This window comes from Balaenoptera borealis (assembly GCF_965194805.1).
Source record: "Balaenoptera borealis genome assembly, chromosome: 5".
Taxonomy (NCBI): domain Eukaryota; kingdom Metazoa; phylum Chordata; class Mammalia; order Artiodactyla; family Balaenopteridae; genus Balaenoptera; species Balaenoptera borealis.
The window spans coordinates 89140417-89212505 of NC_138862.1; the positions used below are offsets into that span (position 1 = coordinate 89140417).

Consider the following 72089-nt stretch of genomic DNA (forward strand, 5'->3'; position numbering starts at 1 on the left):
TACAGACAAGCAAAAGCTAAGAGAATTCAGCACCACCAAACCAGCTTAACAACAAATGCTAAAGGAACTTCTCTAGGCAGGAAACACAAGAGAAGGAAAAGACCTACAATAACAACCCCAAAACAATTAACAAAATGGTAATAGGAACATACATATCGATAATTACCTTAAATGTAAGTGGATTAAATGCTCCAACCAAAAGACACAGACTGGCTGAATGGATACAAAAACAACACCCATATATATGCTGTCTACAAGGACCCACTTCAGACCTAGGGACACATACACACTGAAAGTGAGGGGATGGAAAAATATATTCCATGCAAATGGAAATCAAATGAAAGCTGGAGTAGCAATACTCATATCAGACAAAATAGACGTTAAAATAAAGACTATTACAAGAGAGAAAGAAGGACACTACATAATGATCAAGGGATCAATCCAAGAAATAGATATAACAATTGTAAATATTTATGCACCGAACATAGGAGCACCTCAATATATGAGGCAAATGCTAACAGCTATAAAAGGGAAAATCGACACTAACACAATCATAGTACAGGACTTTAACACCCCACTTTCACCAAAGGACAGATGATCAAAAATGAAAATAAATATGGGAACAAAAGCTTCAAATGACACATTAAATAAGATGGACTTAATTGATATTTATAGGACAATCCATCCAAAAAGAACAGAATACACTTTCTTCTCAAGTGATCATGGAACATTCTCCAGGATACATCATATTGTGGGTCACAAATCAAGCCTTGGTAAATTTAAGAAAATTGAAATCATATCAAGTATCTTTTCTGACCACAACACTATGAAACTAGATATCAATTACAGGAAAAAATCTGTAAAAAATACAAACGTATGGAAGTTAAACAATACACTACTGAATGACCAAGAGATCACTGAAGAAATCAAAGAGGAAATCAAAAAATACCTAGAAACAAGTGACAATGAAAACACGATGACCCAGAAGCTATGGGATGCAGCAAAAGCAGTTCTAAGAGGGAAGTTTATAGCAATACATTCCTACCACAAGAAACAAGAAAAATCTCAAATAAACAACCTAATCTTACACCTAAAGCAATTGGAGAAAAAAGAACAAAAAAAACCCAAAGTTATCAGAAGGAAAGAAATCATAAAGATCAGATCAAAAATAAATGAAAAAGAACTGAAGGAAACGATAGCAAAGATCAATAAAATTAAAAGCTGGTTCTTTGAGAGGATACACAAAATTGATAAACCATTAGCCAGACTCAACAAGAAAAATGGGAGAAGACTCAGATCAACAGAATTAGAAATGACAAAGGAAAAGTAACAACTGATAATGCAGAAATAAAAATGATCATAAGAGATTACTACAAGTAACTATATGCCAATAAAATGGACAACCTGGAAGAAATGGACAAAGTCTTAGAAAAGCACAACCTTCCAAGACTGAACCTGGAAGAAATAGAAAATATAAACAGACCAATCACAAGCACTGAAATTGAGACTGTGATTAAAAATCTTCCAACAAACAAAAGCCCAGGACCAGATGGCTTCACAGGCGAATTCTATCAAACATTTAGAGAAGAGCTAACACCTATCCTTCTCAAACTCTTCCAAAATATAGCAGAGGGAGGAACACTCCAAAACTCATTCTACGAGGTCACCATCACCCTGATACCAAAACAAGACAAAGATGTCACAAAAAAAGAAAACTACAGGCGAATATCACTGATGAACATAGATGCAAAAATTCTCAACAAAATACTAGCAAACAAAATCCAACAGCACATTAAAAGGATCATACATAATGATCAACTGGTGTTTACTGCAGGAAGGCAAGGATTCTTCAATATACAGAAATCAATCAATGTGATAAACCATATTAACATATTGAAGGAGAAAAACCATATGATTATCTCAATAGATGCAGAAAAATCTTTTGATAAAATTCAACACTCATTTATGATAAAAACCGTCCAGACAGTAGGCATAGAGGGAACTTACATCAACATAATAAAGGCCATATATGACAAACCTACAGCCAACATTGTTCTCAATGGTGAAAAACTGAAACCATTTCCACTAATATCAGGAACAAGACAATGTTACCAATTCTCACCACTATTACTCAACATAGTTTTGGAAGTTTTAGCCACAGCAATCAGAGAAGAAAAAGAAATAAAAGGAAGCCAAATCGGAAAAGAAGTAAAACTGTCACTGTTTGCAGATGACATGATATTATACATAGAGAATCTTAAACATGTTACTAGAAAACTACTAGAGGTAATCAGTGAATTTGGTAAAGTAGCAGGATACAAAATTAATGCACAGAAACCTCTTGCATTACTATACACTAACGAAGAGAAATCTGAAACAGAAATTAAGGAAAGACTCCCATTTACCACTGCAACAAAAAGAATAAAATACCTAGGAATAAACCTACCTAAGGAGACAAAAGACCTGTATGCAGAAAGCTATAAGATACTGATAAAATAAATTAAAGATGTTACAAACAGATGGAGAGATATATCATGTTCTTGTATTGGAAGAATCAACATTGTGAAAATGACCATACTACCCAAAGCAATCTACAGATTCAATGCAATCCCTATCAAACTACCAAGGGCATTTTTCACAGAACTAGAACAGAAATTTCACAATTTGTATGGAAACACAAAAGAACACGAATAGCCAAAGCAATCTTGGGAAGGAAAAAGGAGCTGGAGGGAACAGGCTCCTGGACTTCAGACTCTACTACAAAGCTACGGTAATCAAGACAGTATGGTACTGGCACAAAAACAGAAATACAGATCAATGGAACAGGATAGAAAGCCCAGAGATAAACTCACACACATACGGTCACCTTATCTTTGATAAAGGAGGCAACAAAATACAATGGAGAAAAGACTGCCTCTTTAATACGTGGTGCTGGGAAAACTGGACAGCTACATGTAAAAGAATGAAATTAGAACACTTCCTAACACCATACACAAAAATTAACTCAAAATGGATTAAAGACCTAAATGTAAGGCCAGATATTATAAAACTCTTAGAGGAAAACATAGGCTGAACACTCTATGACATAAATCACAGCAAGATCCTTTTTGACCCACCTCCTAGAGTAACAGAAATAAAAACAAAAATAAACAAATGGGACCTAATGAAACTTAAAAGCTTTTGCACAGCAAAGGAAACCATAAACTAGAGAAAAAGACAACCCTCAGAATGGGAGAAAATATTTGCAAATGAAGCAACTGACAAAGGATTAATCTCCAAAATTTTCAAGCAGCTCATGCAGCTCAATATCAAAGAAATCAAACAACCCAATCCAAAAATGGTCAGAAGACCTAACTAGACATTTCTCCAAAGAAGATATACAGACTGCCAACAAACACATGAAATGATGCTCAACATCACTAATCATTAGAGAAATGCAAATCAAAACTACAATGAGGTATCACCTCACACCAGTCAGAATGGCCATCATCAAAAAACCTACAAACAATAAATGCTGGAGAGGGTGTGGAGAAAAGGGAACCCTCTTGCACTGTTGGTGGGAATGTAAATTGATACAGCCACTATGGAGAACAGTATGGAGGTTCCTTAAAATACAAAAATAGAACTACCATATGACCCAGCAATCCAACTACTGGGCATATACCCTGAGAAAACCATAATTCAAAAAGACACATGTACCAAAATGTTCATTGCAGCTCATTTACAATAGCCAGCGCATGGAAGCAACCTAAGTGTCCATTGACAGATGAATGGATAAAGAAGATGTGGCACATATATACAATGGAATATTACTCAGCCATAAAAAGAAACGAAATTGAGTTATTTGTAGTGAGGTGGATGGACCTAGAGTCTGTCATACAGAGTGAAGTAAGTCAGAAAGAGAAAAACAAATACTGTATGTTAACACATATATATGGAATCTAAAAAAAAAAAAAAAAAAGATGGTCATGACGAACCTTGGGGCAAGATGGGAATAAAGACACAGACTTACTAGAGAATGGACTTGAGGATACGGGGAGGGGGAAGGGTAAGCTGGGACAAAGTGAGAGAGTGGCATGGACATATATACACTACCAAACATAAAATAGATAATTGTGGGAAGCAGATGCATAGCACAGGGAGATCAGCTCGCTGCTTTGTGACCACCTAGAGGGGTGGGATAGGGAGGGTGGGAGGGAGGGAGATGCAAGAGGGAAGAGATATGGGGACATATGTATATGTATAACTGATTCACTTTGTTATAAAGCAGAAACTAACACACCATTGTTAAGCAATTATACTCCAATAAAGATGTTAAAAAAAAAAAAAGAGTCATGAACCACAATGTTCATTGCAGCTCTACTTACAATAGGCAGGACATGGAAGCAACCGAAGTGTCCACTGACAGGTGAATAGATAAAGAAGATGTGGCACATATACACAATGGAATATTACTCAGCCAGAAAGAGAAACGAAATTGAGTTATTTGTAGTGAGGTGGATGGACCTAGAGTCTGTCATACAGAGTGAAGTAAGTCAGAAAGAGAAGAACAAATACCGTATGCCACCACATATATATGGAACCTAAAAAAAAAAAAAGTTCTGAAGAACCTAGGGGCAGGACAGCAATAAAGACGCAGACGTAGAGAATGGACTTGAGGACTCGGGGAGGGGGAACGGTAAGCTGAGACAAAGTGAGAGAGTGGCATGGACATACATACACTACCAAATGTAAAATAGATAGCTAGTGGGAAGCAGCTGCATCGCACAGGGAGATCAGCTCTGTGCTTTGTGTTCACCTAGAGCGGTGGTTTAGGGAGGGTGGGAGGGAGGTGCAAGAGGGAGGGGATATGGGGATATATGTATACATATAGCTGATTCACTTTGTTATACAGCAGAAATTAACACACCATTGTAAAGCAATTATACTCCAATAAAGTTGTTAAAAAATAACAAATTAATAAAATAAAATAAATGCACAAATTCTAAGAAAGGATTATGGGAAAATGAAGAGTAACCAAAAAATAGAAAAAAAACATTACAGTATATGACTATCAGAATAAATTTGAATTCAGGAAATGGGAGTTTCTAGGAAGGCAAGAAAAAAGAATAGTTTTCCAGAATCACTTGTTTTCTTAGTAAAAAATTTCTATGTGAACATGTAGATAAGATTGAAGGAACCCACTTGGACCCTCAGAGTTAATATGAAGAATATTTGAAACTAAAGACATTTGAGATTCAAAAGATGCAGAAAAAAGCCTTCTTGGAGCTTCCCTTATCTCACTAAATGCAGAAACTTATGGAAATGAAACGGTCATAAATTTCCATCCCGAGGAGAGTTTTATGGCCATGAAAATATGGAAAATACCACTTGTACCTGCATAAACAATGATTATCACAAGCTTTCTTATCTCCAATTTGGTCCACTAGAAACCCATTTATTCTTCCCATGCAAGCTTCTTATCCCCTCTCCCTTTCCTTTCTTAAGTTAGATATATAAGCATCTAATTTTAGCCATTTACCAACTACTTATTTTGTGAGTTTCCATATGCATATAAATAAATTCTGGTTTACTTTTAAAAAATAAATAAATAAAAATAAAACTGAGCCACATGGGAGAAACACTCTTATCACAGTTTCAATAATGATCATCTTTTGCCTGAGCAACTTATTTGTTTTACATGCTGATCTTAATGAATCGTATTATCACTTTGATTTCTTTTCTTAAATTTGTCCACTAGACATCTTAGAACCAACTTGATGGACCACAAATAGCAAGTGCATGGTTCTTCAAAGTACAATTTAGCATACAAAAGGCTGTCTCATTTCCTAACTTTATTTTCCCTTTACCTAATTTTTCCTACTAATTTCAATTTAAGATTATCTTGTTACATAATATGCATCTTTGTAAGCTGTCTTAAATTATTTTCAGCCCAAACAGGTATTCATGAACATAAATAAACAGATATATGATATAATAAATACAAATAAATAAATATCAAATCTAAGATTTTCTTGATTAAATATCATTCCCAACTGTGTTAAACTGATAAATTTCCTTAAATTGTTATTACTAAATCACAATTTTAATTACCCTATAGATTATTCATAATTCTACTCATGCTTGAGAAATACCTTTTATTTTCCATGTAATCATCTGGCCTCTTTATTACGTACTTCCAACTTAGGTAGTGGCTTTATGGGGGAAAAAAGAGAATGAGAAGGTGAATGATAACTGTCTTCAAGATTATCTTTGTACTTTAAGAGCTAAGATACAATAATAACTAACACTTATAGCACTTACCATAGGCTGGCATTGTACTAAGAATTTAACGTCATCATTTAATCCTCACAACAACCATAAGAGATAATACTATTATTATTATCCCATATTTGTAATGAGGAAACTAGGCACTCAGAAGTTTGGTAAGTTGCCCAAGATCACACCTTGAGTACATGACACAACTGGGATTGGAGCTGAGGCCAACTGTCCCCAGAGTTGGGGTCCTAACAAATTTGCCACACTGCATCAACTATTCTGAGTCTCCAAGTCCTTAAAAGCCTTGAAATGTTAGCTTCCAGTATTGTCCAGAAACTATGACAAATAAAGGAGAAATGGCAAACCGGATGATTAGTTTTTCCACTGCAAGGAAAAGACGATTGTCCCCTCAAACCCACTCTGTTCCGCAAGATAACATTTCCCAGATCTGGCCCTTCTAAGCCAAATAAAGCATTAATGGATAGTGCTTTAATATAAACTTTGTGGATTTTTAAGAAATCCAAATGCTATTTAAGTGAAAGGGATTGAGAGAGAAAGGGGAATTTTCTTTCACTCTTGGTAGCAAAATTATTCATTGCCTCTTGCTATTAGAAGTCATTTGTTGCTTCAGTCAGTACTGCCCAGGGCAGGCCTGGGCTTTATTTGCTATCTCTGTGTTTGAGCCCTGAAATGAGGTTATCGATTTATGATCAGTGTAACTCCTGGCTGACTCCTGAATGTTATGATACACTAATATAGGGTCTTGAGGAAATCACCTGCTATCCCTCAAGGCAGGATCTACATCTTGTTCATTTTCTGTCACTCCAGCATCTAGCACATAATAAACACTCAATAAATATATGCTGAGCGATCTGATTCATAAATTATTCTTTGGGTATAGATTTTAAGTTTCTAATGAATAGACCCTGTTTAACACCTTATATGGTGCTGCTAACATTGAATAATATAGATATGATCAAGTGAATGAACTATTTACAGTTTCAAGTTCAATGGTAAAAATGGTTTATGTGTGACTGAAGTCATATGCTAGAAGACACGTGAAAATAAAATCTTTGCCAATAACAAAAATTTATTTTAAACACCATGAATACTATTTCACAAGGAACCAGCTTCTTCATAATTCATTAATGAGTGATTCGGCTTTTTTTACTTCTTTGGCAACATGAAAGATTATTAAGCTTTCACATCCTCCCCATTTTATAACTTTTTTAAAAATTTTTATTTATTTATTTATGGCTGTGTTGGGTCTTCGTTTCTGTGCGAGGGCTTTCTCTAGTTGTGGCAAGTGGGGGCCACTCTTCACTGCGGTGCGCGGGCCTCTCACTATCGCGGCCTCTCTTGTTGCGGAGCACAGGCTCCAGACGCGCAGGCTCAGCAATTGTGGCCCACCGGCCTAGTCGCTCTGCGGCATGTGGGATCTTCCCAGACCAGGGCTCGAACCCGTGTCCCCTGCATTGGCAGGTAGATTCTCAACCACTGCGCCACCAGGGAAGCCCACATCCTCCCCATTTTAAACCTTCATCGTGTTATACATAAACCCCTAGGGATATGGGTCTTAGAAAAATAAAAGACTTTATATATTTCTCTGGGACACTAATTAAAAGATTTCTGTTAATTTGTTTAACTGTAAAGAGCTCATTATGACGCCATTCAGAGGAGGTTTCACAACAATAAGCATGAATTGGGTGAGAGAAGACAGTCCCAGTTAACCTGGAACTTAGGTACAGATATATCTGGCATTTAGCTTTAGAAGAAATCGGTCCATTGAGCTGTTTGTATTAATCTGGTGACTTATGTGGTGGATGAAGAATCTCTTAAAAAACTTCACACTATATTCCCAGTTGAGGATCAAATGCATACAGAAATGCATAGAGGACTAAGGGTGTAGGGAGGCGAAGGAAGCTATAATGCCAGAAGGATTTTGCAGAATTTCTGAGGGAAAGTGTTCCAGAGAGGAATGTGACATGACAAGCCTGCCTCAGCCATGGAACGGAGAGTGAGAGGTACAATGGCCAGTCCTAGTGCTACTGCAACAGCCCCACCCCCAGTGCTAGATGTGTGAACGACACCATGCTCCCCCGCACTACAGAGGGGCCCACTTAGCTAGGTGTAACAGCAAAACCAGGAAGCTCTTCCCTACTCACTTCCCAGAAGCCTGCCAACCTATGGGCCTCAAGCATGGAGGGCTTTGGGGCCAGACTGCTGGGCAAGGCTCTACTCTTCAGATGGGTACAGGCTGGTGGGGAAGAGCAGCAGAAGCCCAAGACTGGATCTGTGGAGGCACATAAGGCATCAACTGCAGGGCACAGAAATGCCTGGGATAAACTTTGTAGGGAATGACATGCCTGTCTGAGTGAATAGAGCTTATGGCCAGCAAACTATGTCTATCCACTACAGAATTCAAGTTTAACTCTAAATTCAGTTTGTAAATTCCTCTGTAAGATAAAATAGAAATAAAATTATAAATCTATATATCCTTTACTGACATCATGTTTTATGGTTTCACAAACCTTGTCTCATTTCTTTCTTAAAACAACTTTATGAGGAAAAGAGTGGGCATCATCCCTATCTAATAGATGTGGAAACTTGAGGCTCAGAGAGACCAAGAGATCTGACATTGATCATACAGTTCATGGAACTCCAGTGGCCATAAAGTTCCACAAATCAGGGATCTCTGTGTGGTGCTCATTCACTGAACCACAATGCACTAATCACTTGTTCTAGGAGTTCATGGGTATTGATAAGCCATGATGTTAAAGTTGGTGGACTAATTGGAGTAAAGACAAGACTGTCGTTCCAATAGCTATGTGCAGGGATTTACTCATTTCAAAGCTATTTGTTATGGTGTCTCTCCCTATCCTTTGCTTCCCCTGTCCTCTAACTCTACTTCTCCTCCTCCTTCTCTCTTCAGATAGGCACCAAGGATGTCCTGCAGTGGTGGTGCTGGGAGCATAGTGGTTACTTGGGAAAGAAGGATGGGAAAAAGAGAGAGAACGAGGGGAAAGTATATGAGAAAAGGCAGAGAGCACGATGGAACTGGCAGAAGTCCTGCCCATCTCTACTCACTGTACGCTCTTTAAAAATATTCCCAGAGTCCTTCCCTTTTTAAAATCTCATTTAGCCAAAATGTGTAAATACAATTAACCAAATGCAGTAATGTAATTCCTGGACAAAAAAAGCCATAACAGCTTTTTTTGTTTGTTTTTAAGTCAGCAAACAACACAACGTATCCCTAAGGCCAGCCGAAACAAAGAGCAGGGGGTGTAAGACACCCAAAACTTTTCAGTATTAAGTGGGTTTTTAGCACTTTCTTTTCTTTTTTCCCCATTTTCAGAGCCAGTTGCCCTTTGCCACATCTTCTCTATATTCCTGTAGAAGCCTGTCCTCCAAGACAGCATACACAGGCCAGGCAGGGAACCGTGCAGGCAGTAAGGGTCACCCAGCGTGCCCCCAGTGCTCTCTCCAGGACTGGAAGACACCATGGAGGGGAAATACTTTCCAGCTGATTTTTCTGTCTTAGAGAGAAAAGCGGGTAAAATGAAGGTTGCCAGGGGCAGGTAGATTGGCAGAGACAGTTTGGTTTCTAAATATTTCAGTGAGAGTTCACACCAGGGTCAAGCAGAGCACTCTTAGTTTCTGAACAAAAGAAAAGTTGTCTCCATCCTGGCAGTCCATGACCAGGTGGAGGCCGCCTGTCTCTGTTCCCATAGAGCAGGTGATTGCACCCCCCATGCAATAAAGGTCAGAGGGGTTGGTTGCATATGCCTGATTAAAGAGTCCAAGCAAGCACGATGAGCTTTGAGGAGTGAATCAGAGCCAGCCCTGACCACAGCTCTTCAATGAATTCCGTTTCTCAGAGATTTATGAAGTGCCTGCCATTTGCAAGGCACTGTACCATGAATTAAAATTTTAAAGAAATTCCCACAACCTCTATTACTTTTGACTAATAACCCTTGGGCAAGTAGAGTTACTATTGTTATCAAATGATGAGCTGAGGCCCAAAGGGGTTCTGTGACAGTGAAGAGGTATTGGAGTCACTGTGCCTGGCTGCCGGTGGCCCACTGTAGGAGCTAGGGCCAAGTCTCTCACTTGGACTTCAGTTCTTCAGCTACAAAGGGGAGGGTTGACCAGTTGGTCTCTGTCAAATACTCCTGATAGTTTGTTTTTTATCCATTGTGGCTAACATTTGTTGAGTACCTGTTGACATGAAGTGGGTACCCATGTTACACAAAGGGATATTTCTAACATGCTATGATTTGTTTAGGTCTCATTGTCTCAAAATAATACCACCCAAAGTTTGTACTTAATTATATTTATATTAATTTATTAGTGTAGAAGAAATAAGGGAAAAGTAAGCCATATTTTCTTTCCTTCCTTATCGGCATTTTTTAAGGCAAAAACTGTGTCTCGTCTCACTCCTTGCTTTTAGTTTTACAAGGAACGTGGAGTCTGAGCCAGAGCATCAAGACTTGCAGAGTAATTTTTTGTGTTGTTGTTTTTGGTTTTAGCATGAAACATAGTTACAGAGAGAAGAGACTTTTTAGTTCATCCTAGGGGTGACTCAGAAGGTTATGGAAAGTAGGAATCTAAAATTCACCCTTTTGAAAATCCATTGTCAACAGGTTTTATGATATATATATTTTTCTCAGCTGTTACTATACATTTCTGTTGTGGTTTGCATTTTTTAAAGGATTTTATAATTATTTAGCTGACTCTGGTGATAACCTTCTAAATTAAAACTCAGCCTCAGTAATGGATGTTCTGACTCCACTTGCCAAGTCCACTAGCAGGAAATGAGTGAAGACCTCTGGTTGGGAAAGAACCTTTCTGTGTTTCTAGCAAGTAAACTGTCATCACATTTAATTGAGATTTGAGAAATGGGTAGCAAAACAGCAGTGAATGATGGTATTTGCAAATTAGTTGAAGCCAAGTGAATTTTTGCCTGGAGTGTTCAGACTGAAAAAATAAATATAAGGAAAATCAATGTTAGTGGAGAGAATCTTTCTTGTTCCCCTGCTGATTTTCCATGAATTAAGATGCACATATTTGATTAAGCTTGGAAGACCCTGTCTTTTTTGACCCTTTAAGGGAGACTGTCAAATTTGAAATAAGATGTAGATGTAAGATTACGATGTAGTGGAAACAATCTTTGAACTTACTATACTGATCAAAGTAATGGCTTAACTTGTACCTTCCCCTACTCAGCCCATAATATAGATTTCTATTTTTTCCAGGGAATTATTTCAAATGCTTCCTAAGGGGGGAAAAATGCTTTTCAATCTTCCTCACTTTCAACTGTGATATGGGCAAAGTCATCAATACCCATTTCTGCCAGTAACTGACATTCATGGTTATCAATGAGCCTACCTAGTGCTCTGTTCTCAGTGCATTCTTGTTGGACGTTTATAAAATTTAGTATGTGAGGTTAGCGCAAAAGTAACAAGCTTTGAAAGAATGTTAGATAACAAAGACTTTACTTTAGACATAATCATCTCTAACATGTATGTCTAATAGTCTGAGTTATCAAACAATTCTCTCTATCCCAATTATAATACACATTTAATTTATATTTTTAGAGAAGTTGCCATATATTTAATGTTAATCTCTTTTTGAGAAAATGTTTTACATTTTCCAGATAATACAATAGAGTCTGTTTAGGCTTAATAATTAACTTAAAATCAGACAAACTCTATTTTTATATAGTAATATGACTAAAAACCAGTTTGGTTTTTTTATGTTTGCATCTATGTAGATGATATCTATATCTATATCTATCTATCTATCTATATCTATCTATCTATCTATCTATATATATATATATACACATATATGAAGGTTAAAATTTTCTTTGATCACTCTAAGATTTTCTCTGATCATCCTCTACTTCAGTAAGTTTTAGCAAATATTAAGCTTCAACAAATAGTGGGATTTTTTTCCTATGTCTAATTTGTGTTTGAATCCAATGGTAAATAAAGAGGAAAAAGAGAAGATAATCCTTGTCATAAATGACAATTGATCTAACATTTTGTTTTCTTTCTTTCCAAGGTCTGTAGCTGGATTCTAGAAAGGGCTACATGGATAGTTTTCTGATCAAAAATTTCACTGTGATTCTATTCAACCCGTTTTGTTTTTACATGGGGTATAAATATTTATAAAATCAAAATATGTTCTCATTCAAAATTAGGTTTATTTCCAATGCTGATATAAAAGGCCTCAAAATTTTTTCAGTGTAATTTTCAGCCATGAAGCATCAGGAAACACTCCTAAACTTGTGTGCCATGTCAGGTCTATGGACTGATTGTTTCCCCTTTATCGGGGAAGGAAAAAAGGAGTTTCGGGGAGGGGCGGGGAATGAAACAGAACTCTCATTTTTTACATGTCAAAAGTAATTTTTAGCCCCTACAAATGCTTTGAAAATGGTCTAGGCTTTAAATTACCATAATTCTAACCCACTCCCATGTAAGAAAATCTCAGTGTAGTATATTCAAGTACTTAAAGTATTACCTCAGTTGTTTCTAATTCCTGCATGACTTCCCAGACCTTTGGCATTACTCTTACCTTTATTCTTCTCTAATATGTTTTACATTGATTTTTTTCTATTCTCTGCTGACTGCACAGTCTGAAAATGCTTTACCCTTAAAGTCAAGGTCAAGTTTGCATTACTGGAGTAAACAAGAAGGAAAGATGGAGAAGAGGAGAACTTAAAACAAAGCCATGAAACCAAGAAACATTATGGAGCAAAAATATGTCTTCTAAAAAAAACAAAGAAAGAAAGAAAACAATGTCTCTCTTATGGAATTTCTCTTTCTTCTATATTTGTCATTCAAGGTGAGGAATATTAATATAAGCTGCCAGTGAAAGGAGTGACATTTTTCCCCAAGCATTATTTGTGAAGAAAGTAGTCTGGCATTAAATATTCCTATCACTGTGTAGAATAATAGATCTGATGGAATGAAATTTCCAACCATACTATTATGCTCAGGTACTATACTGGAAAAACAAGAACTACACATTATGGCTCCAAGAAAAGTTTAAATAAATTAGTGCTGGAAAAATATGCTAAGAAAACCCCGTAAGTTTGAATAATCTTGTAGAGTTGCTGCAGGTTTTATAAAGATTTCCTCTCTATCTCAGGGCATAACTATAGTAATTTGACAGTTAACCACTTAAAAAGATAGTATTTCTTGAAATGTTCATAACTTTCCATTTATAACAAAGACAGAAAAACAACAAACTCATAAAAACCTATTTCTTCTTTTCCTAGCCTAGTTCAAAGCAAAGGTTTCACACAACTAAAAGAAGGCATTTTAAAACTTCAGTGTGACACATCTAATGTGGACACGGTTATCCAAAGCAAAGTTAATGCAATTAGGTATCTGAGACATCAACTTTTTCATAAAGACCCTCCACTGAAATAGTGTGTCTCCTTAGAGAGAGGCCTTTTAATTTAAAATCAGTCTAGGTATGACCCTTTTCATAATCTGTGCCCATTTTATGATGTGGTGTGATGTCATGTCATCCAGAAAGCAGTTTCAGTAACTGGTTTGCATTCACATAGACTGCCTAGTTCACCTTAGACATACATATACCATCATACAGTGTGTCATAGATCTCTATCCACTGAAAGCACATTTTCACTAAGATTAGAAACCTACATATGGGCTTTGGTGAAAAATATCAGTACCTACCCAGCACCCATTCCCTCTTCTTTCTTTTCTTAGCAGAACCTAATTTTGTCTAAGTACCCAACTTTATTCCCTATGGACCACAACTCCAGGGTCAGACTCATTCGAATGTGGCTAATTCTATCTTCTTTGCCAAAAATTGATTTGGGAATGGGAATGTGATCCAATTCTGGACAAGAAGATGTGAGAAAAGGCTAATAGGGGGATTCTAGAAAAAAAGAGAAGCATGAGAAGAGACTCTTTCTTCCACACCTGGGTATTATTGCCCATAAATGGGCTACTCAGAACTGATTCAGCCTCCTTTCTGTCAGTCTTAAGATGAAACAAACTCAAAGGATAGGAGGGTAAAGATTATTTTTTAAAAAAGATACTTGATATCATTTTGATAACACTGAGGCATGGTATCAACCAGCCCTGAGGCCACCCTACTTAAGACTTAGCTATGTGAGACATTATTATTATGGTCATTTAAGACTTTTGGCACCTGGGTTTCTATTATTTGCAGCCAGAAGCATGCTAACCAATTTCTCTTGGCTTCCTTCACCAGTCTCTACCTTCTGAGCTCATGCCTTTCAGAAGAAGAGAGATTCCAAAGCTAATGGCTTACCCTCTTACTTAACTTGAAATTTTCTGCCATAAACAGGTAAACTTACAGAAAATTTTAAAAAGATAATTTAATGATACGGAAACATTAACTTCTGAAATGTATCTTGGAGGAGTTGCTTGGCATTTCCTAGCAATGTTTCTAGCCAGTGTCAGGCTGCTGAGTAAAGCTGTGACTGACAGAGCATTCAAGTGACCATCGTTTATGCAACATGAGCCAGTTTATTAAAACAGATCGGCATGACGGGGACAAACTAAATTCCAATTTGTCTTCACAACCTTTCTCAAACCTGCTGTCACGTTTATCTTCTCCACCACTCAGTGAATCTTGGGCATATTCCACAAATTTGCTTACTTTCAGGGACTATAGAACTTTTCAGGAACTAAAAAACCCCATCCAATCAAATACCAAAACTTCATCTCTCCTCCAATTCAAAGATTCTCTCCTTTCTCCCAGCTCGGATCTGTTTGTGGACCTTTCTTTGTAGTCAAATGCCCTGTGTAGGACAGATATTCTGAATATCAAGGACTCACACAGACAGCATTCCTCATGCTTGGAAAACATTATCTGGTTAATCTCTTGAAGACTCTTAACTCCTGCTGCCTGGAAAGTCCTTGGGATCCCTTTATTCCAGCAAGCATCCCTCTTGTGTGAGGTCTCTTCAAGACAACTTATGCTATTTTGCACAGCATCCACTCATCCCACAAGAAAAAGAACACATCTTTCTCTGCCATGTTTTCAAAGAGCTGCCCAAATTCTAGAGCTGCTGGCCAAACACTATAGCCATTAACCACATGTGGCTTTGAGCACTCGAAATGTGGCTATTGAGATCTCAAAGACTTAGTATAAAAAATTAAATTATAATGTGGCTCACATGATATTTCCATTGGTTGGTACTGCTGTTGAGTCTTGCAGCTCAAAATGTGCTCCAGACAACAGCACGGGCATCACCCAGCCACCTCTTAGAAATAAAGATGCTTGGCCTTATTGTAGAGCTCAGAATGGGCATTTTAAGTGGATCTCCAGGTGAACCTCTGAACTACAGCAGTGCCACTTAATCTGAGGTCTGGGCACTCCATGCTGATCCTTGAACAGTCTGTTACCAATTCATGACAAAATAAATAGAAAAATTAAGAGTACTTTACTGTTTAGAAATCTTTATAACAATTTGACATGACTACACAGGGTGTGTGATCAGTGAAGTTTTATATTTCATTTTTTTAGAAATTCAGTTTTATTAAATTTTATCCAAGTAACGTAACAGTCCATTGTGAAACATTGCCCTAGAGGACACATTTCAAACTCTCCCAAGAAATTTCTCACACTCTGTATGACAGCAACTTCCCGGCTAGCAAGCATCTCTCTCCTCACTGTCGTTTCTTGAAAGAGGTTTCCTGCAGTCTCCTCCCTTGACTTAAGACAAGGCCACATAGCTGCTTACCCTCCCACACTGCAGTGCTCTCTCTATTCCTACAAATTTCCTGTAAGAAATTATCCTCTAATGAATCTCCAGGCTGTTAAATGTGTTCTTTGAAGTGACAGTAGTTGACAACTAGACCAAATCTTAGCACATCCTATGAGAAACATATCTAGTGTCTCTCTTTAGAATGTGGAAAAACTGTCACTAGTTGCCCTCAGTTTTGGATTTAGCCCAAATTCCTAAGTAATGGGAAAATTCCCATTCTATATCCTATCAAGGCCAAGACTCCCAAATTCTCTGGGGAACTTATTTTGGGCTTTGGCAGTTTCTGCTTTTTTCCTGTTGAAACACTCTTCCAATTTCCCCATATTGGTTGAAGTAGTCATGGCAATCAATCCCACTTTGAAGGTTTTAGTTGGAATAATATATAATCTTTCTGAAATATTATATCCTATGTTTCTTCTAAAGTTTAAGGAAAATCTTGCAGGCATGACCAACACATTCTATTAAGATACAGATATACTTAACTTTGTGCATATCACATGTTCCTGGCAAATAGGCATTTTAAACTTCTTTTTGGTCGAGTTAATGTCCACAAGCAGTTCACCATTTAAAGCAATCTTATGCCTTATTTTGTAAAACAAAGACTCCTTTATTAAATGAAGAATCACTTCCAAATTTTCCATTTTAACCACATAAATACAAGATTTCCATATACCAAGTTTATTTAAAGAAAAATGTATCTGAGTTTTCACTTATATCTATTTTAATATTTTATTAATAATTTTAATATTTAGTGGAAACTACATTTTAAAAAAACTCTGAAATTCCATAATTTCTTTATGGCTTTTTAAAAGTTTTGCTTCTTGCTACTGTACTTTCAACAGATTCATAAATATAAGCAATTCAACTCAATTTTTAAAAATTCAGTGGATATTTATTGAGTCTTTAATATGCACTAGGTGCTCTACTACACCCTAAGGGTACAAAAAATGAATAAAATATGGTCCTTCCCTTGTGGAACTCAGAGTCTGCTAGATGGGACAGATTCTTACATAGACAATAAAACACAATGTCAGGGACTATAAGACAGCATTCCATGCAGGATTCTGTGGGAGTAGAGGGGGGTGGGGAAGTTAGCTCTTGAGGAGATTCCGGAAAGTCTTCCTGAGGAAGAGGATGCCTGAACTAGAAATAGATGGAGTCACAATAGGTTTTCCAGATAAAACATTTTGAAAAACATTCAGGGCACAGGGTACTGTATGATCACATACTCAAAAGGCATGAAACAGAGCCCAAAAGTTTTAGAGGTAAGTGGAGTGAATTGAAACTGGAGAACAGAAAGAGACCAGGTGATGGAGAGCCTGACTTACACTTAGGATCGTGAATAGGACTTAACAGTTTTCACAGGCCATGAAAGTGGCTCAGGTTCCTAACATTGTAGTAGCCAGTTAGTTTCTTTTCTGGTCTAATTTTGCAGTGATTTCCATAGAGGATCTTCATAGAACCTTTACTGAGTTCAAGATCATGTTTAAAAATCAGAGAGAATGACAGCGTCCATGAAACGAACAGTAAATAAAAAACAGAGGCAGGAATATTTTCTAGCTCCATTCATTGATGATCATAATTGCCATAACTTTTTTTGGCATTCAACATTTTAAACTCAGGTCGTGTTTCATTTAATAGAGCAACATTTTGGCATACATAAACCAGATATATTTTTCCTTTATGGATGAGGAAATTGAAACCAAAAGAGAGAGCCATACCACTAGTGAGTGGCAGAGGGAAAAGGTGGAAGCAGGTCTTGAAGCAGCAAATACTTTGCTCTCTTCACCAGGAGATGGAATCTATGCTAATGAAATTTCTTGTCAAGTTTAAGAATGATCATTGATAATGAATACTACAAGTAACATTAACCTACTGCACAGGTACAATCTTGTGGAAATTTTTCTAAACTATGTTTGACAAACTTCCTATATAGACGATGCCATTAATAATGATTAAAAACTAATTTATTGAGCACCAGGAAGTAACTGATTTTTAATTTTTCTTTCTTGCTTTTGCTAGCATTTTTTTAACATTTATTGGAGTATAATTGCTTTACAATGGTGCGTTAGTTTCTGCTGTATAACAAAGTGAATCAGCTATATGTATACCTATATCCCCATATCCCCTCCCTCTTGCATCTCCCTCCCTCCCACCCTCCCTATCCCACCCCTCTAGGTGGTCACAAAGCACCAAGCTGATATCTCTGCGCTATGCGGCTGCTTCCCACTAGCTACCTATTTTACATTTGGTAGTGTATATATGTCCACGTCACTCTCTCACTTCAGCCCAGCTTACCCTTTGTTTTTCTCTTTCTGACTTATTTCACTATGTATGACAGACTCTAGGTCCATCCACCTCACTACAAATAACTCAATTTCATTTTTTTTATGGCTGAGTAATATTTCATTGTATATATGTGCCACATCTTCTTTATCCATTCATCTGTCAATGGACATTTAGGTTGCTTCCATATCCTGGCTATTGTAAATAGTGCTGTAATGAACACTGTGGTACACGACTCTTTTTGAATTATGGTTTCTCAGGGTATATGCCCAGTAGTGGGATTGCTGGGTCGTATGGTAGTTCTATTTTTAGATTTTTAAGGAACTTCCATACTGTTCTCTATAGTGGCTGTATGATTTTACATTCCCACCAACAGTGCAAGAGGGTTCCCTTTTCTCCACACCCTCTCTAGCATTTATTGTTTGTAGATTTTTTGATGATGGCCATTCTGACTGGTGTGAGGTGATACTTCATTGTAGTTTTGATTTGCATTTCTCTAATGATTAGTGATGTTGAGCATCCTTTCATGTGTTTGCTGGCAATCTGTATATCTTCTTTGGAGAAATGTCTAGTTAGGTCTTCTGACCATTTTTGGATTGGGTTGTTTGTTTTTTTGATATTGAGCTGCATGAGCTGCTTGTATATTTTGGAGATTAATCCTTTGTCAGTTGCTTCATTGCCAATATTTTCTCCCATTCTGAGGATTGTCTTTTTGTCTTGTTTATGGTTTCCTTTGCTGTGCAAAAGCTTTTAAGTTTCATTAGGTCCCATTTGTTTATTTTTGTTTTTATTTCCATTTCTCTAGGAGGTGGGTCAAAAAGGATCTTGCTGTGATTTATGTCATAGAGTGTTCTGCCTATGTTCTCCTCTAAGAGTTTTAGAGTGTCTGGCCTTTCATTTAGGTCTTTAATCCATTTTGAGTTTATTTTTGTATATGCTGTTAGGGAGCATCCTAATTTCATTCTTTTACATGTAGCTGTCCCATTTTCCCAGCGCCACTTATTGAAGAGGCTGTCTTTTCTCCATTGTATATTCTTGCCTCCTTTATCAAAGATAAGTTGACCATAAGTTTGTGGGTTTAACCCTGGGTTTTCTATCCTGTTCCATCGATCTATATTTCTGTTTTCATGCCAGTACCATACTGTCTTGATTACTGCAGCTTTGTAGTAAAGTCTGAAGTCCGGAAGCCTGATTCCTCCAGCTCCATTTTTCTTTCTCAAGATTGTTTTGGCTATTTGGGGTCTTTTGTGTTTCCATACAAATTGTGAAATTTTTTGTTCTAGTTCTGTGAAAAATGCCCTTGGTGCTTTGATAGGGATTGCACTGAATCTGTAGATTGCTTTGGGTAGTATAGTCATTTTCACAATGTTGATTCTTCCAATCCAAGAACATGGTATATCTCTCCATCTGTTTACATCATCTTTAATTTCTTTCATCAGTGTCTTATAGTTTTCTGCATAAAGGTCTTCTATCTCCATAGGTAGGTTTATTCCTAGGTATTTTATTCTTTTTGTTGCAATGGTAAATGGGAGTGTTTCCTTAATTTCTCTTTCAGATTTTTCATCATTAGTGTATAGGAATGCAAGAGATTTCTGTGCATTAATTTTGTATCCTGCTACTTTACCAAATTGATTGTTTAGCTCTAGTAGTTTTCTGGTAGCATCTTTAGGGTTAGCACCTTTAGGATTCTCTATGTATAGTGTCATGTCATCTGCAAAGAGTGACAGTTTTACTTCTTCTTTTCCGATTAGCATTCCTTTTATTTCTTTTTCTTCTGTTACTGCTGTGGCTAAAACTTCCAAAAGTATGTTGAATGATAGTGGTGAGAGTGGGCAACCTTGTCTTGTTCCTGATCTCAGTGGAAATGGTTTCAGTTTTTCACCATTGAGAATGATGTTGGCTGTGGGTTTGTCACATATGGCCTTTATTTTGTTGAGGTAAGTTCCCTCTATGCCTCATTCTGGAGGGGTTTTATCATAAATGGGTGTTGAATTTTGTCGAAAGCTTTTTCGGCATCTTTGAAATGATCATATGGTTTTTCTCCTTTGAATTGTTAATATAGTTTATCACATTGATTGATTTGTGTATATTGAAGAATCCTTGCATTCCTGGGATAAACCCCACTTGATCATGGTGTATGATCCTTTTAATGTGCTGTTGGATTCTGTTTGCTAGTATTTTGTTGATGATTTTTGCATCTATGTTCATCAATGATACTGGGCTGTAATTTTCTTTCTTTGTGACATCTTTGTCCGGTTTTGGTATCAGGGTGATGGTGGCCTTGTAGAATCAGTTTGGGAGTGTTTCTCCCTCTGCTCTATTTTGGAAGAGTTTGAGAACGTTAGGTGTTAGTTCTTCTCTAAATATTTGATAGAATTCGCCTGTGAAGCCATCTGGTCCTGGGCTTTTGTTTGTTGGAAGATTTTTAATCACAGTCTCAATTTCAGTGCTTGTGATTGGTCTGTTTATATTTTCTATTTCTTCCTGGTTCAGTCTCAGGAAGTTGTGCTTTTCTAAGAATTTGTCCATTTCTTCCAGGTTGTCCATTTTATTGGCATATACTTGCTTGTAGTAATCTCTCATGATCCTTTGTATTTCTTCATTGTCTGTTGTTACTTCTCCTTTTTCATTTCTAATTCTGTTGATTTGAGTCTTCTCCCTTTTTTTCTTGATGACTCTGGCTAATGGTTTATCAATTAGTTTATTTTTTTAAAGAACCAGCTTTTAATTCTATTCATCTTTGCTATTCTTTCCTTCATTTCTTTTTCATTTATTTCTGATCTGATATTTATGATTTCTTTCCTTCTGCTAACTTTGGGGTTTTTTTTTTTGTTCTTCTTTCTCTAATTGCTTTAGGTGTAAGGTTAGCTTGTTTATTTGAGATATTTCTTGTTTCTTGAGGTAGGACTGTATTGCTATAAACTTCCCTCTTACAACTGATTTTGCTGCATCCCATAGGTTTTGGGTTGTCATGTTTTCATTGTCATTTGTTTCTAGATATTTTTTGATTTCCTCTTTGATTTCTCCAGTGATCTCTTGGTTATTTAGTAGTGTATTGTTTAACCTTCATGTGTTTGTATCTTTTACAGATTTTTTTCTTGTAATTGATATCTAGTCTCAAAGCGTTGTGGTTGGAAAAGATACTTAACACGATTTCAGTTTTCTTAAATTTACCAAGGCTTGATTTGTGACTCAAGATATGATCTGTCCTGGAGAATGTTCCATGAACACTTGAGAAGAAAGTGTATTCTGTTGTTTTTGGACAGAATGTCTTATAAATATCAATTAAGTCCATCTTGTTTAATGTGTCATTTAAAGCTTGCATTTCCTTATTTATTTTCATTTTGGATGATCTGTCCATTGGTGAAAGTGGGGTGTTAAAGTCCCCTACTATGATTGTGTTACTGTCGACTTCCCCTTTTATGGCTGTTAGCATTTGCCTTATGTATTGAGGGGCTCCTATGTTGGGTGCATAAATATTTACAATTGTTTTATCTATCTCTTGGATTGATCCCTTGATCATTATGTAGTGTACTTGTCTCTTGTAATAGTCTTTATTTTAACATCTATTTTGTCTGATATGAGAATTGTTACTCCATCTTTCTTTGATTTCCAGTTGCATGGAATATCTTTTTCCATCCACTCAATTTCAGTCTGTATGTGTCCAGAGGTCTGAAGTGGGTCTCTTGTAGACAGCATATATATATAGGTCTTGTTTTTGTATCCATTCATCCAGTCTATGTCTTTTGGTTGGAGCATTTAATCCACTTACATTTAAGGTAGTTATCGATATGTATGTTCCTATTACCTTTTTCTTATCTGTTTTGGGATTGTTATTGTAGGTCTTTTCCTTCTCTTTTGTTTCCTCCCTAGAGAAGTTCCTTTAGCATTTGTTGTAAAGCTGGTTTGGTGGTGCTGAATTCTCTTAGCTTTTGCTTGCCTGTAAAGGTGTTAATTTCTCCGTTGAATCTGAATGAGATCCTTGCCTGGTAGAGTAATCTTGGTTGTAGGTTTTTCCCTTTCATCACTTTAAATATGTCCTGACACTCCCTTCTGGCTTGCAGAGTTTCTGCTGATAGATCAGCTGTTAACCTTATGGGGATTCTTTTGTATGTTATTTGTTGTTTTCCCTTGCTGCTTTTAATATTTTTTCTTAGTATTTAATTTTTGATAGTTTGATTAATATGTGTCTTGACGTGTTTCTCCTTGGATTTATCCTGTATGGGATTCTCTGCACTTCCTGGACTTTATTGACTATTTCCTTTCCCGTATTAGGGAAGCTTTCAACTATAATTTCTTCAAGTATTTTCAGTCCCTTTCTTTTCTCTTCTTCTTCTGGGACCCTTATATTTGAATGTTGGTGCATTTAATGTTGTCCCAGTGGTCTCTGAGTCTGCCCTGAAGTCTATTCTTTCTTTATTCTGCTCTGCGGTAGTTATTTCCACTATTTTATCTTCCAGGTCACTTATCCGTTCTTCTACCTCAGTTATTCTGCTACTGATTTCTTCTAGAGAATTTTTAATTTCATTTACTGTGGTGTCCATCATTGTTTGTTTTCTCTTTAGTTCTTCTAGGTCCTTGTTAAACCTTTCTTGAGTTTTCTCCATTCTATTTCCAAGATTTTGGATCATCTTTACTATCATTACTCTGAATTCTTTTTCAGGTAGACTGCCTATTTCCTCTTCATTTGTTTGCTCTGGTGGGTTTTTACCTTCCTCCTTCATCTGCTGAATATTTCTCTGTCTTCTCATTTTGCTTAACTTACTGTGTTTGGAGTCTCCTTTTTGCAGCCTGCAGGTTTGTAGTTCCCATTGTTTTTGGTGTCTGCCTCCAGTGGGTAGAGTTGGTTCAGTGTGTTGTGAAGGCTTCCTGGTGGAGCGGACTGGTGCCTGCGTTCTGGTGCATGCGGCTGGATCTTGTCTTTCTGGTGGGCAGGACCACGTCTGGTGGTGTGTTTTGGGGTGTCTGTGAACTTATTAAGATTTTAGGCAGCCTCTCTGCTAATGGGTGGGTTTGTGTTCCTGTCTTGCTAGATGTTTGGCATAGGGTGTCCAGCACTGTAGCTTGCTGGTTGTTGAGTGGAGCTGGGTCTTAGCATTGAGATGGAGATCACTGTGAGAGCTTTTGCCATTTGCTATTATGTGGGGCCGGGAGGTCTCTGGTGGTCCAATGTCCTGGACTTGGCTCTCCTACTTCTGAGGCTCAGGCCTGACAAGAGGCCAGAGCACCAAGACCCTGTCAGCCACACGGCTCAGAAGAAAAGGGAGAAAAAAAGAAAGAAAGAAAGAAAAATTTAAAAATGATAAATAAAATAAAATAATTTTTTTAAAATTAAAAAATAAAAAGGAAAAAAAGAAAAGAGAGCAACCAAACCAGTACACAAATCCACCAATGATTACAAGGACTAAAAACTAAACTAAGATAAACATAAAAATCAGAAATAAGTCAGTCGCAGAGAGCAAACCCTAAGTCTACAGTTGCTCCCAAAGTTCACCGCCTCAATATTGGGTTGATTAGTTGTCTATTCAGGTATTCCACAGATGCAGGGTACCTCAAGTTGATTTGGGGGATTTAATCCATTGCTCCTGAGTCTGCACCTAGAAATTTCCCTTTCTCTTCTTTGTTTGCACAGCTCCTGGGGTTCAGCTTTGGATTTGGCCCCACTTCTGTGTGTAGGTTACCTGAGGGTGTCTGTTCCCCACCCAGACAGGAGGGGGTTAACATAGCAGCTGATTAGGGGGCTCTGGCTCACTCAGGCTGGGGGGAAAGGTGGTACGGAATGTGGTGCAAGCCTGCAGCGGCACAGGACAGCATGATGTTGCAACAGCCTGAGGTGTGCCGTGTGTTCTCCTGGGGAAGTTGTCCCTGGATCACGGGACCCTGGCAGTGGCGGGCTGCACAGTCTCCTGGGAGGGCAGGTGTGGATAGTGACCTGTGCTTGCACACAGGCTTCTTGGTGCCTGCATCTTAGCGTTTCATGCCGGTCTCTGGTGTCCGTGTTGATAGCCATGGCTCGCACCCGTCTCTGGAACTCATTTAGGCAGTGCTCTAAATCCCCTCTCCTCGTGCACCCCAAAACAATGGTCTCTTGCCTCTTAGACAGTTCCAGACTTTTTCCTGGGCTCCGTCCCGGGTAGCTGTGGTGCACTAGCCTCCTTCAGGATGTGTTCACGTAGCCAACCCCAGTCCTCTCCCTGGGATCTGACCTCTGAAGCCCGAGACTCAGCTCCCAGCCCCCACTCGCCCTGGCGGGTGAGCAGACAAGCCTCTCAGGTTGGTGAGTGATGGTCGGCACCAATCTCTGTGCAAGAATCTCTCTGCTTTGTTCTCTCCACCCCTGTTGCTGCGCTCTCCTCCATGGCTCCAAAGCTTCCCCCCCACCCCGCCCACACCCCGTCTCCGCCAGTGAAGGGGCTTCCTAGTGTGTGGAAACTTTTCCTCCTTCACAGCTCCCTCCCAGAGATGCAGGTCCCATCCTTATTGTTTTGTATCTGTTTTTTCTTTTTTCTTTTGCCCTACCCAGGTATGTGGGGAGTTTCTTGCCTTTTGGGAGGTCTGAGGTCTTCTGCCAGCGTTCAGTAGGTGTTCTGTAGGAGTTGTTCCACATGTAGATGTATTTTTGATGTATTTGTGGGGAGGGAGCTGATCTCCACATCTTACTCCTTCACCATCTTGAAGGTCCACCAGAAGTGTTTTGTTTAATTTCCAAATACATGAAAGTTTTCTTGATATAATGTTGTTACTGAGTTCTAATTTAGTTAAAACTGGTTAGGGAAACATACTCTGTAAACTTTGTATCCATTTAAATTGATTGAGATTTCTATTAAGGTCCAGCATGTAATCTAGGTGACTATTCCATGAGTACTTGAAAGGAGTGTGTATCCTACAATTATTGAGTGTAGGGGTCTATGAATAGTGATTAGGTTCAGGTGGTTGGTGATGTTGTCCAGATCTTCTGTAACTATACTCTTATTGAATTTTTCTGTCAGTCACTGAGAGAGGCTTCTAAACTATCTAACTGATATTATAGATTTGTCCATTTTCCCCTGTTACAGTTCTGCTAGATTTTTGCTTCATGTATTTTTAAGTTCTCTGATTAGGTGCCTACACATTAAAGGTTTTTATGCCTTACTGACAAAGTGGCCCCTTTGTCATTTAAAAGTACTCTCTTTACCTCTGGTCTTGCTCCTGATCTGAAAGTCCCCTTTGTGATGTTATTGTAGCCACACCAGCTTTCTTATGCTTTTGGCATGGATTCTCTTTTACCATCTTTTTACTTTCAATCTGTGCTATTGCATTTAAGGGGCATCTGTTGACTTCTAGATTCTACTCAGGATATAGAATTGGAAGAGTGTTACTCCCATCCTTACTACAGCGACAACAATAACAGCAACAAAGGACATATTTATGCTTTCCATGTTATTCATTCAATCCCATAGATTTTGTTTCTTTCCCCTTCACCAGGAAGAACTTCCTTTAGCCTGTCTTGTAGCTTATTTCTGCTGGTGACTAATTCTCTCACCTCTTGCTTTGTGAAAATGTCTTATAATGCAAGTGCTAAATATGTATTCTCTTCAATAGTTGATGGGTATTATATCAGTTTTCTGTTGCTACCATAACAAATTACCACAAACTGAATGGCTTAAGGCAACAAAAATTATTTTACAGTTCAGAAGTCCCACATGAACCTCACTGGGCTAAAATCAAGGTGTCAGCAGGGCTGTGTTCTTTCTGGAGGCTCTAGGAGAGAATCCACTTCCTTGCCTTTTCAAGCTTCTGGAGGCTGCCAGCATTCCCTAGGCTCATGACCATCTTCAAAGCCAGCAACGTTCATTTCTCTGATCCTTTTTCCATAGTCATATCTCCCCATAGCTGGGAAAGTTTCTGCTTTTAAGGACGATGATCATATTTGATTATATGTGATTATATTTGGCTGCCCAGATAGTTCAGGATAATCTCTCCCCATCACTAAGTCTGCAACCTTAATCACATCTGTAAAGTCCCTTTTGTCATGTAAAGTAACATATTCACAGGTTCTGGGGATTAGGGTTTGGGCATTTTGGGGAGAGGGTACACTATTCTGCTTCCCACAAATTTTAAGCTAATTATAGAATTTTAGCTTCACAGATTTTTCCCTTTTTCAACACTTTGAAAATCGTATTTCATTGTATTCAGGCCTCCACAGTTTTGATGAAAAAGATTTATATCATTGTTCCCCAGTACTAATATTTTTTTCTCTTTAATTTTGGTTTTCAGCCGTTTGAATATGATAGGCGATGGTATGGTTTTACTTGTAGCTATTCTTTAGGATTTGTTCAGCTTCTTGGAGTTATAAATTGATAGGACCTTTGAAATTTGGGAATTTTTTGGCCATTACGTCTTCAAATATGTTTTCTACTCCATTCTCTATCTCTTCTCTCTCTCATATTCCAATTCCACATATGTTAGGACCAGTCACTATGGAGACCAGTCACTGAGACTGCCACTCTACTTGGCTCCACCTCCCTGCTCAGTGGCAAGAAAGAAACACAGAGGAAAGCTGGGCCCACGATGAGGTCAACTTCTCAGGGCTTGCAGTCCTTCACTGACTATTTTTTAGTGCCTGGAAAAAGTTGTCTTGTACATTTTGTTCAGTTTTATAGTTGTTTTTGGCAGGAGGGTTAAATTGGTACAAGTTACTCTGTCATGGATGGAAACAGAAGTTGCCAAGATTAGTTTTTAAAGAAAAAATGTACACCCTGATTTTAGGGGCAGAATAGGAAATCTTTTCTCTTTCATTGTTATCTTTGGTTCAATTAACCTAAGCAATCTCTCCATTTTGTAATACTGACAGGAAATTCTGTAGATAAGTGTAGGTTGAGTATTAGTCTAAATATAGTTATTTCATGGCAATAATACATTAAATTTTTGCATATATTTTATCCAACTCCAACATCAAAATTATTGCTGTTCTTTGTATTCCAAGACAAAAGATATTTTTACTAAAAATCTCTCATAAATTTAGAGACATTCGAATTGTTGGCTCATCTCATCTATAATTTGTATTTTATGCTGCCAACCTGGCAAACTACATTTTACTTCTTACTTTAACCAAAAGACAAATAAATAAAATGCAATGCCCACCTTCCAGATAGCTTGTGGAGGCAGTACAAAGATTTTATGAAGAGAAATTAATAACACAAAGTGGATCCATCTAATTTACCAACACTATGCTATCCTCCCCAGCTAAATGCTGTGACATTTGACTTAACATGCAATAGGGGAGCACCTATTTTTCCCAAAGCATTATTTTAGAGGCTGCAGTACAAACATGACTGAGTTTCTGCCTCAGCCAAAGAACAGTCTTTGAAAACAAATCTTAGTTTGGATACTGTTTCCATTATCCAATATAACCTAGGAATGTAACCTCCTTGAGCTTCCACTTTCACATCTGTTATATTGGCCTAAGCAAAATGATCTTGCATGTATATCATACAGTTTAAACCTAATGACCTCTGTACCATGTCTGATGCACAACAGATGCTCTTTTAAGTCAGCTCATTCTCTACCCTGCCCTCTTCATACCTCTACCCCCTTCCTAGCCTCAATCTCCTGGTAGACATGGTTAGGGTAGTGAATCTCAGTCTGTTCTCTGTTGAGTCCTCACATTCCTCTGCCAGTTCTTGGGTCACTGGCACTGAGGAATGGCAGAGGGTAACAGTGCTGTTTAAACCTTTTATCTCCTTTATATATTATGGGTTAACGTAAAATTTCCTCTGAAAACTAGGGTCTCGTCTTTTCTCTTTTTTTTCTCTTTTTTGTAAAACAGATTTAGAGAAATAGTAAGTCCTACATCCTTTCCTCGTTATTATCCACTTCTCTTTAGAAGCAAATACTTGCAGGAAATTTAGAGATAAGGGAAAATAGCTCTCCTCCTCTTTTCCTCTGTTATAATCTTTCTAACCTCTGCTTCCTACATGGATAAGTTGGCTTCCAGAATCCTCCTGCCATCATAGGTGATTTACAGAGACGCTACTTGGATCCATTTGGAGTAAATGAGAGAGTAAAAATTACTACAAGAAGAGTAAGGTAAGCGATAGTATCATATTACTCAGCACTAACAATAAGTCCAATATAATTATATAGCGTGTCATGACTTTTAAGGTACCCATAGACATCATTTTGGGTGAGCCCTACAGCCAACATGACTGTGAAAAAATATAGAAAGCTTTATTATTGCCATTGAAAAAACGGGGAAAATGAGGTTTAGTGGGATCAACTGCATAAAGAAAAGAGAAAATAGAGGAAGAAAGTCAGCCTTGTTCTCTAACAAATGATATAGTATTTTTGTCATATCCACCAAAACATATGCCAATCCATGGAAGCATTATCAATGCATTATCAATACCAGGTAAATGCAAGAAATAAGTATGTCTAAGAAGTATTTCTCATCATATTTTAAGTATTTATCGTTAAGCTGTAGTAAGTACAGATTCTTCACTCAGTTTCTCCAGAATGAGAATTATTCACAACAAATTTTTCCTCTAAAGTATTATTTAAAACAACTGAGTAACTTTCAACAGTATTTGTTGATACTCTTTTTGAGCTACTTTCCTTTGACTTCTCCATGTTAATCATAGCCTTTTAAGAAAAACAAATTTAAACCAAAATCCTTAATTTACCAAAGCATGAAAAGAATAAAAAGTATATTGTTCAAAATGACAACAACCAACCAAGAAACCACATTTAATGTTTAGAAGATGTTTACAGACTAAGAGGAAATGTTGTCTTTGGCATGAAGAGAGGTTAATGAAATGACCTAATTTCAGACAAGGTACATAACTAAAGTTTTGGGGCAAGTTTATTGTAGTTTGGTATCTTTTTAATTAAGTAATTTTAAGTTTATAGTTTTGAATCATCAGTAAAAAAAAAATTGCAACATAATCTGTTTAGAGCAAAGGCATGTTGCTGACACATTCAAAAAGTCCTGAACCTTTATTTTATTTTTGAAATAAACACGGGCAGTGTTTATTGAGAACAAGGGAAACATCTGAGAACAAGGGAAATACAATGACTCTCTGAATGTTTCAATTTGCAACTGTTTGTGCTGATTCATCATTATCTGTGGATCCCTTCTGAAATACAATGGAGTGTGTTCAGTACCTGCCAAATACACTACCCAGATATGAATAATTCTGGAAGGAGAATCACATTATAAAACTTATTTTTTCCTACCTAAAACACTGCCCAAAAATCTGGAAAAATAATTTTCTCTATAACTGACTATAGTGGCTTTTACTTTCAGTGCTCATGTAAATAACTTTTTCAAAGAGAAAAGTTATTTAAATTAAATCTGGAACCTGGCTTCATTTCTTTTGTATTTAAAGAGAAGAGATTTTTTTAGAACTTTCCAAGAATTTATAAATTAGGTTCATAAGACTATTTCACTCTGCCTTCATAGAAACTGATTTAGTGGTTTTCATCAAATAAATGAGGGTGATGATTTTGACATCACAGGACAATGGCAGAACATAACCTAGACTGGATAAGAGGGAAGATAGCAAACATTTTTCTGTTAATTATTTGCTGTTCCACAGGAAGGATTATTAAAGTTGCAAAGTTCGTCAATCTATAATTAGTAATTTAAAGTATTTTGACATTTAAGCATTTGCGTACAGTCTCATGAGTATTTTTAGTGTGATCGCTCGGTGTTTATTCAGATATTATGTCTCTGTCCAGGATTAAGCAGAAAATAACTCTCCAGACACCCTGAATTTTCACCTCTTAACTAAGCTCTGCAAAGGTAACATGCATTCCTCTTGGGGCTTCAGACTTGAAAGCAGTGTGTATGACTCTCTCATTTTCTTCATTCAATCCAGTCTTTTCACAAACATTTATTATCAGTTAATATGTGATAGATACCATACTAGGCCCCGGGGATGGAGAATGGGATATAATCACTGTCATCAAGATTGTCATTAACTTGCACATGGAGACAGACACATAAAGAAACAAGTTAAACATGCGTGATAAATATACAAGACACAACAGGGACCCAAAGGCGAGTCATTTTTGTTAGTACAACCATTGATTCTAACTATAGTAAGCAGGGTCTTTTTTCCCCCCTCAATTAGTTTTAAAAAATCATTCTTTTTTTCACATTCTCAAAAAGATCATTTGAGTTAAAAACATTTGTAAATATGACAAACTATAACAAACTTAGATTAAAATTTTAGTGCTAATTCATAACATAAAATCAGATCATGTATTATCTCTATGCAAAAATAACACACCTCTTAGAAAATGTAAATTTATTTCATTTTTTTTTAGTACAGGATGGCATTGTTTAGGGCCAGTCTTACAATTAGAGTCAGGAAATTTGCCCATAAGAAATAATACATGAGCTATGTCTAGGAGTTTGGAGAAGAGAGATCCTGGAACAGCAGGATCCAGCAGAGAGAACAGAGTGAGGAAAATCAAAGAATCAAAAAAAAGAATAATTAGTTAAAGTAAGTACAAATTGGCTTTTCTTTTTTCTAGCTAATATTCTTCACACTAGATACTAACTTTTTGTGAAAAGTCCTAGATTGTCCTTTCATTTTCTTACTTTGTCTCAATTCATGGCTAAAGGGAAAAATACAAGTTATGGTATGATTTTCAGATGTTAATTAAAGTCTTCAAATGTGAAACTTTTCTGTCCCAAACACAGTATTTTTTTCCTTTGACTCCTTCTTTGATGCTTAGCTCTTCCTTCTTTGATTTCAGTAACAGGTATATAGTCTCAAGTACCTCAAAACATAAACATTCTTCCAACTAGAATAGCTACAATTAAAACTGACAATAGCAAGTGTTGGCAAGTATGAAAAGCATCTAGAACATTCTTCCATTGTGATAGAAGTATAAAACAGTACAACCACTTTGGAAAATGATTTGACAGTTTCCTAAAATGTTAAACACACCCTATGATCCAACAATTCCATTCTTAGGTATACAACCAAGGGAAATTAACGTTTATGTGCATTTATCTTTTACTAAGAATGTCTATAGCAGCTTATTTCATTGCCTAAAACTGGTAAAATCCAAATCTGGTTCATGAACTAGAGAATGGATAAATATCATGTATATCCACACAATGGAATACTATCAGCCTAATTGTTAAACAAATGGAAAAGAGCAAATTACTAATGCACCAGTATAGATAAACCTCAAAAATGCTAAATTGGATGAAAGAAGTCAGAAAAATATATATATACTGTATTACTTTATTTAGTTCAAGAGGAGGTAAACCTAATCCATGGGGATGAAACTCAGAATGGTAGTTTCCTCTAAGATGGTGCATTGCCTGGAAAGGAGCATCATGGGACTTTCTGGGACAATGGAAATGATTTATATCTTCTATAAGTGGTTATAAGAAGATATAGATATGTTAGAACTCATCAACTTGTAATTTAAGATGTAAGCATTTTACTGTAGTATATTATATTTTAATAAAGTACTATTAAATATAAAATAATATCTTCTGTTAACTTCTTGTTAAAGTATCTTGTGACTGTAAAATTCCTAAATATTTTTAGAATATTTGAGATTATCTTAAACCTAACAACAAAATGTGACTAAAATTTTAATCAAAGAACATACAATTTCTTCATGTCAAGTAAATCCAATTGACCCAACTATAAAGGCTCCACTCTGGCTACTTCCTCTTTGAAATTAGATGGTTGAAAACTGGGAGAAAAAAAAATCAGTGTAAACAAAGGTAAATATTGGGTTAAATGTTCAATTTAAACCTTGACTGAATTTACAGTTAAACTGGTCTTGTTTCCAATCACAGAAATCAGCTAATTTCAAGTATGTTAAGAAAAGTGGCCCAAGATATCCAAGAAGAAAAAGTATCTGAGCTTTGTACAATAATCTGAAGAGGCCAGTGGTGGTACTCAGATGTGGCCATAAATTTTAGGACTCAAAAGAAGAGAAAGATAACCAGTACACAGAATTTCAAAATCATCAGTGTCCATTTTGCCTGAAAGGAGATTTGGTTGAGATAAAGAGCCATACTTACATATTAGCAGAAGCTAATGGTTTGGTAAGGTCACTGTTAGTGACTTTAAAGAAGCAAGATTGAAGGGCTGGTGACAAAGAGGTTTTATCTCCCCATTAGATAAAATTTACCACTGGATATGGTAGTCTGTGTAACATCCCAGAGCAATTCCTCCATTTCATTTATGCTGCCCAATACAATTCTATCATTCCCTGAAAATTCAGGCCTATTGTCCCAAGCAAGAATGGAAACATTTTCCTTCCTCTCTTTTTTTTTTTTTTTTTCCTATTTGGACTAGTGACATGAAAACCAGAAGGCCAGGAGGGAATCTCAACTTTCCTGTGAACTGAGCCTTAATTCTAACTCCTGATGACAGCATTCTTCTACTAGGTAGAAAGATCATTAAAATAGAGAACCCTGGTGCCACAGGAATGGAAAAAATAATTGGAAATAGGTTATTAGGTGTTATGAGTAAACACGTCACCCACTGCTCCATCTCTTATTCCCAGATCTATCCTTTCTAGCTATGAGGAAAGCACCCATACTACTACCACCTCGAGTTTAGGATGAGAGCAAAGTTAGGCAGTTCAGTCAAAGGAATGATAGGAAGTGACTGAGACTTGAGCAATGGAACATGCAGGCAAGACCCCCACTTCTGTATCTTTCCTGTGCCCTGCATTCCCATGCCACCATGTTTTTCCATTACAATCACACTGCAGTGCAACAGTCTGCTCCCTCTGCTGTTACAGCAAAAATAAACTGATGGAGATAGGGAGGAAGCAGAGAACCCTCAGCCTCTCTTGCAAGAGGGATATGGGAGGAAAGTCAGGAAGAAAAGAACCGTGGGGCTTCCCTGGTGGCGCAGTGGTTGAGAATCTGCCTGCTAATGCAGAGCACACGGGTTCGAACCCTCATCCGGGAAGATCCACATGCCGCGGAGCAACTAGGCCCGTGAGCCACAACTACTGAGCCTGCGCATCTGGAGCCTGTGCTCCGCAACAAGAGAGGCCGCGATAATGAGAGGCCCGCGCACCGCGATGAAGAGTGGCCCCCGCTTGCTGCAACTAGAGAAAGCCCTCGCACAGAAACGAAGACCCAACACAGTCAAAAATAAATAAATAAAAATTTGAAAAAAAAAAAAAAAGAAAAGAACCGTGGAGGTAGAAGCCCACGTGGCATGTGAAGAGCCACCACCTGCCTTTTCAGAGGGAGAGAGGACTAGGGGGTTCACTATTAAGCCCCTAAACTGGGGAGGAAAAAATGGACAGCAGCTAGAGTAAGAGACTGACAGAAAACCCTGCAGAAATACGTCCTGCTCCAGAACCCCAAAGTGGAGTACACAATTCAAAGTATCCAGGGGCTAGAGCACCAGCATGAGTGCAATGGAAAAAAAAAAGAAAAAAACAAAACAAAACATGGTTCACAAAGAAAGCCTGACCTCACTCTGTGATAACTGTCCAAGGAACTCCATCAGGACCATTTCACACGATCCATCCTCAGATCCCAATCCACCTACACTGGCAACAAGCAGAGAAATTGACTCTAGTCTCTGCCGCTGACTCTACAGTGATCAACCCTCTGTTCTGATATGCATCACTCTCTGCTTTGCTCTAGCTTTTCATGTTCCCTCTGCTGAAATGCTCCTCCCCCAAATATCCATGTGGCTCATTCCTTCATTTCCTTGAGTCTCTGCTCAAATGTCATATTTCCAGGAAATTCTGCCCTGACTACCCTACTTAAAACCGCAAAGCCCACACAAAAACACACACTGAGCCCTCTTGATCCCTCTTCCCTGCTCCACTATGTTCAAATAGCCCTTATCACATTCTAACATACTATAGAATTTACTTAATTATCTTGTTTATTGTCTCTCTCTTTCTACTAGAATGTAGCCCCCATCTGATTTTTTCGCTGACATACTCCTAGTCTCTATAACTCAGCCTAGGACACAGTTGAGGCTCAATACATATTTGTTGAACTATTTGATGAATAAATAAATGAAAACCATAGTTTGTTTGCTCTGAAGGTACAGGGATTAACATGCATTCATCTTTGTATTCCTTTCAATCAGGACTGTGCTTGGCACATGCTAGACTCTTAATAAATGTTGTTAAATGAATTAATGGATGAAAAATATAATCTCAAGTTGAAATAGCTGAATTTGTATCGTAGATTGGAGTAGAGATAAGTGGGGAATCAAAGGACAGAGGATATGATATAATAATAATGGTAGTAGTAATGATTATAATAATAATAATAGCCAGTTAGTGGTCATGTCAATTTGCCAAGTATGTTGTTTGGTATTTATTATATCTGGTCCTCACAATCATCCTACAAGGGAAGCATTATTATCTTTGTCTTATAGATGAAGGTGTTAGGGCACAGAATATTTTAACAACTGTCTCACATCACAGAGGTGGTAAAGATTGCTGGGATTTAAACCTAGGACCAACTGGACTGACCCTAAAACCAAGGTGCCATTCTGCTTATGCACATTTTGCTCCTCAACTAGGGAAACCAAACAGTGGTTTTCTTCCCACCATGGGTTGTGCTGATATGGGAGAAATAACAATGCAAGCTGCTCTTACCACCCGGTTCTAAAGCGTATCAGGGCCCTTGGAACATCAGGTAGCCTCATATGAAAGTGTTGCTATTCTCAACGACTAAGCAACATAAACAATAAACTGAGAATTGAGGGGGTTTGAACTCTATGTAGTAATTCAAGAAAAGCTTCCTAGAGGGAAGAGGTATCTAGGAAGTATTCAAAAGTACGTAAGACATATGGGAGGGAAAAGGCAGCAGTGTATCACCAGAAACAAACAAACAAAAAAAATAGACTAAGTAGAGAACAACAGTATTTAAGTAACAGAAATGCAATCTCTGCACTATATATTAATTTATTCAGTTACCTAACATATATAGTGCAATTTTTTTTATCTGTAAGGCATTTCTCTGGGCTCTGAACATACAGAAAGATGGTCAGAAAATCTCTTCCCTCATGGTGCTTCCATTCAAGTTGGGGTGAAACAAAATAAAATTTATGTGAAATATATGGCATATTAGGTTGGGTTAATACTAAGTAGAAAAATAAAGCAGAGAAAAGAGGATGAGGGAGTTGTAATTTAACAGTGGGCTATTTTAATACTATTTGAAGCTGTCAAAGAAGTCGACACTTGTGGGGCAAAATTGCCAGATTTTTGTAAAACAATTTAACCTTGAGCTCTTTTTGGCTATACTGTATAAGATTTTCTTGTTCTTCAATCAAAGATGGCAGTTCAAGAGGGCGATGTGCTCTGTCTCTCTATTGGAGGCTCTCTGACGATTGCTCTGACCCAAGAATAATAGCAGAGCTCCAGCCAATTTCCAGACTGGTGAGAATCTTGGAAAAAGGGATTTTAAAAAATATTATGCTCCATGGAGTCCCTACAGTTGGTGAAGAATAACAGTGCCTCATTTGGTGGCCAAAATTCTAGCCTGACCACTAAGTGTCATTGTGGTTGCAGAGCACAGATCTGGGTCAGCAAAAGAAGAAAAGAGGTGGAATAAAATGCAAATCATGAGCAAAAAGCTTTATCATACTTGATAGGTCATTTCTAGAGAATTACATGATTAAGGAACGTGAGAGAGCAGAGCATCAGGTGTATAAGGACTTCAGAAAAGCATCTTGTGTAGGGCTTTAAAATTACTTAGGAGCCTAATAAAAATTGACATCTATATGGACACTATCTCATGGTTGAAAAGCCGGCTGAAAGATTGAAAAGCCTGTGAACAAATGAAAATAAATGGCTTGCAATTCATACTGGGAGGAGTTCTCAGGGTTGGCATTTGAAGAGCTCTTATTTAGCCTGAGAGCTGGATGACTAAGCTATTACATTGGGATAAACAGATTGGGAATGAAACGTGCAAATGAACTAACCTGGCAGGAGTCATTGGAAAGGTAGGGAACCTTATACCACCACGGAGTTGTTTATATTCAGATTTAGAAAAGGGCTGCATTTGAACATCCGTTTTTCAGAATGCAAAGTGGTATGCAGTCTGGAAATCCTGGAAGAGGCCACACTCATGACTGGTTCAAGAAGAGTGGCTGGTACAGGAGGGAAGATGAAAGGCTGTAAGTTAGATCAGGCAAACTGGTGATTAAGAATGAGACAATCCACAAATGCTTTAAGGATGTAAACACCAAGTAGATTTAAAATTATTTGTCCTGGGCTTCCCTGGTGGCGCAGTGGTTGGGAGTCTGCCTGCCGGTGCAGGGGACGCGGGTTCGAGCCCTGGTCTGGGAGGGTCCCACATGCCGCGGAGCGGCTGGGCCCGTGAGCCACAACTACTGAGCCCGCGTGTCTGGAGCCTGTGCTCTGCAACGGGAGGGGCCGCGATGGTGGGGGGCCCGCGCACCGTGATGAGGGGTGGCCCCCGCTTGCCACAACTGGAGAAAGCCCTCGCACAGAAACAAAGACCCAACGCAGCCAGAAATATAAAAATAAATAAATAAAAAATTAAAAAAAAAAAAATTATTTGTCCTGATACCCTAAGGAATACTAATAGGAGAGAATTAAGAAAGGGTAATCACAGCCAAATTTTCTTTCAAAAATCATGAACTGGATCAGTCATTTAGACTTAGAAATGATTCTTTTATACTTCATATTCTTATTTCAAGACCTTGCTCAAATGTCACATTTTTGGCTTTCTTTGACACCTCTCCTACACCTCCAAGGCAGAATTAATCACTTCCTGAAGTATTTTTCCATGGCATTTAAGAAATGCTTCTTTTATAGCACTAACCACACTGTATTTTAGTTATGTTTTGATCTCTACTAGTAGGATGTGAGTTTCTTAAGGACTGGGTTTATGTCTTCACATATTTTGCACCTCCAGCACCTAGAATATTGACTGTTATATTAAAAGTTTAGTGAATTGAATGGCACCTTACACATTCACTTGGGATTTAATTACTAAAGTTATCATGTGTTACTTTGATGAGGCCACACTGTGTTAAAGAGAGAGAGAGAAGTATTTTATGTATTGATATAAAAAGATTGCCAGCATATCCATTTTAAGTAAAAAAGGCAAGGTGCCAAGCAATATGTATATCTTGCTTCCTTATGTGTAGAATGAGAGAAAAATAAGGATATCCTCATATTTGCTATTATTTTCATAAATAAAATCTGGACAGCTACTTTAAAAGCTAATTACTGGTTACCTCTGGAGGAGATAGTATGATGGGGACAGTGATAAAAGCAAAAATTTTCACTGAGTACATTTTTATACGGTTTTGACTTTTTAAACATTTGCTCATAATCTACCACCCATTAAAAACATTTTTAAATATTTTTTAAAAACTAATCACATGGAGAATAAAAGCAACAGCAACAACAATGATGAAAAGGCTACAGAGGACTCATTCTATGGTTAATTGTTTAAGGAGAAAGGTACTGCTATATATTGGTTTGTTTGTTTGTTTTAACAAATGAACTCACTTCCACTTATGGACCAAGTAGTTGTTGAAGAAATTAAAGGAACTTTTATTTTCTCACTCAAGCCGTAATCAAAATTTTTTCAAAAATCTCACTGGATAAAGATGACTGCTTCACTCTGTTTCTGCTAATTGCACTACTAAGTGTAGCATGCCTTAAGGATCCTCCATCTGTCTCACTGAACCCAAGACAATTCCTTAACATACTGTTAGAAAATCAATATTTTAAATAATGAGATTTGGTCTGTCCTTGAAGTAGTGCTGGGTACTAAAATAGATTTATATAAGGTTTTCATTTGTCTAAACTAATTAGTGATTGCTTCCCTTGACTGATTACTTTCAAGCAAAAACTATCACATTTAAAAAGTATATATTTATATGTATGCATCTTGAATGGCACATGTCAAAGTATAATTTTCAAGAAGTTATAAAACATAACTCATACAAATATAAAATAAGTTTGTATCAAAGAGTTATTCAACTCATTAAGGAGAGAACCAGTCGGACAGTAAAGATGGTTCAAAGGAGAAATGAAGAACAAGGGTTATTGAGTCATGGAAGGAAAAATGGATGAATGGGGTTAGCTATAGAACCAGTTAATATCCTACAGAGCAATAAAGCCATCACCTTTGGGGTTATCTTTTCTACCTGGCAGAAATCGTTTGCATCTCTATCAGATAAAAATCTACAAATAAACATGCAACTTCACAGAAAATGGGTTTTTAAACAATAATTAGGTATAATCAAACAAAGGTAAATTTTCCTGAATGATCAAATAATCTTTGGGTTAGCCTGTTAAACAAGGCTCTGATATGATGTCAAAAGGGCATGCTGTGCTCTCTGCTTTACTTCCAAGTTAGGTGATGTTTCTTAGCATATGTTAGTGAAAGTAAAAATTAGTGAAAGAATGGTGTAAGCTAAACTTCCTATCTTTGCCATCAGGCCTGAAGTGAAGAAGCAATTCAGAGATAGGGAACAATGGTGTATCAAATATTTTAAGATGTAGGCCTGTTCTAATAGGGTTCTCTTGACATAATGAGCAAAAAGAATTGTTAATTAATGTATTTTGCAACTTATATGATGATGCTGAGGATAAGGACAAGGTTAATACTACTAATAAAGATGATAGTAAATTTGACTTTATTCAATAGTAAAATGCATCAATAATCTTACATTTATTCCTTGAGAGGAGGAAACAACCTAACTCTCAAAACTGCCATGAATAGTAGAAGAGCATTTAATATTTATGCAAACTGAGGATGCAGCTGTAACACATGGAAATATCTCCACAAACCAACCTTGTCTTTCCTTGTCAGTTGGGAAGCTGAACAGCAAAGCTTAAATCTGTGCTGCACCAGAGTAAATCACAGGGTTGGTCACCAGAAGACATATTTGTGATGCATTCAACCCAGCCAGTTAGTTCTCTAAACTGTAAGCAAAACAGTCTTGCAGTAAGTAGGAAAGGCTCATCCAGAGTTCTTCAGAAAAAATTAAAAATCATAGAGAAACCAGGAATATGAAGCTCATGTTGACAAAAAGATAATTTTTCAAGGAAAAATGCAATCTATATTTTTCCAGAAACTAATACAAGACATAATCTCAAGTATCACTAAGTGAGACTGTTCGGCTAATTTTTGTAATAATGAATTAGTCTAGGAAAATTCTTAGAAATTTTTAGAATTTTAAGAATTCTTAGAAGTCAAATGAGCAGTTCGTAAGCAAACTTTTCACCCTGGAAACCCAGGGGCTAAGCCCAGAATGAGAACAATCCTATTTATCTTTGTCCAAAACACTGCCATTTTTTCTATATCCATTTCTTTTTGCTTTGTATAATATTCTAAGGAATTTTAACTTGGAAGGTTTACAGTTGGCATAAACATTTTTGTATTTCCCCATAGGAATATCAGAGATGCTGTGTTTATATAGGAAACTTGCCCTTTAAAAAAGAAGAACAGCTGGTTATCCAAATATTTTTCTTATAATGGCCAGATGATTTGGAAAGGGGAAAATGTTGTAAAGAGAAGCACATGCAATTTGAATTATTTAAAAGCCCTACAGCTACTATAGAAAAAAAATCTGGCCCAAATAGAAGTGTCTTCAATACTACCTACTATTTCCTTACTTACTCATTAAAAGCTAATGTACTATTTGGGAAAAATAGGAACTGGAAAAAAGACCACTTAACGGCTTCAAAGTAATGTCATCATCCTTTATATTTCTCTGTGCCTGAGGCAGAATTTTTCTTTGTTCTTTTCTCAACTGGTCTCTTAATAAAGCCTGAGGAGGACAGACTTAACTCCCATGAAGATAAGACTATTAATTAACTAGATTTGCTAACTATGACTGGAAAAGTAAAGTATTCAGTAGGGGTCAAACTCAAATGCTGAAAAGTCATAACTGTGACAGCAATGCAGGGAACTTTCAGTGTTAGAACTGTCTTTAGTGCTTAAACTTATATGTGGGAAAGTTCCAAGATTATTTTAACATCTGTTTGCTAGCAGTCAAAATGCAGGCTTTGGAATCTCCTTACGATGTACGGTAGAAAACCACATTTTTATTTATTGACTGATTGATTCTTGAAAAAGTCTCAGTATCTATTCTTGACTTAAAAACAAAAAACAAATTAACAAGAAAAAAAAGAAACATTTTTGGAGAGACACTACAAAGGACCTAGGAAAACTACATAATAATTCTGGAGAAGAGCAATTTCCCCTCTTGCACGGATCTGACTGGATGGAAAAAGCCTTGGAAGAGGTAAACACTGGTTTGGGATAAAGCAGAAATAGAAAAGGAGAACTCTCCAAGAGAACTTTTATAGAAGCAGGTGGGACTAAGAGCTGCCTCTGGCAGATCCCCATTCTCAAAAAGGCTTCCAGGAACTCAAAAGCTATCAAGGAAGTCCACAAAAGAGGCAGAAAAGGCACGTCTTCATGGAGAACCAGGGAGGGGAAAATGTAGAGGCTCATCAGAAAGGAAAGTATGAAAACATAGCAAAGTTTTCACCTATAGTAGAGAATTCTTACATGCAAATGAGTACATTCAAACTAAGAGGTGGTACGCAAGGGACAAGCCACATGTAGAGGAAAGTAGTTCTCCTGATCATACAAATGAAGTTCGAAAATTTGGCTTGTGACCCTGAAGATGAGAAATTGAAAGTATCCTAGACCATTAGAACTTTAAAATAACATATATGTCATGGGAGAGTAAAGGTTCCCAAATATATAAGGGATTTGATGTATTCTTTGAACTCCTAGTCAGAGTAATTTTATCATTCTTAGCTTAGTCTTCACCTATAAAATTTCATTCCTTTATCCTATTTGGTGGTCCAGCACACTATAGTGTTCAGTTAGAGGCAATGTCATTTGGTTGTCAAGTTAAAGAAACACAGACAGGGGTCAGATTCTTGCTCTGACTCTATCTTTCAAAGTAACCTCAGAAAACCAAATCTTAAGCACTTAACCTCTTTTCCAAATGCTAATCCTCTCCTATTTCCATAAATGGTCCACATTTTAAACAAGTATTTTGAATTCTCAAATTGAAAGATTTTCAGCAAAGAGAAAAGACAGACTAGAAATTGTTTTCAGAATCACTAGGGTTTACTAAAGGGAAAAACTATGACAAATGCATGGCAAAATCTTCTAAAACAATATCAGATTAAGGTCTTTTGCCTTATTGAATCACTAATCTTGGAAAAACTGATGTCATAGTTGTTCTTTAAATGGAAAGAATGATCTTGGATCCTCTGTACAAATTCTGTTCTCACTTTTTTAAGGAGGAAAAGGAATTTATTCCATCATATTGGCTTTTCATATTTAAGTCTTCTTAAATCTGAAAGAAGCCTTTGAGAGAAGTGCTATTGTGTACCAGGAGACTGGAATTTGCCTGCTGTGAGGAACTGCATGGGTGTGGACATAATTTGTGAATGAAGAAAACTATATAACTAAATACATTAAAAAATCAATTGAGGTTTTCAGCTTTCTTTGGTTTTTGAACAGAGGAGAATTTTTCTTATAGGTTGTAGTTATAAATTAAATAATTTCCCTAAATTTTTATCTAAATATAAAGATTGACTTTGAAACAACAGAAGAAGAATGAAGAGGATGAGGAGAGAAGAAGGAAAGAAGAGGAGAGAAGAGGAAGAGGAGGAGAGAACAAAGGGGAAGAGAAGGAAACAAGAGGAGGGATCTGAAGCTTTTTATTTTCAAAAGACTGTGTGATTGAATTCCAATTTTCCTTTTCTAAACTGGCTTTTGTTGACATTGACATAACCAGAGGGTGAGAATGTGTAGTTTAAACATTGTTAATGAAGTATATCAATATCGACCTCTCATAAATCAGGCATGGTTGACCAGGAAAAGTGTGGCTTGCAGTTATACCTGAAATGCCCACATATTTGGTGCATGCATAGAGCACTTACTTGGGACAAGGTCCTTTACACAGGTGACAGCATTTACCCCTACACTAACCTGATGAGGTTGTGATCTTTGTCCTTGTTTTGAAGAGGAGGATACGGAGGCTCAGAGATGGTGATTCTCCAATGTTTCATGGCCAGGGAGAGGAATAGTCACAGTGTAAGCCCGGCTCAGCTTGATGCCAGAGCTTCCTCTCTTTTGCTGACCATCAGCTGCCTCCAGGGGACTGACTGGCTCCGGTGGGCATTTGATGTTACCCAATTTTTGATAAGATCAGACCTTCTCCACTGGCTTCATAATAAAAAAAAAATTGTATAAAATACCAAGAATTCTTATAAAATTCTCATAAAATACAGAAGTCTTTCATGTGAAGGACGCACACAAGGGTTTGTGGTTCCCACCAGCAGCATGTGCTAATAGAAATGCCCTCCACAAGGACACGGCTGCTCATTCTGACACATATAAAGCCTTCATCACATTGAAGGTAAACTTTCAAGTCAAAGACAGAACCAGTCCTGGGAACCATACAGCCATATATAGTTTAGTGTTTTTCACACAAAGAATAGCATCCAAACATTCTAAGTAATACATAGTTTACAATCCTTAGCACTCTCTGTCAAACTGCTAATCAAATGGCTTGGTAACACCCAAGAGAATGGTCTTTCCTGTCCTGCCCATTTTATCACTCATCCTTTTTTATTCCAAATTAATTCAATCCGCTTACACTTCTTAGAAGTTTGGAAGAGTGTAGGTCACTCTTTTACCGTAACTCAAAAATCAAACTAAAGGCCAATGTATCTCATCAGGAATGGCCTAATGTGAAAGACCAAAGAGAATCTGGATTAAATGTGAATAATTCTGAAGAGCAATTTTAAAAAATATTGATTCCACCTTGGTATACAGGACTCACAGAGAAAAAAAGAAAGCATTTGCCCACCCTCACAAAAGAAGTTTTTAAAAAGCTATGGCTTCTTTAATTTCAAAACCAGAACGATGGCTGCTTCATAGATGTGATTGCTTTCAGTCTCTCTCACTTAACATCCCCACCCATCTGAGCGCCCAGACCAGCAGTATCAGCATCACTGTGGAACTGATGAGAAGTGCAGAATCTCATCCTGCCCCCACCACAGACCTGATGAATCAGAATCAGCATATTAAGAAGTACTCTCCTCCCAAGTGATTCAGATACACATTTATAATCATTGATCTACTGAACCTCAGCACAGAGAAGAAGTATTCCTTTTCTTGGAGATTATACTAGAAATAATAGTTCCACTAAAAATAACAATAACGTAGTAGTAGAAATAATGATAGAATAATAATATAAACAATAATATCTCTAGAATAATAATTCCACTGGAGTTATATCTGAAAACAAAGACTGATCTTTTATAAAAAAATGGAGATGATTTTAAACTTATTATTTTCAAGATAAGCTGTATGATTACATTCAAATTTTTTTTCCTAAACTGTTTTGTTGACATTGATATAGCCAAAGGTTGAGTGAATGCATTTCTTCAAGTGTATGTAGGGATAACATTGCCTACGCCACAGAACTGTGATGAGAATTAAATAAGAAAATGTGTGAACAGTGCCTGGCATATGGCAGGCAGTCAAAAGTAGTAGGCACTATTTGTAACCATCATTACTAATTTTTGTACCAGAGCCCAAGTAGATTAACAGGCCAATTTAACTGGCCTCCTAATCAATTTTGTTTTCTCCTCTGCCCTTTATCATAGGATGTGTGGATTTATAATCATAGCAAAGCTTGATTTTACCTTCCTTATATTTCTAGATATGTAAACGGTGAGTCTAGAAAAAGGAAATTCTCCAAATATGCAAGACATTAAAATACTGATTCTACATTCTCCTGTGACTCAAAAATAAACAGTACAATATTCACCAGCACAATTATAATTAGAAGAGGAAAGGCTTCAGTTAGACTCCTTCTCATGACAAAGATTATCAAGTTACCATTCCCTTAGCATTCTCTCTCATGAGACAAGCCCACCACAATCTATATCTGTCAACATTGTTGCCATTTCTAATCCTAGCCTCAGAACTGTGAGTCGTGTAATTATCACTATGCCATATTAGCATTTGTGGGTTCCCTCGATACTAATAGTATGCAAAAGCTGACATGTATATGGATTGTGTCAAGTTGTCACACTGCACAAAAACATGGTCCTAATCCCATAGGCTGTAATATTCACCTAATGATACACTTATGTCACAGAAGTACATAAACAGCATTCTGCTGCCCGTTAAGTCTTCCTTGCAGAAGGATGAGCTCAGTGGGATGTATGTGAATGAGTGATCTCATGTCATACGAGATGATTGAAAATGAGTGGGTCCCTTTTAGAGATTAGTGGTGGTTAAATTATTTCAGTCACTTGCTATTCATGATGAATAATAAATCACTCTCAGCAACTGCTGTTCTATTCCTTTATTACATGAGGATGTTTAGAAGCTAATTACTCTGAGGTAGCTTCCCCAGCAAAAAAGGAGTGAGGGGATGAGGAATCCCAGTTCTGATTGCATTTTTATGCTGGGCCTGACATTTAGCCAGTTTTTTTTTAGGGTTACTCATAGTTATATCTGGTTCCTAGTTTTCTTTCTGACTTCTGCTTAGAATTTCCTAGTGTTTTAAAGGCTGTTGGGGAGTGTTTGAAGATCAAAAAGCTATTAATCTAAACTGGTACTTCCTAGAACTGTGTAATATCAGCCTCTATTTGGTAGGTGTCTGGAGGACTCATTTCCTTACTGAGCATTTGTTAAACTCTTCACGGAACATACAACAGAATCAGCCACTTCCTTCTAAGTGTGCAATTAATCAATTCCTTCAGCCAGTGTTATTGAGTGCCTACTACATACTCAACACTCTGAGATTGTGGAAAAGGAGAATATAACCCATGTTTGTTGGCTCTGAAAGAACTTAAAATCAAATCAGGGAGATAATTAATATACATTAAAAAAATGACAAAAGATTCAATAAATATCTATTGTACCTGAACCTTGGGCCATGCATTGTGCTAGGCAATTTTGCAAACATTATGTCATCTAATTTAATCATAACAATACTTGGAAAGAATCTTCACAATTTTACAGATAAAGAAATTGAAGCTCAGAGAGGAGACTTGTTTACGTTCAAACAGCTAGTCAGTAGCAAAACTGAGACTCAAACCCCTCTGAACTCCAAGCCCAGTACACTTTCCAAAACTCCTTATGCTCCTAACTGAATGAGGCTGTTCCTTTTTTTTTTTTTTTTTTTAAGTAACCCTTACTGAATAATTAGAGGGAAAAAAAGGAATAAAGGTCATAATTCTGGAAAAAAAACACAAAAAACAAAATTCCATATGTTCCAAACACAATATGTAAGATAATGAAGTGCTAATTTGTGTGGTGAGAAGACTAAGTTTTGTAGTTCATTAAAAAGAGCCTGCAGATATCAAATAAGCCTCTGAAGATATAGGGCCTTCACTGAGTGAGGCTTTGAAGGGTGAAAACGATGCAGGGGGCAGGGGAGAAAGGGAACAACAGAAGTAAAAGCCCAGAGATAAAAATGGGAACAGGACATGGGAGGAGCTATTCCAAGTTGAACTTGAGTGACTGTACAAATTATGTGGGAGATTAATTGATTAGGTTTCCCAGGCAGATAGGACCAGATTTTAAAGGATCTAGAAAATTAAGCAATGTGCCATTAGATGTCATACAGTAGGAAAGAGAGCTACAGAAGAGTGTTCTTTCCTTGACCAAATTTTAGTCAGGTTCTTCTGAGCTGCCTCCTCAACTGGGCCTCAATCTTGGCCTGTGGGAACTGCAAACTCTCAGCACAAACAATTTTGTCCACCTCACACACTAAGAGACTTAAACAAACTCTAGTATGGCTTCTATAAGCCTGAGGACATGTCCCTAGGATGACCCCAGTCCCCTTAAAATGCTTGGCTGAGAAGGCTCAACACTGTAACAAGAATTCACTGTTTCAGCCAAAATCTGACTACAGACCCCTCACCTTCCTTTTCTTAGAGCATTTTCTTTATAAAACATGGAATTATAAATCCTTTCTCTGTCCCTTTGAGATATATCTTCCACAGCCCAGGGATATCTTTTTCAAGGAGCCATCCCTTTGAAATGAAATCATCAGGAAAGGCAGGGCCCCTGTTGCCTAGTCTTTGTGGGAGGGTAGGAGCCTAACTTTGATGAGCAACAATTAGGGAGCACAGATGGCCTAATCACATCAACTAACACCACCCCCAACCCACATCCCCACCCCTACAATGTCTTTCAGTACTTTTCCTTTAGCACTCTCCAGCATTTAAAAAAGCCTCTCACCTTTAGTTTCAGTGGCACTGAGTTCAGTTTATAATTGAGTCTCTCCCCACTACTGCAGTAGCCTGAAAAAAAATCTGTCTTGCCATCTTTAACAAACATCCAGTTCTATTTCTCTTTGACAGTATTGGGCAGGAAAATGACAATAAAAGCAATGTTTAACTTAGCAGCAAGAGTAATTTTCTCCTTTAAAATACTTCAGTGGAACCCTTTCGCCTCCAGGTTAAAACCTAAAGAATTGAGCATGGCACATAGGGTCCTTCAGGTCCTGGCTCCTGCCTACCATTCCAGCCTCATATTTCACCACTGTGCAACCAATACCCAGTGTTATACCCAGCTATAATGTAAGCCTGCCCTTCCCAAAACAGATCATACTTGTTTCTCATCCCCATAATTTTTCAAAGGCTATACTCTTTGCCTGGAATAGTAGGAAGAATAGCTAGTATTTCTTGAGCATTTAAAGTGCAATAGGCGTTGGACCTTCAGGATGGCAGAAGAGTAAGATGTGGAGATCACCTTCCTCCCCACAAATACATCAAAAATACATCTACATGTGGAACAACTCCTACATAACACCTACTGGACGCTGGCAGAAGACCTCAGACTTCCCAAAAGGCAAGAAAATCCTCATGCACCTAGGTAGGGCAAAAGAAAAAAGAAAAACCAGAAACAAATGAATAGGGACAGGACCTGCACCTCTGGGAGGGAGCTGTGAAGGAAGAAAAGTTTCCACACACGAGGAAGTCCCTTCACTAGCGGAGACGGCGGGTGGGCAGGGGGGAAGCTTCGGAGCCACGGAGGAGAGCACAGCAACAGGGGGTGCAGAGCACAAAGCGGAGAGATTCCCGCACAGAGGAGCGGTGCCGACCAGCACTCACCAGCCCAAGAGGCTTGTCTGCTCACCCACCGGGGTGGGTGGGGTCTGGGAGCTGAGGATCAGGCTTTGGAGGTCAGATCCCAGGGAGGGGACTGCGGTTGGCCACGTAAACACAGCCTGAAGGGGGTTAGTGAGCCACAGCTAGCCGGAAGGGAGTCCGGGAAAAAGTCTGGAACTGCCTAAGAGGCAAGAGACCATTGTTTCAGGGTGCACGAGGAGAGAGGAGTCCTTCCCTGTCTGCCCACAGAAGGCAGAGCACCACCTAAATGAGCTCCAGATACGGGCGCGACCTGCGGTTATCAGCTTGGACACCAGAGATGGGCAAGAAACGTTAAGGCTGCTGATATAGCCACCAAGAATCCTGTGTGCAAGCACAGGTCACTATCTAATGCCCCCCAAAAACCCCCCCCGGGAGCCTGTGCAGCCCGCCACTGCCAGGGTCCCGTGATCCGGAAGAACACATGGCGTGCCTCAAGCTTTTGCAATGTCACATCAACCTCTGCCGCTGCAGGCTCACCCCCCATTCCAATTATAACTACCATACCCCTCCCTCCCCCCAGCATGAGTAAGCCAGAGCTCCCTAATCCGCCGCTGCTTTAACTCCGTCCTGTCTGGGCAGAGACAGAAGCCTGAGGGCAACCTACACACAGAGGTGGGGCCAAACCTAAAGCTGAACCCCAGGATCTGTGTGAACAAAGAAGAGAAAGGGAAATCTCTCCCAGCAGCCTCAGGAGCAGAAGATTAATTCCCCACAATCAACTTGAGATACACTGCATCTGTGGAATATCTGAATACACAACAAATCAACCCAAAATTGAGTCAGTGGATTTTGGGAGCAACTGTAGACTTGGGGTTTGCTATCTGCGACTGACTTGATTCTGACTTTTATGTTTATCTTAGTTTAGTTTTTGGCGCTTGTTATAATTGGTGGATTTCTGCATTGGTTTGGTTGCTCTCCTTCCTTTTTTTTTTTAAATTTTTTTTAAAATAATTTATTTTTAAAATTATTTTATCTTATTTTATTTTATTAAAAAATATTTTTTTTTTCATTCTTTCTTTTTTTCTCCCTTTTCTTCTGAGCCGTGTGGCTGAAAGGGTCTTGGTGCTCCAGCCTGCTGTCAGGCCTGGGCCTCTGAGGTGGGAGAGCCAAGTTCAGGACATTGGACCACCAGAGAACTCCTGGCGCCACGTAATATCAATCAGCAAGAGCTCTCCCAGAGATCTCCGTCTCAACGCTAATACCCAGGTTCACTCAACAGCCAGCAAGCTCCAGTGCTGGACGTCCCATGCCAAACAACTAGCAAGACAGGAGCACAGGCACACCCATTAGACGAGAGGCTGCCTAAAATCATACTAGGTTCACAGACACTCCAAAACACACTGCCGGATGCAGCCCTGCCCACCAGAAAGACAAGATCCAGCCTCATCCACCAGAACACAGGCACCAATCCCCTCCACCAGGAAGCATACACAACCCACTGAACCAACCTTACCCACTGGGGGCAGACACCAAAAACAATAGGAACTATGAACCTGCAGCCTGCGAAAAGGAGACCACAAAAAAGTTAAGCAAAATGCAAAGACAGAAAAATATGCAGCACGTGAAGAAGCAAGGTAAAAACCCACCAGACCAAACAAATGAAGAGGCAATAGGCAGTCTACCTGAAAAAGAATTCAGAGTAATGAAAGTAAAGATGATCCAAAATCTTGGAAATAGAATGGAGAAAATATAAGGAACGTTTAACAAGGGCCTAGAAGAACTAAAGAGCAAACAAACAATGATGAACAACACAATAAATGAAATTTAAAATTCTACAGAAGGAATCAAAAGCAGAATAACTGAGGCAGAAGAACGGATAAGTGACCTGGAAGATAAAATAGGGGAAGTAACTACAGTAGAGAAGAATGAAGAAAAAAGAATGAAAAGAATTGAAGACACTCTCAGAGACCTATGGGACAACGTTAAATGCACCAATATTTAAATTAAGGGGTCCCGGAAGAAGAAGAGAAAAAGGAAGGGTCTGAGAAAATATTTGAAGAGATTATAGTTGAAAACTTCCCTACTATGGGAAAAGAAATAGTCAATCAAATCCAGGAAGCAAAGAGAGTCCCATACAGGATAAAGCCAAGGAGAAACATGCCAAGACACATATTAATCAAACTATCAAAAATTAAACATAAAGAAAAAATATTAAAAGAAGCAAGGGGAAAGTAACAAATAACATAAAAGGGAATCCCCATAAGGTTAACAGCTGATCTTTCAGCAGAAACTCTGCAAGCCAGAAGGGAGTGGAAGGACATATTTAAAATGATGAAAGGGAAAATCCTACAACCAAGATTACTCAACCTGGCAAGGATCTCATTCAGATTCAATGGACAAATTAAAACCTTTACACATAAGCAAAAGCTAAGAGAATTCAGCACTACCAAACCAGCTTTACAACAAATGCGAAAGGATCTTCTCTAGGCAGGAAACAGAAGAGAAGGAAAAGACCTACAAAAACAAACCCAAAACAGATAAGAAAATGGTAATAGGAACATACATATCAATAATTACCTTAAATGTAACTGGATTAACTGCTCCAACCAAAGACATAGACTGGCTGAACAGATACAAAACTAAGACCTGCATATATGCTGTCTACAAGAGACAAACTTCAGACCTAGGGACACATACAGAATGAAAGTGAGGGGATGGAAAAACGATATTCCTGCAACTGGAAATCAAAAGAGAGCTGGAGTAACAATTCTCATATCAGACAAAATAGACGTTAAAATAAAGACTATTACAAGAGACAAAGAAGGACACTACATAATGATCAAGGGATCAATCCAAGAAGAAGATATAACAATTGTAAATATTTATGCACCCAACAAGGAGCACCTCAATACATAAGGCAAATGGTAACAGCCATAAAAGGGGAAATCAACAGTAACACAATCATACTAGGGGACTTTAGCACCCCTCTTTCACCAACGGACAGATCATCCAAAATGAAAATAAATAAAGAAACACAAGCTTTAAATGACACATTAAACAAGATGGACTTAATTGATATTTATAGGACATTCCATCCAAAAACAACAGAATACACTTTCTTCTCAAGTGCTCATAGAATATTCTCCAGTATAGATCATATCTGGGGTGACAAATCAAGCCTTGGCAAATTTAAGAAAATTGAAATCATATCAAGTATCTTTTCCAACCACAACACTATGAGACTAGATATCAATTACAGGAAAAAAAACTGTGAAAAAAAACAAACACATGGAGGCTAAACAATGCACTACTAAATAACCAAGAGATCACTGAAGAAATCAAAGAGGAAATCAAAAAATACCTAGAAACAAATGACAATGAAAACACGATGACCCCAAACCTATGGGAAGCAGCAAAAGCAGTTCTAAGAGGGAAGTTTATAGCAATACAGTCCTACCTCAGGAAACAAGAAACATCTCAAATAAACAACCTAACCTTACACCTAAAGCAATTAGAGAAAGAAGAACAAAAAAACCCCAAAGTTAGCAAAAGGAAAGTAATCATGAAAATCAGATCAGAAATAAATGAAAAAGAAATGAAGGAAATGATAGCAAAGATCAATAAAACTAAAAGCTGGTTCTTTGAGAAGATAAACACAATTGATAAACCACTAGCCAGACTCATCAAGAAAAAAAGGGAGAAGACTCAAATCAACAGAATTAGAAATGAAAAGGACGTAACAATTGACACTGCAGAAATACAAAGGATCGTGAGAGATTACTACAAGCAACTATATGCCAATAAAATGGACAACCTGGAAGAAATGGACAAATTCTTAGAAAAGCACAACCTTCGAGACTGAACCAGGAAGAAATAGAAAATATAAACACACCTATCACAAGCACTGAAATTGAGACTGTGATTAAAAATCTTCCAACAAACAAAGGCCCAGGACCAGATGGCTTCACAGTCAAATTCTATCAAATATTTAGCATAGCGAAGAGTAAACACCTATCTTTCTCAAACTCTGAAAATATTGCAGAGGGAGGAACACTCCCAAACTCATTCTATGAGGCCACCATCACCCTGATACCAAAACCAGACAAAGATGTCACAAAAAAAGAAAACTACAGACCAATAACACTGATGAACATAGATGCAAAAATCCTCAACAAAATACTAGCAAACAGAATCTAACAGCACATTAAAAGGATCATACACCATGATCAAGTGGGGTTTATCCCAGGAATGCAAGGATTCTTCAATATATGCAAATCAATCAATGTGATATACCATATTAACAAATTGAAGGAGAAAAACCGTATGATCATCTCAATAGATGCAGAAAAACTTTCAGCAAAATTTAACACCCATTTATGATAAAACTCTCCAGAAAGAGGTATAGAGGGAACTTACCTCAACATAATAAAGGCCATATATAACAAACCCACAGCCAACATCATTCTCAATGGTGAAAAACAGAAACCATTTCCTCTAAGATCAGGAAAAAGACAAGGATGCTCATTCTCAACATTATTATTCAACATAGTTTGGGAAGTCTTAGCCACAGCAATCAGAGAAGAAAAAGAAATAAAAGGAATCCAAATCGGAAAAGAAGAAGTAAAATTGTCACTGTTTGCAGATGACATGATACTATACATAGAGAATCCTAAAGCTGCTACCAGAAAACTACTAGAGATAACGAAATTGGTAAAGTATCAGGATACAATATTAATGCACAGAAATCTCTTTCATTCCTGTATACTAATGATGAAAAATCTGAAAGAGAAATTAAGGAAACACTCCCATTTACCATTGCAACAAAAAGAATAAAATACCTCGGAATAAACCTACCTATGGAGATGGAAGACCTTTATGCAGAAAACTATACGACACTGAAATTAAAGATGATGTAAACAGCTGGAGAGATATACCATGTTCTTGGATTGGAAGAATAAACACTGTGAAAATGACTATACTGCCCAAAATAATCTTCAGATTCAATGCAATCCCTATCAAACTACCAATGGCATTTTTCACAGAACTAGAACAAAAAAATTCACCATTTGTATGGAAACACAAAAGACCCCGAATAGCCAAAGCAATCTTGAGAAAGAAAAACAGCTGGAGGACTCAGGCTACCAGACGTCAGACTATACTACAAAGCTACAGTAATCAAGACAGTATGGTACTGGCACAGAAACAGAAATATAGATCAATGGAACAGGATAGAAAGCCCAGAGATAAACCCACGTAGATATGGTCACCTTATATTTGATAAAGGAGGCAAGAATATTCAATGGAGAAAAGACAGTCTCTTCAATAAGTGGTGCTGGGAAAACTGGACAGCTACATGTAAAAAATGAAATTAGAACACTTCCTAACACCATACACAAAAATTAACTCAAAATGGATTAAAGACCTAGATGTAAGGCCAGACACTATCAAACTCTTAGAGGAAAACATAGGCAGAACGCTCTTTGACATAAGTCACAGCAAGATCTTTTTTGACCCACCTCCTAGAGAAATGGGAATTAAAACAAAAATAAATAAATGGGACCTAATGAAACATAAAAGCTTTTGCACAGCAAAGGAAACCATAAAGTAGACAAAAAGACAACCCTCAGAATGGGAGAAAATATTTGCAAACAAAGCAACTGACACAGGATTAATCTCCAAAATATACAAGCAGCTCATGCAGCTCAATATCAAAAATCAAACAACCCAATCCAAAAATGGGCAGAAGAACTAAATAGACATTTCTCCAAAGAAGATATGCAGATTGCCAGCAAACACATGAAAGGATGCTCAACATCATTAAACATTAGAAAAATGCAAATCAAAACTACAATGAGGTATTATCTCACACGGGTCATAATGGCCATTATCAAAAAATCTACAAACAATAAATGCTAGAGAGGGTGTGGAGAAAAGGGAACCCTCTTGCACTGTTGGTGGGAATGTAAATTGATACAGCTACTATGGAGAACAGTATGGAGATCCTTAAAAAAACTAAAAATAGAACTACTATATGACCCAGGAATCCCACTACTGGGCATATATCCTGAGAAAACCATAATTCAAAAAGAGTCATGTACCACAAAGTTCATTGGAGCTCTATTTACAATAGCCAGGAAATGGAAGCAACCTAAGTGTCCATTGACAGATGAATGGATAAAGAAGATGTGGCACATATATACAATGGAATATTACTCAGCCATAAAAGGAACGAAATTGAGTTATTTGTAGTGAGGTGGATGGACCTAGAATCTGTCACAGAAAGCGAAGAAGTCAGAGAGAGAAAAACAAATACCATACGCTAACACATATATATGGAATCTAAAAAAAAAGGTTCTGATGACATAGGGGCAGGACAGGAATAAAGACATAGACGTAGAGAATGGACTTCAGGACATGGGGAGGGGGAAAGGTAAGCTGGGACGACGTGAGAGAACAGCATTGACATATATACACTACCGAATGTAAAACAGTTAGCTAGTCGGAAGCAGCCACATAGCACACTGAGATCAGCTTGGTGCTTTGTGACCACCTAGAGGGGTGGGATAGGGAGGGTGGGAGGGAGACACAAGAGGGAGGGGATATGGGGATATATGTATATGTATAGCTGATTCACTCTGTTATACAGCAGAAACTAACACAACATTGTAAAGCAATTATACTCCAATAAAGATGTTTAAAAAAAGGATTCATTCCTGGAAATAGTATTGTGGAACCAAAGAAGAATGAAAAAATAATTTCTATTTCTTCATAGTTATTTCTAAAACACTTTTATTAATTACTTCTAACTCTTACTTTATGTACACTATATTCTTTTCTGATCTGTTGGGGGATCCCCCCTCATAATAAGGAAATGCAGTGAGGCTGCTGCACTTTGTTTCCACACAAGTATAAAATTTTCATCTTAGATAAGTAAAAATTAAAGCTCTTTATTCTTTTATCTTTAAAGAAAATAAAGTGCGGTAGGCTCTATCATAAGAAATTTGTATTCATTAGCACCATTGAGCCTCACAATTTTATAAGGTAGATGGTCCCCTTTTGCACATGAGGCAACTAAGGTGCAATGAGTTTAGGTAATTTGCTTGAGATCACTCAAAGAATGGCAAAGCAGAATTTAACTCAGAGAATCTGAATCTCCCTCCTGAGTGAGCTTTTACTCAAGACCAAATATACCATAATAATTCCCCTTTTCTCAGGCTATTTTTTTTTTCCTGTCTTGTTCTCACAGCAAAATTCAAGGCATACTATAAAACTCAGCTCAAGTCTCCCCACCACTTGAAATAATCCCAATCCCTCTCGCCTCTGTTTTTATAGTGTTCTATGTTTACCCTGGGTATAGCCCTTGTCATATTGCAGAGACAGTGTTTTTCATCTATTTTTGTCTCTCCCACCTTGAAGGTAAAATGTCTGGTTCATTTTCATCCCAAGCCCAGTACTTGCCACAAAACACACACTCAGTTAAAGCCTGTTGAATAAAAGCTTGAAAGTGGAAAGAGACAAGCATGAGACAAGTAGCTGGAAAAGCTCAATTAGTATTGGCAGTGAAGGACAAGGGAACATTTGACAGAAAAATCTGCAGACCTGCTGATTTGCTGCATGGGATTATAAAGAAGAAGGAATTTTTAAAAATTGATCTGTTCAACATCTATTTACTGAACCTCTTTTGTGGGTCTAGCACTGTAGTGAGCACTTGGATGACACTGAAGTTTCCTGTGTGGTTACTAGGGAAACAGACCATTGTCAGGAATAGGGAAATCCTTCTTGAGAGCTGATTTGGTTGGGGATATGTACTGAAGAAAAAGAACTGGACATCTAAACTGATGATTTACAAAATCTTTGAAATGAACACATCTGCATTTTTCTGTTCTTATTTGATTTTTGGTTTATTTTTTCCAACAAGAAAAAAGATACATATTTGTCAATCATAAGGGTAAAGCTCACTTTAGCCCCATAGATTTTCTGTAGGTGGCAATGTAGGAAAGTGGTTTTGAATGAGCATTGGTTTGGTGGCTGCTAAATCAAGATTGCAGTGTTATTAGTGTTCCAAGGTTCTTACCATAAAACCCGAATTATTTGCTATTTTGCATAAATTTACATCCCAAATTAAGGGAATTTTAACCCATGTATGTGGGAGGAGAGGGAATGAAATTAATACAGTCTGTATAATTATATTCAAACCCAAGTTAACAGGCTATTATGCATATCATATGCAGAATAATTTAGTAAATCCATCAACTTAATCAAGCCCAGGTGAAGGACAACGATCTACAGTCAGTGGTGTGCTGGTAAATGTTTAACAACTGGCTCTCTGGGAGAAAAACGGTTATGAGGTGTAGGGTTTGCCAATGTCCGTGGTGAAAATACTCCCACCATGGACAACTTCCAGCTACCAGTCTGGTATCTCTGAACACTGAATTGGGAACAGATGTGTGTATTTGGCCCTCAGGAGCCAGTATACATGGGTTCTGGCATACGACTGACCTCATCTGATGATTAAAACTTCCCCCATCTTGCTTATTGAGTTTCTAAACTGAAGAGCTACTTCTAAGAGATGGACCCTCTAACTGGTGAAAGGAACGTCAGTACCTATGAGAAGTGGCATTGCTAAACAGTGAGCCACATCTCTTAAGTTTTGGAAACTTGTGGTTCTTTGGAAAAGAACTAAAGAGCAAAAGTACAGAAAAGCAATTATTTTCCCTCATGGAATGGTGTGTGAATAAAGAGATATTTGCTCCATTCTTGGAACAATTCTGTCTGGTCTACCATTTCTGTGTGGTTCTAGATATGCACCAGGTGTGGAGTAGACGCACAGGTCACTATGGTGAAAGAAAGCAAGTACCTGACAGCACTGTAATTATCTGCTTACATGTTTCCCTCGTCTAGATTCTGAGCCCCCAAAACATCAACCATGTCTCATTCAGAATCATATCCCCAGTGAGACCATGACACATAGGGGGCTCTGGATTAATGTGTACACTGAATGACGAAATGAGTGAACTTGCAGGGAAAACATTACTTTTATGGCACGTGCACTGCTTACTTAACAGGTACAATGACAGATGGAAAGCCTTTTGAAAAATGAAAGAATTAAACAAATGCTGGGTATTATTATTATTACATCTCAAAAGAATATGCTGTAAACTAATTAGAGCAGTATGTGCTTTTCCAGTCAAGGATATTGACAATAATCTCTTGTAGATATAGAAGCCTCCAGGTTGTCGTGTGGTAAATGCCTTGAAGTACCCGCCTTCTAAATTATTGTCAAAATATGATAGATTACCAGCTCATATGTGTAAAGTACCTCAGCCCCTGGGAAAATAAGAAACTTTGTGATGGTGTTTCTAAGATCCATATTCTGACAGCAACTCTACCAGAATGGGTTACTTGTTACATTTTTCTGCTTAGCTTATTTTTCAGCTGTTTCTTTGAAGCTTGTACTGAACATTTAGTTAAGTTCTACTGTATTCATTTTATCAAAGAGCAGAATATCCACTGTGTGGACCATAATTTGTTGATTTGTCAATATGCATCACCTCAAAAATTTTCAAAAGTGGGTGTCAAGCAGATCAGAATCATCTAGGAAATCTCTTCACACTACATGTTTACCCAGAAATTCTGATAGGTCCATAATGTGATGTGTCCCTTTCCTCCCTACAGGCTGCAAAATCACTGTTTCAGAGGAATGTGTGTTATATCCCTCAGATCCAATGGATAGAAAAACCAACAGATTGAGAACCAGTGATCTGAAATAATTTGAGGTAAGTGTTTATTGAATACTATTCTATATAAAGTTGAATATTAGAGCTGAAAGGGATCTTTAAGAAGATGAAATTGCCTTTCACCTTACCAGTGAGTAACTGAGGCCTAGAGAGGTCAGGTGGTGGTCAGTGGGAAGGCAGGGCTGACACCTAACTGGTCAGTGTTTTTACATCTGTTTACAGCTTCTCTCCTCACTGACAATTTTACCACAATAGGCATCTCAGTGCTAATTGTCAGGGTAAAATATTCAAAATGCCATTTTACCTGTTGGCACCATCTTAGTTGGTGCACAGTCCGTTTACAAATTTGTTGGATTAATAATTCTTTTATAATTTGGTATAAATTTCTTTGCCTTTCTCTGTGGTACTCATCTCCTTGACCTCATTTCCCACTTCTACATCAATGTCTGTGCCACATATTTTATAGAGCCCAACCTTCTATCATTATTCAGTGAGTGTTAACATATTTTATGTACCAAGTTCAGGGTTACTTGCTAAAGATATAGTAGCACACAAGACAGACAATGTCCCCATCTTCACAGAATATACAACCCAGCAAAGTGGTCAAAGAAATAACCAGATAATTACAACACTGAATGATAAGTGCTATGATGGAGGAACAATAGATTGCTATGGGAACACAGAGAAGGATATTTATTACCCATGCTGCAGAACAAATTCATTACCTATGCTGTATAACAAATTATCCCAAAACTTAGCAGCTCAAAACAGCAAAGATTTACTATCTCACAAATTATTTGTATCAAGAATCCAGGCATGGCTTAATTGGGTACCTCTGACTCAAGATCTCTCATAAGATTGTAGCCACGCAAAGGCTATAGTCTCATCTGAAGGCTCAACTGGGGATAAGGTGTCATGTGTTTCCAAGCTCATTTATATGATTTTTTACAGGCCTCAAAAGATTTGTTTCTAAGGTCACTGACATGGTTGCTGGCAGGCCTCAGTTCCTTACCATGTAGGCCTCTCTATGGATCTTTGAGGGACTCCTGGCAATTGATGGTCCAAGAGAGAGTCAGAGAGTGAGAAAGGGTGCTGGAGGCAAGAGTCACCTTCTTTTCTGTAACCTTATCTTGGAAGTGACATCGTAAGTAAGGAATGCACATCTTTTGCTGTATCTCATTCATTACAAGTGAGTCACAGGTCCAGCTCACATTAAAGGAAAAAGATTGCACAAGGGCATGAATACCAGGAAGTGGGGATTCCCTGGGGCCAACTTAGAGACTTCCTACCTCCAGTACCCTAAATAAGCAGGGGTTGTGGGTGTTTGTCAAAGGAGCTCCTCACTCCCCCATCTCGAGGAAGTGGCATCTGAATGAACTTGGAAGAATAAAGGCTGAGCAGAAGAGGCCAGGATGGAGGGGTGTGTGTGTGTGTGTGTGTGTGTGTGTGTATGCACACTCACTCAAGGGGAGAGCTGTTCTGGGAAAAGGATAGTCTGTGCAAAAGAATGATGGCAAGAGAAAGCAAGTTTAATATTGCTGAAGCACAAAAGTATAGTAGGAGGTGGAGAACAGTAAAAGGTGAGGCTAATTGAAGAGGCAAGTCAAAGGATGGGTCATGACCTCACCCACTTGCTTTTCTTTGTTCCCCTACAATGGCTTCCATTGTTTTATCATTGGGTACTGATAATTATTGAAAGATGTATCAGTAAAACAATCCCCAACCCAAACTGACTTAAACAGTAAGGACATATATTAGCTTGCATAGGACTAGAAGATTTCCAAGGCTGACTCATTCAGTAGCTTAAGAAGAGTTTTCTTCATCTACTCTGCCATCTACTATTGACTTCATCCTCGTGCTCTCACATCACAATCAACAGTGTCCCACGAAAGGAGAGGCAGGCTGTCTTTCAGCATTTCCTACTTGAGATGGAGAAAGCCTTTCCCAGAAGTTCTCTAGATTTTCTCCTCTTGCTTCTCAGTGCCCACAATTAGGTCACAGCCTGAGTGAGGAGGAGTCATTGCCAAGCGGAGAGGAATTACCTTGATTGGCTTACACTAATCAACTGGCATGGAATGACACTAGCACACCAGCCACAAACTTCCACCACAGACAGCCTCAAACTCAGACTAGATTAGTTTAGTCCCTCAAAGAGTTCTCAGGTTTGTGCATTAGCTTTCATGCCCACTTTAATCAAGGGCAGTTCTAGGAACAGCCACATAAAATCTGTTTCTACATTGACTGTAAAACTATTTTTGAAGGCATTGTTTTTCTTATGTCCCTTGAGGTCTTTTGTGGGAAGATTTGCCTAAGACACTCCTTCCAGTACTAAATTTGGGAACAAAATTTATTGAGGATAGTATGATCATTTTTTCTGAAAACAAGAGCTATGGAACTGATAATGCTTCCCTTTCCACCATGGCTGTTAAGAACTCTAAGCCAGAGTTGGAAGTAAATCACAGACATCTCTAAACAATTGTAAATTATTGGGGAATTTACTTCCTGCCTTTTCTTGGACTTCATTTTCTGTTTTGGTATCTCCGTAGCCCAGATATCAGCTGATGCCCCCAAGCATCTCTGGCTCAGCACCCTCCTTTCCACCCTCTGTCACCCAGGCCCTCTTCCATCACTGGTTGCCACCATCGACCCCAACCCGCAGTGTTAAGCATTTGGAAAAGTTTATTACCGCAGATGGCTAGAAGATGATGGAGTCAGAGGGAAAGCCCAGGTCAGACAACACACATCACTGAAGACTTTCACTCACCTGTGTCATGAACTCTTGCCTTGTTTCCCCTCTCACATTCCTCCTGTCTCTTCAGGAGCAACACAAATTTTCTTCCTTGGCCTGTGCATGGCAGTTTAGGGGTCATCTTGGTTATTTATGTATGCTTTTTGGGATTTTTCTTTCTAATTTAGGCAGGTCGTCAATGTCTTCCAAACAGTTCTCCCCCAAGAGAAAGGCTGGCAGATAAGATTTCTTCATTCTCTTATACACATATATTTTATTAACCTATTATGTGTGTCTTTTTAAACCACCCTAAATCCTTTTTGGAAAAGGCAAACTATAAATAAGTTTAGTGAAGCTTTCTAAACAATGTTATAAAGGACATCATTGGCTACAAAAATAAAATGCTTGAAATTAGAAAATCTGTAACTGACTAAAACGTTTACAGTTGATCCGGTGCATGGCTGTGTCACATATGGATCTTATTTTCCTGCTCTTCTCCTAATGCTTACAACCAAGATGAGAAATCAATTAAATAAAATACTAGACATTTCTGAATCCAAAACACACTTTTCAAGTGTTTAGAGATCATAACTGTAATTAATATTTTGATGTAATGAATATATTGTAATCTATTTGAAACATTCACCTACTTCACTCTGCTATCGTGCAGCACTACAGTCAAGAAAGAATCCTTGACATCATATTGAATAGCTATGTGATCCCACCATGGTAGAAAGAGAGGTTTTTAAAGATGCTGAAAAGGATACCTGATCCAAAACAATATTCTTGAATTATTCATTTTGCCATAACGTAATTGGAATCTGATCCCCACAGGTCTCCTTTCCACTGTGCTCCAACCCCCTTCATTGTTCCTTTGGAGAGTTCAGCTCAAGTCTTCACTATTCACAAACCTTTTCTGGACCCAGCATGAGTATGCAAAGCCATCAATAATTTATTTTTTTCCACTTTGGGTGGTGATGATGTTACTGTATCAGCATAAAAAATGATCCAGGTGAATAATAATAAGAGTGCTACCTTAGATGTCCTGAACACATTTCCCCCCTGGAGTACAAAGTGTTCTCCTAACTATTGGCTCTTTTGTCTTTCAAAAGAGGCAGATGCTGTTATGTTAATAAATTAGTAGAGAAGCATAAAGGTTTAAGCCACAGTCAGCAGCTAAGAAGGTAGGACTAAATAAGAAAATGTATAGGGTCTAACTTTAAAATTGCCATATGTTAAAGACAAATCATATTTTCTCTCTCTTTCGAAAATCCTCAGTTGCACAGTGGAAAAATCAATAAATACAATAAATTAAACTAACATTGGCGTGCACTTTACAGTTTACCAGTATTCCCTCTATAGTACCACTTCTAATCCTCAACACTACCCTGGTCAAGGATATTTTTTAGCTCCATTTTCTAGATGAAATTGAGGCTCAGAGAAGAGAATTTACTTGCCTGAGATTGTGGAACTAGTAAGTGGTGAAGCCAAGATACAAATCAAGATCTTCTAACTCTAAAACACATTTTTTTGTTGTAATACTTCTGACTGGCAGCCGATGAGGGAATTTTATCTACATTTCAAATCAGACATGAACTCACTGTGCTTCATATTGTTGTAGAGGCTAAGAAGAAGATGGGAAATAATTCATACATACCATTAAGACTTTAGGCTCAACCGGAAACATGAAAACAATTACCACAAGGTCCGGTTTTATTGAAAATAACATATATATATTTTACATTATATATATCTTAATATATATATTTAAGTATATATAGACATATATATGTGTGTGTGTGTATATATATATATGTGTATATATATGAATGATAACATGAGACTTAATGGACCCTGAAAACATCTCTGAGTTTCTTATCTACTGAGGAGTGGTCAGTCTGACTCCTAGAAAAAGAAGTGAGGCTATTTAGAAGGCTAGAAAGAAATGTAAATCAGGTATGAGTATGATTTACCTGGATAACACTTTAAGCAGAGACATACTGAAGAAATGTCAAATATTAATTATGTCAGGAATGAGCAGGTTCGGCTGTGTTTGCTATTTCAGAGGGTTAGGACCATTAAAGCCATAAAGAAAAGGAGTTAGTACAAGTCATCCAGCTGATGGACCTCTGAGGATGAATTTATAGTCGCAGACCATGCTGGGACCTGGGAGGTGACCACAAGGCACTGAGTTATAAAGGGCAGGCTGTGTCTCTTCTCAGGTGGTGGAAGAAGGATGCTGACAACCATTCACTGGGCGCCTAGGCTTGGTTCTTGACAATTCATGCTCCTCACCCCCTCTCATCCTCACAACAACCCTGGAGGAATTACCCCATTTGCAGCTGAGAAAACTGAGGTGCTGAGAGGCTAACCAGTTCTCCCCAGGTCCCAAGCCAGTAAGCAGCTGAGCTGGGCACTTTCAGTTTAAGGCTGGGCCTCTTGCTCACCACACTGCTCTACCCAGGGGAGGGAGGGTTGTTCTACTGTATAACCTAATGCACCGGCTGAAAAGCTCAGGGGTGAAGTGAGGTGGCCGAAAGGAGGAGGAAGGCCCCATGGAGCACTCTCTACTCCCTCATCCCCACACCCTCAGTCACAGACCAATGCCTTCCTCGTACTCCTGCCCTCTTCCACCAGCCCGAAGGATGGTGAGCACAGAGAACAGGAGTAAACAAGGGTTGTCAAGCCCCTGCCCTGGCCCCCACTAAGAGGCATTATTCACGGCTGGCCAGGGAAGCTGTGACTTGATCCAGGGTCACAGCAAGGTGGCTTTCCAGGGGGCCACCTTGGCAGTCATCACTAAAAACCCTGAAATTTGGCCTCTCAGGCTTCCAGGCACATGTGGAATGCATTATGTTTCTAATCATAACACTGCTAAAGCTGTCTTCAAATAAGGAGCTTGTGAGAGAAACTACCCAAATTAGGAAACCAACGTGGGCACAACAGAATCGGCCTTCAACCTCTCAAGCACACTGCCAACATTTTTCTCCTCTTGCCTGATACTGTCATTTAAGCATCCCATTAACTGACAGATTTTTTTTACAAAGCAACCTCTGTCTTGGGAGAACTTGTACCAGGTTTATTTATAATTGTCCTTTTTCCAAGCACTAAATTTATTTTCACTGCTGCTTTTGTTATGGGGAAATATTCACCCTCTAAAAACTCTGGTCATTTTGGACTAAATCTAGAAAAATCATAAGGCTCCTGAATCTCAGAATTTCTGACTAACTAATTATCACTTCTGCTGGGTTCAAAGTGAGTATTTACATACACTCACTCTTTATTTGTACCTCTGGCTATAGCTCTAAATCTTTGAATTTGGGATGTAGATGTTCGGAATGAGCCTTTTCCCAGGGGTATCTCAAGCATCTTCAGCTTAAGTCCCAGGCTAGGGACCTCCCTCAATATCTTGCTCTGTGCCTCTCACCCCAAGCCTCACATACTTCCTAATATATCTCCCAAGGCTAAGACAACTCTTTAATGAAAAGACATCCAAATTAATAATAATAAATACTTTCATTACCCTTTTTATTTCCCACAAAAAACCCAAGGGGAAGTGCTATTACTTTAACTTTCCAGTTGAGGAAACTGAGGCATAGAGAGATTACATAACTTGCTTAAGATCACATAGCTAGTAAATAGCCAGATTTGGAGCTGCAATAATCAATGCTGGATATCTCTCTCTCCCTCTCTCTCCCTCCCCCACTTTCAATTTCTCTTCCAATTTTTGATTTGTAAATAATTTTAAACTTATAAAAATTATCAAGTATAGGAATAATACAAAAACACTTGCACATTCTTTACTCAGATTCACCTATTGTTAACAGTTACCCTATTTGCTTTTTTTGCATACCTTCTCTTTTTCATCTCTATCTACATATAAATATTTTATATTATATGTTATGCACAACAGATATTATATATAATATTTTTCTTGAACCATTTGGGAGAAAGTTGAGTACATCATGCCCCTTTGCCTTTAAATAATTCAATGCATCTTTCCTTAGAGAAATATTCTCTTATATAACAATATCACAGCTATCTAATTCAGTAAATTTAACATTATACAAAATTTTAATCTAATCTATATCTATAATCCAATTTTTTCAGTTGACCCAAAAATGTCTTTCATAGCAAATTTTTTTTCTCTAGAGCAGAAGTTAGTCTAGGATTGGGTGCATTTCGTTGTCATGTTTCTTTAGTTTCCTTTAATCAGGAACATTTCCACAGCCTTTCTTTTTCTTTTATGGCACTGACATTTTGAAAAGTATAGTTCCTTCCTCCTTTTTTTTTCTAGTAGAATATACCTGATTTGAGTGTTGTCAGATGTTTTCTCATAATTACATTTAGGTGATGCATTTCTGGACAGAATATCCATAAGTGATATTGTGATCTCCTGGTATCACATTCTGGAAGCTCACAATGTTTATTTGCTCTTCATTGGGGATTGCACTTTATTTGCCTATTACTGTCTGATTTCTACAATATATAGTTACAACTATTCCCTTTGAAACTAATAAGCAGTCAGTGGGGAGTCAGTTTAAGCACATGAAACTATCCTCCTGCTCCTTATCAGAACTCCCCTCTGAATTTAGTATCCATTGATGATTTTTGCCTGAACCATTCTTGAAGATGATTATAAAATGATGATTTTCTAAGTCTATGGTCCCTTCATTTACTGATCAGCTCTTGGCATTCTGCAGTAATACCTCTCCTTTTTCCTCCATTAATTACTTATCTATCTATTTATTATCAATACAGTTTCATGGATTTCTATTTTGTTCAGTGGCTTATATTCATACCCTCCTTATTTATTTTCAGATTGTTGCAGCTTTGGCCAGTGGGAGCTATTTCAAGCTTTCTCTTATCCTTATGATATATCCTCATCATTTTCTAAAACATTTCCTTATTTTCTGGAACATAACAAGATGTTCCAGGATCCTGTAGAACATTACCTGCCTCAGCCATAGATTCTTCCATTGCTCTGAGGAGTCCTTGGTCTTTTAGCGGAAAATGGTATTAGAAGCCAAGATCTGAGCACTGGGTGTATTCATTGCTACTGGGGTTTTTCTGCATCTAGTTCCTTTCAACAGACAGAGCTAGGAAATATATACATGTATATATACAAATACACGTGTATACTCATTTACATACATACACATATCTGCATAGATACATATACACATGGATGTGGGCACACATGCATGCATACACACATATAAATAGTTTGGAAATCATGAGCTCACACTGATACTTCCAGTTTGGAGCACACTCTCTTTATCACTACACAGTCTTTGTCCTGTGCTTCTGCACTAGCTAAAAAAAAAGATGCAAGCTAGAACCCAAAGTGACTTAGAGAATATTGCCTCTGCTCTACTTGTGATAGCTTTACATCTTTTGTTTAAAATTTCACCCCCAATTCTGGGGGCAAGATTATGTGTCCTTGACTCAATTTTGTCTTGGATTCTTATCTGAGCTCCTCTTCTTACAAGACTGTAGTGGGGGCTTGTGAGGGACAGGGCCTTGATTTTCTCCTGGAATTTAGAATTTGTGACTACCATCTGTCTTAGATACTTGGAAGTCATTCACATAAAATACATCAAATCCTAAGATAGCAGCTAGTATGTCCACCATAGGCAACTCCTGTTCTGAGAGGCTGACAAAGAAAAGTGAAGGTATGTGGGCAAAGCCTCTTCTGGGTGGGGATACAAGAATGGTGATGGAAAAGGAGGATGAGGTCCCCCAAATCTTTAGATATTGAAATGTGGGGGGAACATACAGTCCCCAGAGATGGTCACAAGGTGGCTCAGTGACCCTGTTCCCTGATGCTCCAGATCTCCCTAGGAGGAAGGAAGGAAGTATGTTCAAGAGCAGGCAGTCACTGAACATTACGGCAGCCCCCAGCCCATCTATGCAAGCCCACAACAGAACGTAGAACTAAATGCAATGAACCAGCCTCTAGAGTGATGACCTGGCCCCATGGACTCTACCCAGGTGCAACACAGGCCTTTAGAGGAGGCCTGCTTGCTAGTACTCGTTGGCTTTGACTTTCCTTTATGGCAGTTGTGCTCAGGCAGAAGTATATGATGGCTCTGGAACCAGACAGAACCGAGTTCTAGTCCTAGCTCTGCTGTTATTAGTGTGTAGCCTTGGATTGTAATAACTTCCCTGGGCCTCAGGTTCTTCACTTATAGAATAAAAAGAGTGTAAGACTGTTATGTGAATTTGAGATAATAAAATTCTACACGGCATGTAGTTAGGTCTTAGATAAATATAGACTTTCTTAAGAACAATAAAGAGGTAATAATACCTTATGTAGATCCTTAGGTATGTCCCTAAGCAAAATAGTCTGAGGTGCCTTGCAGAAGGGCCTGATATCACAAGAGAACGGAAAGGGGTCAAATGCATGCCATTTTTTTTAAGGTTATCTCCAAGTGTGGATTGGCTAATAAGACTGTTTTCTATGTGCATCAGCCAGAATTTTACAGCAACGTAATGGTTTGGATTAATGTCCTTTGTTATTGAATTTTTAGCTGCTTTCATAACTGAAAACATACCAGCTCTTGGGCCATTGTTATCTTGAGAACACCTGCAACATTGCATTTCCTTTGGAAATTAAATGGTCAGATATGGTGCGGCCAAGGGCTGAAACTAAATACAAGTAGTCCCTTGCCAAGGTATTCTCTACCTGGGCCTGCTGTCCTCACAGGCAGCATTGTCCCTCAAAGAGTATGCATTCCTCTAGTTTCCCCTGCCCAGGACTGCATGTTCACATACCACTCAGCATGGCTGAATTCCACCACCACCTGAGGATGATTGGCAGGTAAAATGTGACTTTTGTTCTTTCCCTACCCAGTAACACAAAGACCAGAGCCACTGATGGATGTTGCTATGACACGTTCACATGGGAGCACATATCTCCTAGCACTGCTATGCAGGAAGACCATGTCTTGAGCTTGCAGCCTCAAAGCCTCTCTGCTCTCCAAGCACTGTTGCCCTAACCCAGATGTCTTTTCCAGCCACGCAGAACAAGTACCTCTGTCACCCAAGTGTAAGGAGATGGGGGTGGAAGGGACCATCTGAACAGCAGAAAGCATGCCCCACCTAAAAGTCTTGATATTGAGTTATTTTTTAAACACTGTGCTGGCCAAAACAAATAAATCAGCTTGTTTGTGACCCCTGCCTTTACCTGATGATGATGATGATAAGGAGGAGGAGGAGGGGGAGGGGGGAAGGGGAGGAGAAGAAGGAGACGGAGGAGAAGGCGAAGGAGAAGAAGATGTGACAGAGAAGCAAGAGTTGGGGTCCTGCTCTTGGATCTGTCACCAATAGACTCTGAGAACTTTGGAAGTCACTTGCCTTCTCTGGGCCAAGTTTCCTCTTCAATAAGAAGAGGATGTGAATATGAAGGTTTTCCAGCATTTCTTGAAGCTCAGATTCCAAACTGGTCCCAGTCTACCCCTCCCGTCTCTGCTCTTACCTAGAGGCTGACCCAGGTTTGGGGGGACCTGAAGCTTATACAATTTGAGGGGCCTTCTTTAAGAATAATAATACAAAATTATAACACAGAAATAGGGCAACTTGAATATTTAAAATGAGAAAAAAATCACAAAAATACCAATTTTCAAAACCGACACATACCAGAAATCCCACACACACAAAAAAACAAAACAGGAAAAAATAATGTAAGATTTGTTTTCATTACCTGTTTGACAAACCTCTATACATGCTTATATTCTACATTTTTGGCTGCATAATCTTTGACTGTCTCTTCTTATGACAAAATTCTGTAATAGCCTTTTATATAGAGAGACTAGAAAGATAATTCAGTTTTCTCTATAACATAGTTGATCAAAATTTATTTATTGATAATAAATTTATTTATTATTAATGTGACTTGGAAAATTTCTTTCACCTTCACAACTTATTACCAGCAATATCATTTCATTTTTAGGACTTTTGTCAAATTCAGAGAAATCCTCTATCGAGTGTCTTTCATATGTGAGCTGTATAATTTCAAGCATTTATGTTTCCTTGGGCAGAGACTACTCTGAAATGCTCTTTAAATTGATGTCTCTCATTACCCAAGGCTGTGGGAGGGCCTCTGCTCTTATCACTTCACACCAGGTAGCCTATAGCTCCACCCTCACACACATGGAACTTCTCACGGGTCCCTGGCACAGGGCAACCTTCCACAAGTCTGTGGCTTTGCAAATGCTGATCCCTCACTTTGAATTGCCCTTCCTCTCGTCTCCCCTATCACCCTTCTTCAAGGTGCAGGCAGACTCAACCACCCCTCCTGTGTGTTTTCCTTGCCTTTGGCTCACACCACAAGAAGAGAATCCTTCCCGTGGTGCTTTAGTCCTCTGCTCATTTGTCTGCCTTCCCACTAGACTCAGATTCCCTTGAGGGAAGGCAGTGGATCTCTCCGTCTGCCTAACATAAGGCCTAGCTCAAAAAAGATGCTCAGTAAGTGTGTCACAAATAGAAATTGCTACACAACACAGATTCCAAGAAGTGTGACAATTCTTAACCTTTCTAAAACAAACCTTGTTCTGCTGTGATTTCTCAATTGTCAATTGATGATAAAAACAGCATAGTCACTTATTGCGGCATCTTCCTCCTTCCTTGGGCTCCAGGCTGTCAATGAAAATGGGGGGGCTCACTCTCGGCCATTCGTCAGCATTGCTTACCCTGGACACAGCTTCTTCTGCTCCTCTAGGAGGGTGAGGGAGCTGTCATCCTGTCTACTCGCCTTTGGCTCACCCTCAGGGATCCTTTTCCCCTTGCTTTCAAGGTTGCAGCATTTGGGGGTAACCACCTAAATCACCTAGGTGGCCATCCTCCTTCTGAGGTGCTATCACCTCTGGAAGGTGCAAATGTGAGCAGGGGACAGGCCTACGCCAAAGGCAGAATATTTCAGACTCATTTCCTTCAAGTGCCTAGAAATATACCCAAAAGGATTAAGTAAAGAAGTCATCAAATATGTGTATCCCCACCAGCCTCAGAGGAAAAAGGAAATAAGAAAAGAAAGAAGGAGGAGGGGAGGCAAGGGGAGGGGAAAGGACAGGAGAAGAAAAGACTTTCCTGGGCAAAGAAGTCGGAACTCGAGAACACAGGAATCTGGTTGTCTTTCTTCTATGGGTGACGGATACAATTACTTCTTCATCCTCTTTCTAATGAGTCTGCTCAAGCAAGAAAATAATAATAATAATAAAGTAAGGCACAGGTTAATTTCTACATTAACTTATTAATACATTAGCCTGCCACAAACGTTTATTGAATGAATCAATCAGTGAATGAGTTCTCACGGTTACTTCATTATCATGAATCCGTTTTTTTTAAAAACTACATAAATATCAGCCAGGGAAATATAAACAGTGTCCCTTCTCTGTACACCTATGTAATTATATAGGTAAGAACAATGATTAGAAGCGATTCCCTTACTACACTGGGAAAATAGGCAAGACTTGTTCATTTCAGGCACAATGATGGAGTTTCCTCCCCTGCTTCAGAAAACGGCTTTAGGTTTATTCTGTATTTTATAGAAAGTGGTTATGGCAAGTGAGACCTTGCATTTGGCTTCTGCTGGCAAACTTCACACTGCAGCTGTATTACACTGGGAAAAAAAAAATAAAGCAAAGCCATTTTTCCCTTAATCAGAACTTCTTTAAGAGAGGCTGGATTACAATGCCTTAACATCCTGTATCAAAAGGCAATAACAGATTTCCAGAGCAAAGTGCACTGCTGATCTAATGTATTTCTTCCAAGTAAAACTGATATTTGTAGTCTAAGAAGAAATGGAGACTTCACTTCCTCACATCATCTGGTCATTAACTTATGTAGTAAAATGGCCCACCAAGCTCTTTTCTAGTTAGCAGGACTCCTTTCCTTCCCTTCCCCCATCCTCCTTTCTATAACCAGTGGCAAATTACCAGTATTGATAAACTGTAAGAAAATAAAATGAGACAATTTTATTGACAGCTAAATGAAGTAATGCCTGGGTTGTGTTGGTTTTCAGCAATTGATCTTTTTGTATTCATTAAAACTCTGCAAGCAGCATGTGTTAAATTTTTGATATATGCAGTGTGCACTGAAATCTTTATCTACATTAACCGAGACACCAATTTCCACCCCTGTTGCACCCTAATAGGCTGATTTATTGTGGTTTCCGAAGGCTTATTAATGAAAGAGCTTGGAGTTTTTTAGTGGCCTGAATCAATTTCATTTTTGGATGCGGCAGAACTTGTCAAGGTCCATGCCTCCCGCTTCCTCTTTTGTCAGCATGGATGGAGAGTGTGAGCTCTCGTGTTGCATGCAGCAGTCAGGTGCTTGACAGACTGACGGGTAAGCTGGGGACTACTTGGACATCCGCACAAACTCAGAGTAGAATGACAAAGAAATGCCACGGGATTCCCCAACTGTCTCCAAGGGGAAGAAATGCCGATTAAAAGTTTTTACCAAAATCAATAAATACAAATTTTAAAAACACCACAAAGCTGACAGTAAGCACCAATCTAGTGGCAATGTTCATTCTCCACCATTATTAGCAAGTTTTTGGCCCACTTTGATGGTTTCTAATTATCTTACTCCTCTGTTTGAATTTAAGCTTCTGGTGAGTCGGGGGTTAGAGGGACAGCAATCTAGTTTGTTCGCTGATGTATCCTAAGCACTTAGAATAGAGTCTGAGCTCATTAATATTATCAATGGATAGGCTTCCACACAACATGAGGAAAAGAGAAGTATTCATTAAATGAGTATTTTTTTAAACCAATGTTTGTTACCATTAGTGTCATGGGATCTTTGAGAATCTAGTGAAAGCTATGATCTCTCTCTCTCTCCAGAAATATGCTTAGCTGTTCATGAATGCTTAATTTTCCATACACTTTCAGACTCCCCTAAAATCCCATAGGCAGACCTCAGAGTAAGACACCCTCTGGTCCACACAGTGCCAAGAAGCAAGAGTGTTTAATTACTGGAGTTGGGGGGAACCGGCAGGGGATACACAGAGGCTGGGAGAGAAGGAACTGATCCAATTGGATTAGATGAGCCTTTGCTTACTGCTCCTAGAGATCCAAACTCAGTCAGCCAAGCAAACCATCCAAGAATTAATTTGATATACTAATCATTCTTAACAGCCCAGAAAATATTAAAGGGATAATGAGCAAATTTGTTAAAAGCCACATAAAAATTGTCCTCCTTTCTCTTCCAGATTTGTTAGTTGATGTGTTTCCTAGGGTGACCGAGTTACAGAGTTCTTCTTTAGTGTACCTTCCTCCTTATGGAGGGAGTTCAGAATATTCAAGAGCAGATCTTCCTATTCTGAAGCTGACTGATCCCAGAATTAAATTATCCCATAATTTTGCCATCTTGGAATAGAATCCCAAAGACCTCTGAACACTCAGCTGAGTTTGAGGAATCACAGGAGGAATCAGCAGCTGTCCTGCCTGTCGGATGAAGACACTGCTGCAGAATTTGACAAATTTGGCCTATTTACATTGCTCTTGTTATTTTCAAGGCATTTCTCAGCGACTCCATCAATTGATCAGACCTATTGATTCCTGTACAAACATTGATGTTAGCATTTCCATATCACATACTGTATTAAGTTAGGTTTATATTTGGTATATAGTTTCAGGTCCAAGAAGCCTGAAAGATGGCATACTACCCCACACAGCACTCTTAGATGACTATTGTCATGTTTCATCTTGTACCAGGAAAATCTGATAGAGAGCCAAAAGTTTTCATCAGGATTATAAGACAGTCTATAATGAAATCCTGATACTATGGCAGAATTCCAACAAGAAATATACTGATCACAAATTTAGGAGAAAAGTTAATTTAGAAATTAACACAAAAAAACTGTTGTTAATATCTCAGATGTGGTACAATTTGAAGTAAAATATGCCAAAATATCACAGATCAAATATGTGGAGAATTAAGCTCAAGAATATGGTCATTCTTGTGTTTCTGTGTCTGGAATATAAGGAAAGTGAAGTGGACTAGAAATGCCCCCTCCCCCCAAAATTAACACATTCTTTAGGAGGCTCTGAATATTACTTTCATAACAAGAGAGAGTTTTTCATAGTCAGGCAAATGAGGTTGTAAGCTTTAGCTTTACCACTAATTGGCTGGGTAACCTCAGGCTAGTTGTCTAATTACTTTGGTCTTTGGTTTCCTTACCTTTACAAGGATAATAATAGTTACCTTTAAGGCA

At 38.2% G+C, this 72089-nt stretch overlaps 1 long non-coding RNA gene across 1 annotated transcript; it reads left to right on the top strand.

Moving 5' to 3' along the window:
- The first annotated feature begins 36428 nt into the window (after window positions 1–36428).
- On the top strand, window positions 36429–45665 carry LOC309629840. The gene is made up of 2 exons (XR_014245261.1): window positions 36429–36553; window positions 36870–45665. It is a non-coding gene; the product is annotated as an uncharacterized lncRNA (long non-coding RNA).
- Window positions 45666–72089: the final 26424 nt, after the last annotated feature.